The sequence below is a fragment of the Hylobates moloch genome, unplaced genomic scaffold (assembly GCF_009828535.3).
Source record: "Hylobates moloch isolate HMO894 unplaced genomic scaffold, HMol_V3 SCAFFOLD_21, whole genome shotgun sequence".
NCBI classification, from domain to species: domain Eukaryota; kingdom Metazoa; phylum Chordata; class Mammalia; order Primates; family Hylobatidae; genus Hylobates; species Hylobates moloch.
Window position 1 is genome coordinate 29,302,883 of NW_026652296.1, and position 71,062 is coordinate 29,373,944.

Below are 71,062 nucleotides of genomic sequence, written 5' to 3' on the forward strand. Positions count from 1 at the left end.
ATTCTCCTTCAAGCCTTGGAGAAGGAGAAGGTCCTCCACGAACCCCTCCCTGAATGCCCTGGCCCTTGGGTAGTTGTTCCCATGCTCTGTTCTACTGTAATATATATATTTTTATTTTGATTAGACATAGCCTACTTTGCAGTATTTTTATGTATGTGGACATTCTGCCTGACCACTGTGATGATATATTTGGTAGTCATTAAGCGTGTTCATCACCGGCACGGTAGCTCACGCCTGTAATCCCAGCACTTTGGGAGGCTGAGGCTAGCGGATCACCTGAGGTCAAGAGTTTGGGACCAGCCTGGCCAACATGGTGAAACCCTGTCTCTAATAAAAATAGAAAAATTAGCCAGGCATAGTGGCTGGTGCCTGTGATCCCACCTACTCGGGAGGCTGAGGCATGAGAATCGCTTGAATCTGGGAGGTGGAGGTTACAGTGAGCCGAGATCGTACCACTCCACTCCAGCCTGGGGGATAAAGTGAGACTCTGTCTCCAGCAGGAAAAAAAAAAAAAAAAGGACTGTTCATCAAATATTCTGGCTTTCTAAGTTTTTCAAAGATTTTACTTTATTGTGGTAAGAACACTTAACATGTTGAGATCTGTTTTAACAATTTTTTTGTGTTCAGTACATTATTATTGACTCTAGGTACAATGTAGTACAGCAGATTTCTAAAACTTTAAACATTTTTAAAAATTTTTTGAGACAGGGTCTGTCACCCAGGCTGGAGTGCAGTGGCACAATCACAGCTCACTGCAGCCTCCACCTTTTAGGCTCAAGAGATCCTCTCCCATCTCAGCACCACCTCCCCACTGTCCCTGAGTAGCTGGGACTACAGGTGCATGCCACCATGCCCAGATAATTTTTTATTTTTAATAGAGACAAGGTCTCGCTATGTTGCTTAGGCTGATCTTGAACTCCTGGGCTCAAGGGATCCTCCTGCCTCAGCCTCCCAAAGTGCTGGGATTACAGGCGTGAGCTACTGTGCCTGGCCTCTAGAATTTATTCATCTTGTTTAACAGAAACTTTCTGCTCATTGATTAGTAATTCCTAATTTCCCTCACTCCCCAGCTCCTGACAATCATCATGCCACTCTTTTTGATATAAGTTTGACTGCTTTAGACACTTCATATAACTGGAATAATTCAGCATTTGTCTTTCCGTGACTAGTTTATTTCACTTAGCATAATGCCCTCAAGGCTCATTCATGTCATCACATATTGCAGAATTCCCTCATTTTTAAAGGCTGACTAGTATTCTTCTGTGTGTATACACCACATTTTCTTTATCCATTCATTTGTCAATGGATGGATCCATTGACATCCGTAACAAGATGTAGCTTGTTTCCACATCTTGGCTATGGTCAGTAATGCCAATGAACGTGGGTGTGCAGATATCTCTTTGAGATACTGATTCAGTTTATTTGGATATATATCGAGAAATGGAATGGCTGGGTCGTATAGTCTCTTTCTTTCCTTCCTTTCCTTCCTTTTTCCTTTTCCTTCCTTTCCTTCCTTTTTCCTTCCTTTCCTTCCTTTCCTCCCCTTCCCCTTCCTTCCTTCCTTCCTTCCTTCCTTCCTTCCTTCCTTCCTTCCTTCTTTCTTTTCTTTCTTTCTTTCTTTCCTTCTTTCTCTTTCCTTCTTTCTTTCTTTCTTCCTTTTGATGGAGTTTCACTCTTGTTGCCCAGGCTGGAGGGCAATGGCGTGATCTCAGCTCACCGCAACCTCCACCTCCCATGTTCGAGCAATTCTCCTGCCTCAGCCTCCTGAGTAGCTGGGATTACAGGCATGTGCCACTACGGCCGGCTAATTTTGTATTTTTAGTTGAGGCAGGGTTTCTCCATGTTGGTCAGGCTGGTCTCGAACTCCTGACCTCAGGTGATCTGCCTGCCTCGGCCTCCCAAAGTGCTAGAATTACAGGCGTGAGCCACCTTACCCGGCCTATCTTTCATTTTTTGAAGAACCTCCATACCATTTTCCATAGTGGCCACACCATTTTACATTCCCACCCAACGTGTGCAAGGGTTCCATTTTCTCCACAGCCTCTCCCACAATTGTCTTTCGTTGTTTCACTAATTCTGGCTTTCTGCATTCTAAGCCCATTGTAGGATTGTACTTCTGGCCCTCTTGTGGTTGGATGGAGCCATGTCACTGTCGTAGCCAGTGAGTTATGAGGTGGTTACATTTTACTTCCAAGGCCAGGGCATATAATGGCCAGTTGAAGACTCTCTAGAGCTCTCTTTTCCTCTGCCATGGTGATCAGCACCAAATGAGTGGCTACTTAGTCAGCCTGGGTTCCACACTCAGATATGGGTCAGTGTCCCCAGCAACCCTTCAGTGGATATGCAGCATGTATGGGAAATAGACAAACAGACCTTTGTTCTTAGAAGCCACCAAGATTCTTCTTTTTTTGGTTACTGCGGCATACCCTAGTTTATCCTAACACAGCTGGCTGTTAGATGACAGTATCCTTACTGCTCTGAATTCCTGGTGCTCAGGAGAGTGCTCTGTACGTAATAGATACTTAATCAAGATTTAATTTATTTAGAAAACATTTCTTGTGTGTGCTTTTGAGGGATATGAAGCTCATTTAAAAATACTTGTTTTCCATTTTCCTCAATAAGTGGTAAGCATGTTAGGGACAGAAACCCTCTTGACCATTTCTGGCCTCATTTCCCGGCACCTTTGTCCTTAGTCCACAGGAAACCTAAAATGGCCTGGGTAGCTTTGGATGTGGAGTAGTTAAAGGCCCTTGAGAGGGATGAGAAGCTGATCTGACAAGAAGAGAGCAGTGGTTCGTTCCTGGACAAGAAGACAAATGAACAATTGAGGGAAAGAGCAACTTCTGGAAAGATTTGGTAACAGTAAAGAGAAGAGGCCAGTGAAGAGATCTTGGGAGGGACAAGGAGAGCTGGGAAAAGAGATAAGCTTGGAAACATGCTCTGATAAAAAGCCAGGCGTTTCCTCTGTTATCTTTCACCAGTGCCCAAACACAGTTACATCGTATACACTGTGGACACAAAGGAGAGCTGTCCTTGAGCCTCGACTCTGGGTGAGCCCTCTGGGTCTTAGGCTTGAGATGCAATTTTCAAACCTGAAGATCACGGTGAGCAGAGAGATCTCTGAGCTACTGCCAATCCTAATGTCCCTTGTATTGAACGTTGACTGTGTTGGCAATGAAAAGCCAGAAGAGCCTCAAGGAGGAAAGAGGTCAATAGCCAAATGTTTCAAGAAGTCAAGGAAGGTGAGAATTCATAGTAAATAACAGTAACTACCAGTTATCAGAGGCTTTCCTCTATGCCAGGCACTATTCCGTGAGCTTTACAAGCATCACCTAATTTAATCTTCACAGCAAACCTCTGCTGTCAGTAGTATCATCTCCATATTACAGATAGTTAAACTGAAGTTCAGAGACATTAACTAACTTGTTCAAAGTCACTTGGCTAATATGTGGCAAAATGAGGATTTGAACCCAGGTTTATCTAGCTCCAAAGCTTGTATTCTTTCCATTTCCCCACATTACCCCTATGGATAGATTGTCAAACATCATTTCAAATAAATCGAAGAAAAAAGCCCAACCTATCCATTACCATTGCTAGTTACACATAGCACCAGGAACCAGAGAGCTGGAATATAATAGAACCCCAGAAAATCTCCAAGCCTTATTTGGGCCTGAAGTTTCATCTTCTTTGCCCACTACCCTCCAATGCTTCCTATCCCCAAAGATTACAAAGAAGTGATATGTAGATATATTTCCTTTCCCTGCTGCAGGGCTGGGAGCAAGGAACTATCCAGAAGTGGGTGGAAGAAATCTGAGAAGGGAGTAGAAGGGTGCTGGGCAAACTCTTCAATTAGGGTCACTTATGACTTATGGGTCAAAGCAAGAGTCAATGGCCAGGCAGGGAACAGGTTCTGAGTTTTCTGAATTTCAGATACCACCCTATCTTCTACTAAGCCAGAGATGGCAGTGGTACCCACTTGAGGCTCAAGAAGAGGGGAATGATGTTGAATTAAGGACCACAGTACTGCAGAAACCTACCTAAAGGGGTTGAGTACACTGAATTGGACTTAGGTCCAGGTAACTGCGTATACCTTTAATATGTGGACTCCAGGCTCCTGGACACTTCACAGCACTGTCCACTCATCAGTACCAACCTTTCTCTGCTGAGTGCCTCCTACCTTTCTTCATCCTCAGGTAATTTTCCTAATGTACCATTTGCAGATTCATCTGTAGTTCTGTAATCTTTGGAAAACACATATTCTCTCCTCAGATCTTTATCGCTTTCTTATTTTTTTGCTCTGCTTTCATACATTCTTTTCTCCTTTTCTTTTTTTACTGAAGTGCATTCACCCCATCTATTGAGAGCATATGATATGACTTCATGTGTGGCAACAAAGAAAAGCTGAAATTTGCAGATATCAGTAAGGGAGGTTGTTCCACAGTTTTCTATCCTTTTAAAATGGTTTATCTCTATTAGATAATGAATAAGATTATGTTTAGCCAATCAGATTATTTCCTTGGAGAGCTTGGAATGGGAGTCTTGGCAACATGGTTGGATATCAGTAGTTAAGATGTGGAATCTTAAGCAGAATCTAAGAATGGTGGGCACTCCAGAACTGTAGATGTATATAGTTCAGCTGTGGGGAGTCCTCTTTAGCTCACGAAGCAATCAAGGCATTTTGTTTCACAGTCTTTTGTGACAGATAGGAAAAGGCTCTTTTATGAGAGTCTTCTCTACTGCTGAAAACTACTATTAATTCTGATAAATCACGCACATAATGGATTCAGGTCATCCCTTTATTAGGCAGCCTTATTCTGCTTATCAGTGTTCACAAGAGCAAACTTGCAGGGCTATGATGGAGTTCTTTAAAGAAGGGAAGTAGATCTCAAAACCATTCAGTGTAGATGAAACTCTGTGCCACTGGGGGTTCCTTGGATGCATAAAGAAAGTACCTTCTAGACTAAGACTTCTGCAAGGATGGTGCTCCCATGAGTTGCTCTCTTCTCTCTCTCTCTCTCTCTCTCTCTTATTTTTCAAGGCTCTCAGCCAGTATCTTACCCTTCCAACCAGAAACAATCCCCTTTCTCAAGAGTGGAGGAAGTTATGCCATTTGCTTGAATGGCATCTCAGGTTTCCTCTCTGCAGCCCCTTCTGGAAGGAGAGGAAATGGGTTCCAGTCCAGGGGGCCGATACCTTACTAACGATCTTTAGAAGTAAGCCCCTTGTCAATATAGCACTTTATTTTAGTCCTCTGTTGCAGAGGGTTATGTATTTATGGCAGATTTATCATAGTTGGCCTTATACAAAGTCGTTCTCTTATTTTATTTTACTGATTTATTAACTTTTATCCCCATAATCAACTCCTATCCATCTCTCACACAGGCAACTCCTACAATGTTTAACTCCTATGATGTATCTTGTCACCCAGGTAGTGAGCATAGTATATAATAGGTAGTTTCTCAGCCCTTGCCTCCCTCCCTCTCTCCTGACTCTAGTAGTCCCCAGTGTCTATGGTTCCCATCTTTATGTTCACATGTACCCAAGGTTTGTCTCCAACTTGTAAGTGAGAACATGTGGTATTTGGTTTTCTGTTTCTGCATCAGTTGGCTTAGGATAATGACCTCCAGCTGCATCCATGTTGCTGCAAAGGACGTGATTTCATTCTTTTTGATGGCTGCATAGTATTCCATGGTATATGTATACCACATTAAATGTGTATATGTTTTAAGTGGTTTTATGTTATTTATCTGATTCTGTTGCTTATTTAAAAAACTAGCACAGGTTTTTTTTAAAGTCAACATTTTTGAAGTATAATTTATATAAAATATAATTGTGTAAATTTTGATGAGTTTTTACATCTGCGTATAGAACATTTTCATCACTCTGAAAGTTCCCCCATGCCCCATCTCAGTCAATGCCCTCTTCCTCCCATCAGCCCCAGGCAACCACTGATCTGTTTTTTGTCACGGTAGATTAGGTTTGTGTTTTCTGGAGTTTCATGTGAATAAGCTGGTTCAGTATGTTCTTTTTTGGTCTGGCTTTTTCCACTCAGGCTAATGCGTTTTAAAAAATATTTATTATTATTTTTATTATTATTATTTTTTGAGACAGTGTTTCGCTCTTGTCCAGGCTGGAGTGCAGTGGCACGATCTTGGCTCAGGTTCACTGCAACCTCCGCCTCCCGGGTTCAAGCAATTCTCCTGCCTCAGCCTACCGAGTAGCTGGGATTACAGGTGCCTGCCACCATGCCCAGCTAATTTTGGTATTTTTAGTAGGGACAGGGTTTCACCATGTTGGACAGGCTAGTCTCGAACTCCTGACCTCAGATGATCCACCCACCTTGGCATCTCAAAGTGCTGGGATTACAGGCGTGAGCCACCACACCCAGCCTACTCTTTAGGTTAATCCATATGTTGCATAGCAGTGGTTAATTCTTTGTTGCTGAATAGTATTCTATTACATGGAGATATCAGAATTTCTCTGTTTACTAATTAATGGACTTTTGGGTTGTTTTCTCTTATGCTGAAATAAGTTACTATGACAATTCAAGTTTTGGCATGGACATATGTCTTCATTTATCTTTGATAAATACCAAGGAGTGGAGTTGTTTGGTTGTATGATAAGTGTATGTTTAACTTTATAAGAAACTGTTAAACTGTTTTTCCAAAGTGGAGATACCAAGAAAGTCAGCAATAATTTTGTTTATTTAATTTTTTTTAACAAATTTTTTTAAAATAGAGGAGGGACCTTGCTATGTCATCCAGGCTGGTCTCAAACTCCTGGCCTCAAGCGATCTGTTTGCCTTGGTACATTTTTTTTTTTTTTTTTTGAGATGGAGTTTCACTCCTGTTGTCCAGGCTGGAGTGCAATGGCACCATCTCGGCTCACTGCAACCTCTGCCTCCCAGGTTCAAGCAATTCTCCTGCCTCAACCTCCCGAATAGCTGGGGTTACAGTCGCTCACCACCACACATGGCTAATTTTTGTAGTTTTAGTAGAGACGAGGTTTCACCATGTTGGCCAGGCTCGTCTCGAATTCCTGGCTTCAGGTGATTCACCTGTCTCAGTCTCCCAAAGTGCTGGAATTACAGACGTGAGCTACCATGCCCAGCCAGTACATTTTTAAATAGTTGAAAACAATCAAATTTCATTTAGAGATGTGAAAATTATACAAAATTTAAACTTGAGTGTCTCTAAATAAGTTTTATTGGAATACAGCCACACTCATTTGCTTATATATTGTCTGTGAGTACTTTTGTCCTATAACTGTAGAGTTGAGTAGTTGTGATAGTTGTGGCCAGCAAATCCTAAAGTATTTACCATCTGGTCTTTATAGAAAAAGTCTGGTGACCTCTGGAGCATCAATTTTTCTTCAGACAACAAGAAAATTTATCTTGTCTTTTTTTTGTTTTTGGAGACAGGGTCTCTGTTGAGTTGGCTGGAGTGCAGTGGTGCAATTTTAGCTCATTGTAGCTTCGACCTCCTGGGCTCAAACGATTTTCCTGCCTCAGTCTCCCTAGTAGGTAGGATTACAGCCTTGCCCCACCATGACCGGCTATTTAAAACTTTGTGTGTGTGTGTGTGTAGAGATGGAGTCTCGTTATGTTGCCGAGGCTGGTTTCAAACTCTTGGCTTCAAGCAATCCTCCTGCCTTAGCCTCCCGAATTGTGGGGATTACAGGCAGGAGCCTCTGCTCTCGGCTTGTTGTTTTCTTCCATGTTAGAAAGAAGATATTCCTCTTGTTAGTATGTCTTTATTTCTGTCCATTTTGAAATGATAGACCTAGGCCAGCTGCAGTGGCTCACGCCTGTAATCCCAGCACTTTGGGAGGCTGAGATGGGTGGATCACCCGAGGTCAGGAGTTTGAGACAAGCCTGGCCAACATGGTGAAACCTTGTCTCTACTAAAAATACAAAAATTAGCTGGGTGTGGTGGTGTGTGCCTATAGTTCTAGCTACATGGGGGGCTGAGGCAGGAGAACTGCTTGAACCTGGGGGGCAGAGGTTGCAATGAGCTGAGATGGTGCCACGGCACTCCAGCCTGGGCAACAGAGCAAGACTTTGTCTTAAAAAAAAAAAAAGAAAAGAAAAAGAAAAGAAAGATAGACCTTACCATTATTGTCCTAAAAAGCACTTGGCTCTTTCCTGATTTATCTGCTGGCCTTGTGTATAAGTTAGCCATTACTATGTAATGTTCCACTCCAGAACTCAGTGGCTTAATACAGCAATCCTTTATATTTGGCTAGATTGCCCTGCTTGAGGCTGGAGTGCCCAGGGCAGCTTTGTTTCTCACTGCAGATCTGTGAGTCACCAGGAGTAGCTCCGTCCCACGTATCTCTCATCTTCCTTGAACCACTGGGGCATGTTCTTCTCACAGTGATGGCAGGCACAGAAGGGCAAATGAAAACATTCATCATCTCTTAAAACCTAGGCTCACAACTGGCACACCGTCACTTCTGCCCGCATATCACTGTCCAAAGCAAATCACATGCCAAGACCAAAGTGAAGGGAAAACCAAATAGAGTTCTCCTAGGATGAGACCTTGACAAATGTGTGAATTCAAGTAGGGGTGAAGAAGTAGGGCCAAGATTGCAATCTACCATTTCTTTCTTTCTTTTTTGAGACAGAGTCTCGCTCTGTCACCCAGGCTGGAGTGCAGTGGCACAATCTCGGCTCACTGCAAACTCCGCCTCCTGGATTCAAGCTATTCTCCTGCCTTAGCCTCCTGAATAGCTGGGACTACAGTGGCCCGCCACCACGCTTGGCTAATTTTTCGTATTTTTTTGTAGAGACAGGATTTCACTGTGTTAGCCAGGATGGTCTCGACCTCCTGAACTTGTGATCTGCCCGCCTCAGCCTCCCAAAGTGCTGGGGCAATCTACCAGTTTGTATAAGAAAGACCAAGCTGGGCATGATGGCTCATGCCTTTAATCCTAGCACTTTGGGAGGCCAAGGCAGGAGAATTGCTTGAGACCAGGAATTCAAGGTTCCAGTGAGCTATGATTGTGCCACTGCACTCCGGCCTGGGCAACAGAACAAGAGTGTCTCAAAAAAATAAGTAATAATAATAAAAAAAAGACCACAACAATAATAAATGGCTTTTCTTTTGCTACCTATGAGGGTGCTACTTGTTCCTATTAAATACACACTGTTAAAAGTAAGGGCTAGGGCTTTCCTGCTCATTCTACTCCATGAATACTGACATTCTGGTTTCCAGTGGTGATGGCCATGGAGCTATTAAGGTATTTTCCCCTGCTCTGCCCTTCATTTGGTATTATAATGAATCATCAACATATGGGACATCCTAAGATGTCCCTGTTGCTGGGAAGAACACAAGGCGCACAGAAGTATCACTCCTTTTCTGTCTTATCTCTTTTTCTCTCTCTTTTTTTCTCATTAATGAAAAACAAATTAGTGATGAAAATATTTTTCCACTTCTTGGTTCTCCAGCTGTATTATAAAATTCTTCAAAGGCAAGGCCGTATCTTCTCTTCGTTAACGTCCCCTCCCTCTCTCCCAGCCTCCTCAGTCAGTGTGGTTGATACCTTCCTTGCCTGCCTGTCTGATCTCTCAAATGACTGTTCCCGTTCTGGTTCACTGATCTTGGCTCTGCCATGCTCCTCAAGGCAATAAATACCAGGCTGGACTGCCCAGAATGGAGTCCTCTGTCTGTTTTACCAGTTGAGAAGCCTCCTATCCCTCCCTGATCACTCGTCATTCATGAAGCTCCTTCTTCTGCTTTTGACTGTTACCCTGCTCCTGGCCCAGATCACCCCAGGTAAACAGGATTTCCAGAAGGGGATGGGAGTCAGGGAACCCGATGCATGTTCAGAGAACTTTGGGGTCTCTGACAGGTTGGGCTGGGAGAATGGCCTGGTAGAGCTCATTGAGGCCTTTAGGTAGTCTCTCTAGTCATGGGGAAGTTTGAGTTCTCTGGTACCAAATGGTCTTCCCAGTGCCTAGTACTTGACCATTCCAACCTTATCTCTGGTTAGCTCTGGAAAAGCTGAACATGAGGGATAGGGTGTAAAGAGAGAGACTTGGGTATGGAGTGTAGAGAAAATGGGGACTTTTTCAAAAACATTCATTGAAAGGATTTGAATTTTGATGTATTGTTGCCTCTAGGAAAATGGTTCTCCAATTTCTGTTTGAGGATTCTGATTGCGCTTTTTAATGCAACCTCAAATTATCTGGGTTACCTTAGGTTGTAGGTTCCCTGGAGTAGCTGTTCCTAATTCCCTTGACTGGTTGGGGCCAGAGAAAAGTCTCAGGATGTTGTGAAGAAGGCAGTATGATATTCTTGGGAGTTTTACAGGTGCCCTACAGCGCTTACAGATGTTCAAATGAGTTTATTTAATATTCCTGTCACCTTTCATTGATGTGGTCAGAGGGGGTACCAAAGAACAACGAGAAAAGGTGGCTAATTGCTACTGGGAACCTGGGTACATTATAATATGGGGGAGATAAAACCCTTGGGAGAAGGGTCCTCTTCCCCCCACCAAGGAGCTGGCCAAGGAGGGGAAGCTACCCAGTAGGTCCCATGCCACTGAGTTGGGGGGACTCTGGGAGTTCTAACAGGGGGCACAAGTGAAGGAAGAAAGCGTAGTGGTCTATAATCTCCCTTAAACTTGGGGGATCCTGTGTAAGAGCTTCTTCCCCACAGACCTCCTCATTTCCCTCCTATTCCTCTACTGGGCTTTAGTGTCTTCCTTTCCCACCCTTCTGCTTTCTTTCAAAACTGACCCTGTTCTCTTCTTCCCTTTTGTTTTCAGTCATGAAATGTTGGGGTAAGTCAGGCAGGTGCAGAGCAACATGTAAAGAAAGTGAAGTATACTATATATTATGCAAAACTGAGGCTAAGTGCTGTGTGGATCCCAAGTATGTACCTGTAAAACCAAAATTAACAGACACAAATACAAGCCTGGAATCAACTTCTGCAGTCTGACACCTCTCTTCCAACCTTGAGTCTCAACATCATGGAATCCTGCAGTTCTATTAAATCATTCTTGGCAATATCCTGTTTCTGTCTGATAGTTCCACCTAGTTATATTTAGAAACAAGTAAATAAAGAAGAAAGGTTGTGTGTGTGTGTGTGTGTGTGTGTGTGTGTGTTTGTGTGTGTGGTGTGCACGTTAGGAAGAACAGGATGGACCAGTAGGTGGTAATAATCTAAACCTTGCAAATAGCTCCTAGTCTGCTGACCCATAGCTGGTCCCAGAGGATATGAATTAAAGAATATTCATTATATCTACTTGATTCCTGTTTTCTTCTAGACAAGCACTGCCAATAGAACATTCTGCCATGATGGAAATATTTCCTATCTGTGTTGTTCAATATGGTAGCTACTAGCCACATGTGGCTACTGAGCACTTGAAATGTGCCCAGTGTGAATGTGGACCCGAAGTTTTAATTTGATTCAATCTAGCTTTAAGTTTATATAGCTAAATGTGGCTAGTGGTGATTGTATTGTACGGCAATGGCTTTAGAGTCTAGGCTGAGCCAGGCTGTGGGTCTCAATCTATGAGGATTTTAGGGGAGTCCAGGTGGCAAGTAAGAGCCCATGATGAACACAAGAACCCATTCTTGGCCCATGGCTTCGCTCTACTCCCACACCAAAGGTTATAACTTTCCCTTGATCATACCTGCAGTTCTGCCCCTCAGGGACTCTTGGGCAATGCCTCTTATGAGTCTTCCTTGTGGTGGACAGTGCTGGCATCAGGCCATCTGTGGATCCTTGCTCCATCTCTTTCCATTCCCTCTAGTTGTGGCCATGGGACATTAAACTGCTGGCTAATCATTTTCCAGGACTGACCCTGAACTGAGACGACAGGAATTTTACCACATTCAGCCCCATGATCCCAAATATCCCCAACTCTTGCTGCTTATCTGACTAATCTAAAAGAATTTGATTCTTTATCTTGAGTTGGAAAGTTCTATTTGGAGTCGCCTGCCTCCTATTCAGCCCTTTCATATTGGAGTCCTGACCTGGCTTCAGCCTTATGTCCCCAGTTCACCCTCCTGATGACAAACTTCAGCCTCAGTGTCAGTGCCTAAGTATCACCAAAGCTGTCTAAGGAAGAGCGTTCGATGCAGGATCAGAAGATCTGGGGTCAAATCCTTGCTTAATCACATGTCAGCTGCATGACCCTAGGCAAGCCATTTAACCCTCTCTGCTCTATTTCTCGTCTCTAAAATCGGGAACTTTCCTACTCAAGTCATAGGGATGTCATGAGAATTAAATGAGATCACAGACAGGAAAGTGCCCAGCACAGAATCTAGCACACATTCAGTTCTTGATAAATGTAAGTAGAATCTAGGTAGATCTCATTTTGTAATTTTCTACTTTTAGGCTCTGCATAGCAATTCTTTGCCTGGAAAAAGTTAAATCCTCCTTCGCTACGTTGCCACCAACTCCTACTTCTCAGAGTTAATAACTCTTAAAGTTGAAGTAAAGCCCTGTACCCTACCATTTTTTCACTAATTGTCTTACCCTCCTGACTCAATTTCCGTCCAGTTTAGCCCTGTAATATCTCTCTTGCAGACTCAGCTCCCTTGCTCTACTCTGCATGGTATCAATGCCAAACTCCCAATCATGGTAGAATACAACCACCTACTTGCCTTCTCTATAGGTAAACTTTATTTTTCAGGACAAGATCTTACTCTGTTACCCAGGCTGGAGTGCGGTGGTGTGATCATAGCTCATTACAGCCTTAACCTCCTGGACTCAAGGGATTATCCTGCCTCAGCTTCCCAAGTAGCTGGGACTACAGGTGTGTGCTACCACTCTTGGCAGTTAAATTTTTTTTTTTTTTGTAGAGATGGGGGTCTTGCTATGTTGCCCAGGCTGGTCTCGAACTCCTGGACTTAAGTGATCATCCTCCTGCCTTGGTCTCCTTAAGGGTTGGGATTACAGGCGTAAGCCACTGTGCCTGACCTATAGGTCAGCAGCTGATTGTTCTTAGAAAAAATAATCCAACTGGTCTCACTGATTTCACTGGAAATTCACGGCCTCCAACCTCAAAGACCACTCAACACTGCCCAGCTAATCTCCTGTTTTTCCCTAAGAAGCTTGATTTCTCATTCTTTGAAATGACTAGTCCATGATTTTTCCTCTCTCCTCAATCTTCTACCGTTCCCTGTCCCCACCAAAATATCACTTCTTGCCTCATATTTCAAGAAAATAGAAGCCATCAGAAGCAACTCCTTCATCTTCTTTCTACTAAGTCTAGACACTCCGGTATTGGGTCCTACAGCTCCTGTCTTCCTTTTGTTTACAGTGGAAGAATGATGTCTACACCTGAGAAACTGGCCCCTTTACTTGTCCACATTTGTCTCCTCTCCCCTACTCAAGAACTTCATATTCATTTATTCTCCTTATTCTCTCCTTCTCTGCCAGATCATTTCTATCATAAAAAGAAGTTCGAGTGCCTCCCAGATTTAAAAAAAAAAAGATCTCTGAGTCCCACATTCCTCTCTGGACGATGCCTCATTTATTTGCAGTGCTTAAAAAAATACTTCTCAAAATGTTGCCTGCCTTCACTTTATCCATTTTTTCTCATTCACCTTTCAACTCAGTTCAATTTGGCTTTGACTGTGCCATTGAACCTTTTCTAGTAAAGATTACCAACTATCTCAGGTGTTGCCAAACCCAACAGAGGCACCCGTGTTTTCCTCTTATTGACCCCTGAAGAGGTGTTTGACATAGAAGCCATGACATCCTCATTGAAATGCTTTCTTCTCTTGCCTTCTAAGATGGCAGACTCTCCTGGTTTTCCTCCGATCACCTGGGCCATTCATTTTCAGTCTTCTGCCCTGGCTCCTCCTCCCCTTTCCAAAGGCCAGGGACTTGTTTCTAGGCTCCTTTTGTCTTTTCTCTCTGCTCTTTTTCACTGGGTACTTTGACTACCCTCTATATGCTGATCACTCTCAAATTCATAGCTCCTACCCTAAACTTTCTCTAATGTCTAAACTGGTATATCTTCCCCGCTAAATGACGTCTCCATCTGGTTACCTAACATATCAGAATGGAACTCCCAATGGGGACCTCACCTCACCAGGCCCTGTTAGTACGCTATTATTTCCCTTCTTAGTAAATGGTAACAACATGTGCCCAGATGCACAAACCTACAAGTCATGTGTGATTCCTCACTTCACCTCTCTGCATTCAATTTCTCAGAAAGTGCTGTGGATCTACCTTCAAAACACATATCAAAATTATCCGTTTCTCTCCATCTAGTTCAGGCCACTGTCATCTTCATCTGATTTTTACAATAGTCTCCTAACTGTTTTCTCTAACTTTCCACATAGCAGCCAAATGGTAAATTATTTTCATTTTTTTCAGATCTAGTCCTAAATCCAGAAAGGTAAATGATATCCTATCACTACTCTGTTTTGCACCAAACAATGGCTTCCCATTTCATTAAGAATAAAATCCAGACTCTGCCATGGACTGGGAGGCCCTGCCCTACCAGGCCTTGTTCACCTCTCTGGCCTCCTCCTCATACTCAGGTCACCCAGGTTTCCTTTCTGTTCCTTGATGTCAACAAGCTCTTTTCTTGTCTCAGGGCCTCGCTACCTGCTGTTCCCTCTTCCCAAGAAGGCTCTGCCTCTGATGTTTATATGACTGTTTTTGTCCCATCCTCCAGGCCTTAATTTAAATGTCATTCTTGACTATTATATCTAATGAAGTCCTTTATATCACTATGCAAATGTATGTCCTAGCACTTCTCACAGATCAGTAATTATTTTGTTCATTTACCTGTTTCTTGTCTCTCTTCCAGGAGAATTTGGGTTTTATGATCGCAGGGACCTTGTTGGTTTTGCTCACCATTCCATGGTGCCTGGCACACTATCAGAACACAATAAGTATTTGCTACCTATATGAATAGTTAAACTCCAAAGATGGTCACTTTCCCACTCAAACAGGTTTTTCTTTTCAAGTTCTTGTGTTTTACCATTGCCTGAAACTCAAGCCTTCTTTTTCCACCCATGTTTTACTCTCCATGATTTAGTAAAACGCCTCTTTCCTTGATGTGGATGTCCTGAGGAGTGGTGCAGCGTGAGTTTATGGGAGCGTACGGAAGGGGGCAGTCTAAGATATCCAAGTGCTTCTTTTTGAGGTTCTGATGAACATTAGATTCAAGAAGAAAGGACTTTCTTCAATCCGGGCATTCAGGGGTTTGAGTACATTATAGAACATATCCAGCAATGGGGAGTGGGTGGGAAGGGAGGGGTAGAAAATACTGTTTGTGCCCAAACTGGAGTTATCTAAATTCTGGTTACATTTACATGAAGCCTTTGTTCTATATTTTGAGTACACAAAGATCTGTCTGTGTATGAACAGTCATTCAAGAATCTGAAGGCCAGCTGGGCGCAGTGGCTCACACCTGTAATCCCTGCACTTTGGGAGGCCAGGGCAGGTGGATCACTTGAGGTCAAGAGTTCAAGACCAGCCTGGCCAACATGGTGAAACCCTGTCTCTAGTAAAAATACAAAAAATTTGCCAGGCGTGGTGGCGGTCACTTGTAGTCCCAGCTACTTGGGCGGCTGAGGCAGGAGAATCATATGAACCCAGGAGGTGGAGGGGGAGGTTGCAATGAGCTGAGGTCGCGCCACTGCACTCTAGCCTGGACAATAGAGCGAGAGTCTGTCTCAAAAAAAAAAAAAAAAAAAAACAACAACAAAAAGAATCTGATGGCAGCTCTATGCTATCTTGAGACTGACTTTATATGTTCATTTCTTGACTTGTCACATCAAGTCGGCCATCGAGGCCCCTTGATTCTTCCTCTGTGATGTTTTGATGCAAACCTTACTCTCCTCACTGTTTTTGGGACTGCTATCTCAGCTCAGTCCCTCATTAGCAGTCTCCCTCCTCTTTCCCATATTTGAGGCCTTCTACCCTGAGTTTTGCTGCTGTCCCTCTAATCTCTCTGCCAGGTCAGATTGTCCCACGTTCTGGCACCCAATCTCACAAGAGGTCCTTACTGAATATAGCAACATTCCCTCAACATATTTGAAGATGAAACACCTTACATTTGTTATTGGATGTAATGTAAGAGTTCATTAGAAAGCAATTTAAGCAAAAAGGATAATTTCTTGGAAGGATAACATGTAGCTCATAGAATTGACCAGAAGTCTGGACAATCAGGCTTGAAAAGACCGAGACAGAGTGGGCAGCAGAAATAGCCTGCCAAGATCTTACCACGAGCATTGCTGCCAGAGCACTGGGCATCAGTATCACACCTGGACTTTTGCCATTGCTGCTGCCACTGTGTATTTCCTCCATCTTCCCTGTGGTTTGGATTTAGTCCTTTAAGATTCAAGTCCTTTGTTGGAGCACCCAGTTGGCTGAGCCTGGGTCATGCACCTGTCTGCTAACTCTCAAGGTGGCAAAAGAGAATATTTGCCTTTAGGGTATTCTGTAGTTGAAGATCAGCCTTCCTTTCCACCAAGACCACAAAAATAGAGACTAGCTTCCCTAATGGAAAGGAGCTCAGATACTGAGTGTCCAAAGATGCAGTAAATGACAACTGTCAGAGAATGTTACCCCAAATATTACACCAGAATATTTTCCACCCCACCTTCGCTTTTCTGATAGCCAGGGTTAGGACTAGGGTGAGGAGAGGGAGGTGCCTAGGGTGTGACATGTAAGGAGGCACTCACTCTCAGGCTCATGCAAATGCCTCCTTAAATGTCACCCTTTAGGTACCTGTTGCACTTCTCACTTCACCCTTGACCCAGACCTGCCAATTGCATCCTGCACGTCACCTTTGCAGCACCCACTGCACCTGTACTTAACCTTTGCTTAGTGTTCATCTTCATGATAGACTGTAACCTCCATGAAGACACAGACCATGACTGATTGATTTTCTGTACCTGGAACAGAATCTGGCATAAATTGCATAGTCAACCAATATTACTTGAGCAATTGATGGGCTAAATGAGATATATAACTAGTGTAAAATAGACAGCAGAAATGGCCTCACAAGAAACTTCTTTCAGGTTTATTCACATTAGAAGAGTGCTTGATACGCAATGAGCACAGAATGATACTAAAATATATATTAAAAATATAAGATGAGAAACTTAACAGAAATATGTGGTGGTCACGTCCATCACTGTGATGGTCACCAGTCAATGATTTCATTATCAATGAGTAGATTGAGAGTTGTGCCAGGTGTGGTAGCTCATGTCCGTACTCCCAGCATTTTGGGAGGCCAAGGTGGGCAGATCACTTGAGGTCAGGAGTCCAAGACCAGACTGGCCAGCACGGTGAAATACTGTCTCTATTTAAAAAATACAAAAATTAGGCTGGGCACGGTGGCTCACACCTGTAATCCCAGCATTTTGGGAGGTTGAGGCAGGCGGATCATAAGGTCAGGAGTTCCAGACTAGCCTGACCAATATGGCGAAACCCCGTCTCTACTAAAAATACAAAAATTAGCCGAGTATGGTGGCATGCACCTGTAATCCCAGCTACTCAGGAGGCTGAGGCAGGATAATTGCTTGAACCTGGGAGGTGGAGGTTGCAGTGAGCCAAGATCGTGCCACTGCACTCCAGCCTGGGTGACAGAGCGAGACTTCGTCTTAAGAACAAAAACCAAAACCAAAAATTAGCCAGGAGTGGTGACGTGTGCTTGTATCCCAGCTACTTGAGAGGCTAAGGCAGGAGAATTGCTTGAACCCAGGAGGCAGAGGTTGCAGTGAGCCAAGATCATGCCACTGCACTACAGCCTGGGTGAGAGAACAAGACTTCATCTCAAAAAAATAAAAAAAAGTTGTGCTTTCATAAATTAGGCAACATTTTCCTTCACTGTCTGGTATTCTCATTTAAAAGCAAGGATACGGCTGGGCATGGTGGCTTACGCCTGTAATCCTAGCACTTTGGGAGGCTGAGGCGGGCAGATCACTTGAGGTCAGGCGTTCGAGACCAGCCTGGCAAACATGGTGAAACCCCGTCTGTACTAAAATACAAAAAAATTAGGCAGGCGTGGTCGCAGGAGCCTGTAATCCCTGCTACTCGGGAGGCTGAAGCAGGAGAATCGCTTGAACCCACGAGGTGGAGGTTTTAGCGAGTGGAGATCAGGCCACTGCGCTCCAGCCTGGGCAACAGAGTGAGACTGCATCTCAAAAAAAAAAAACCAACAAAAAACAACAAAAAAAGCAAGGACACATGGTAAGTTGCTCAGTCTTGTGTATTAATCAGATCAACTACACGTATTTAATGATTTTTAAATAAATATTTTGGCAGGGTGATGTATCAAGAATTTAGTGTAGCAATTACCTCATAATTTTTCCTCATTTTATTTGAACAGACATCAGCAAAAAGAATGAAAAGATATTTTTCTATCCTATTTTTGGAAAGTAAGTCAGGACTTTGTGTTCTAAATCCTGGCCTTCCTTTTCTACTGGGGAATTGAAACTGTGTGTGTGTGTGTGTGTGTGTGTGTGTGTGTGTGTGTGTAGGTCAGGGATTGCCCTGAAGACAACCCTTACCATTTTTTATTCGGGAGGACTAGGCACAAAGAGGGCAATTAAATTGTGTGGTTTCCAAACACCGCATGTTCTTGCTCATAAATGGGAGTTGAACAATGGGAACACATGGACACAGGGACGGGAACATCATACACCCGGGCTTATTGGGAGGTGGGGGGCAAGGGGAGGGAGAATATTAGGACAAATACCTAATGCATGCAGGGCTTAAAACCTAGATGACAGGTTGATGGGAGCAGGAAACCACCATGGCACATGTATACCTATGTAATAAACCTGCACGTTCTGCACATGTATCCCAAAACTTGAAGTAAAATAAAATTTTAAAAAGCATAAAACTTTTGGAAGAAAAAAAATTGTATCATTTCAGGAGAAGTGAGATGAGGAATTTTAGCTTCAAGGGCAAGAGAGAGGAATGTCATGGCATCTAAGGGTGTTGAATTTCCTCAGAACTGGGAGAGGAGATGGGGGTTTGGCTCCAAGGGAGTTTGACGAAGCACCCCAAGGTAGCAGGTGCTGAATGGAGTTGCCTGCATGGAAGGCAGTCACTGTGAAGGCAGCCACTGTGGCCATAGTCCTGGTAGGAGCAGCAAAGGTCTCGATGGCTGTGCTGGTGGTTGGTGGAGATAGCCACGGTGAAGAGCAATTTTCCAGCTGCCCAGAACTACCCAGAGGGCTGGGCGTGGTGGCTCATGCCTGTAATTCCAGCACTTTGGGAGGCCGAGGAGGGCAGATCACCTGAGGTCAGGAGTTCGAGACCAGCCTGGCTAACATGGTGAAATCCCATTTCTACTAAAAATACAAAATATTAGCTGGGCGTGGTGGTGCGTGCCTGTAATCTCAGCTACTCGGGAGGCTGAGGCAGGAGAATTGCTTGAACCTGGGAGGTGAAGGTTGCAGTGAGCCAAGATCATGCCATTGCACTCCAGCTTGGGCAACAAGAGTGAAACTCTGTCTCAAAAAAAACCAAAAACCAAAAAGCAAAACAATAACAACAACAACAACAACAACACACACACACACACAAACTACTCAATGAACAGCCAATGGAGTCCATCAGCAATATCCCAACCATGAAGAGCAGGGAAATAAAGATCATCATCATGGAATAAGGACCAGATCCTTCCCCATTTCCCAGAACCATGGGGTCTTAGTGGGATCAAGTGGAGGATGGCATGAAATCCCAATAATAACTGACATTGGACATCTCACTAACTTTGGCAAGTAGTGTCTTGGGGCTGCACTTAAAATAAACAAGTAATTACAGCATTTCCTGAGGCTCGAGTGTGTGGGGCATTCATAGCTGGTATGTGACTGTTAATATTTTAATAAATTGTAGGATAAATATTCTCATTAGCATTTATTTTTTCCATGGAACACTGTTTGAAACAGGACACAGTTGGGGATATGCTGGCGTAGAGGATTTCTCTGAAATCCGGCCGCTCTAAAATAGCTGCATCACACTTTTATGCCAACTTGGTCCTCATATTTTCTTTCTCTGAGCCACCTACCCTTGCCTGGAAACTTTTCCTACCTCACTGGCAAAGGAAGGAGATGGTGTAAATGGATGGAAGTGAAAGATGTCCATAAAAGGCTGTGACTTTATGACTCTTATTTCTTTCATCTTTTTGTCCTATTATTAACCTAATAGATTAGTGGGAGGAGTAAACGAGATAAGGTAAAAATACCTGGCCTGTGTGAACTCCTTCCTGGGAACTTGATACTAGTATGAATAGTTCCCTACTCTCCCTACTGTGGAATTTAGGCTGCAGGGAGTGGGTGGCTTTTCAAGGACTTACAAAAGCAACTGCACAGATTCGAGGGAGTGGGTGGTGTCCAGTCTTCAGAACTGGCCAGGCCAGGCTGTACCCATGTGGGAGGCATTACAAAGGCTGAGGCTACAGTCTGTTCTAGTCTTGGTGGGCCCCAGGAGATACCAGGCAGCAATTATGGGCCAAGTTGGCTCTCTGACTAAGACTCCCCTCATCCCTTATCTCCTGGCCTCTTTTCCCCTAGTGGCCTCTGCTTCTTGGCCACGATGCTCCCCATACTTCCCTTAGCCTTGGCCCAGATCTCTTAGCTGAATAGAAGAATCATCAAGCAACTGTCATGTTCCAGAGTCACAGGATGTAGAGACCTGAGAGGAACAAAGGGACTGAGCTCACTGGAGCTCAGGATACAGCATTTGGAGATCTGAGAACAGATGCACATGTACACAGGTACTAAACAACACAGAAACACATGTCCTACATGTCTACATGCAAACTAATGCAAGAATCAATGTATGTACACATACACATTCAAGTACTCACACAAAATACATATAAACACACATAAAATATGCATAAATACATAAAATTTGAGTATATAAACACATGCACAAATCTACACATATACACATAAGTACACATAAACAAAATACAACACAAATATAAATTCAGATACTGAAATATAAATGTTCTATAGCAATTAAATCATCTTTTTCAATTTCTCCTGAAATGGTCAAGGCCATTTTTCTGAGTCATCACAGTACTCCCCGGGCAGTCCTTTGCAAACAGGGATTCCTAAGAGGGCTTATGAAATATTGAAAAGAGCTGTAGTGAGGAAATGCCTGGAACCTCCAGGTTGGGAACTTCTGGTCTAGTACAATAATAACACCACATACTTATATTGAAGTCAAGTATCAGGTATTGTTCTAGGTGCCTAATGTGTAATCACTCATTTAATCCTAACATCAACCCTGTGAAATATTATTGCCTCCATTTTATAGCAGAGGAAACTGAAGTTCAGAGAGGTTAACTTTTTTTTTTTGTTTTGAGACAGAGTCTCACACTTTTGCCCAGGCTGGAGTGCAGTAGTGTGATCTCGGCTCACTACAACTTCTGCCTCCAGAATTCAAGCGATTCTCCTGCCTCAGCTTCCTGAATAGCTGGGATTACAGGCGTGTCCCACCACACCTGGATAATTTTTGTATTTTTTAGTAGAGATTGGGTTTTGCCATGTTGGCCAGGTTGGTCTCAAACTCCTGGCCTCAAATGATCCGCCTACCTCAGCCTTTCAAATTGCTAGTATTACAGGCGTGAGCCACCATGCCCGGCCTTAAGTAACTTTTATAAGGTAACACAGCCAGGAGACTAACTCCAGAATATAGGCTTGTAACCCCTCTGCTATGATGTCTCATTTCAATACTGAGCCCTGTAGATGTTGCATGACACGCTAAGGACACATGGTAAGTTGCTCAGTCTTGGACCAAATTGTATGCCTGGCATGTTCATCACACTGCTGGATAGCACCCCCAAATTCAGTCATCCTGGTCAGCTCCGTTACACACCAAGCAAGTCCTCATGAACACCTTTAGTGACGTTAAACACCAAGAAGTTTACAGCGCTCCCAGTGGAATTCAAAATAAAACAACACTCAACTCTGAAATAAAATTTTACTTCTGTGAAACGATACAAAACATTCCTGTCTGCTGAAATTAAAGGGGGTTTTTTAGATTTTCTGACTTTGTTTTGGCCCATGCCTTGCCGGTGCCCTGAGCCTGGGCAGGTGCCCAGTCCTCCTATTGGGCCATCCAGCCCTGATCGCAGGTCCCCCCTCACAGCTTTCTGCCCAGTGTATCTCCTCCATGCCCAACCCCATTGCCCATTTTCTCCAAGCCCTAATCCCTGACACAACAGAGAAACTTGGCTTCGTTTTCACTGAGGCTGTAGAGGTCAAACGCGCTCAAGCCTCTAAATTCCCTCCTCCCTTACCTGGAAACAAAGAAATTGTAACTAAAATGTATAGAACACTTACTACCTGCCAGGCACTGTTTTGAACTCTGGATAGGCACTTATCACTTAAAGGTCACAATAAACAATGAGCCAGTAATATTATCTCCAAAATTGGTTAAACAACTTGCCCATGGTCACTGCATCCATAAGGGTGTTTAGCAAAGGGAATCTTTTGGCTGTTTGGAAGTTCAGAGAATTCCTAGAGCGAGGCTTAGAAAATGGGTAGGAACCAGGGAGGAAGAGCAGGAGGAGCCAGAGTGAAAAATCACCCCATGGACCTGGTCTAGTGAGGACACAGCTGCCACCAAACGCCGTTGCTCAGGACCCTAAACTCTACCCCTATTTGCCCTGCTTCCCTATTGCCCCTGGAAACTGGATATCATAATGGGCTCCTTTGTTAAGATAAATTATCTACTGTTCCTTCTTCCTGGAATCTTGAGCACCTGATTCAAAAAAATAGGATGGAGTCATCTGATTGGCTGAACCTACCCACGTGTCCATATTCTAGTTGCAGGGAAGGCAGAAAAACAACAATTGAATGTTTTGCAGCCTTGAACTCCAAGACTCAATCGATCCTCCCATCTTGGCCCCCTGAGTAGCAGGGACTACAGGTGTGTACCACCACACTTGGCTAATTAAAAAAATTTTTTGTAGTGATGAGGTCACATATGTTGCCCAGGCTGGTCTGGAACTCCTGGGCTCAATCTAGTTCCCACCTTGGCCTCCCAAAGCCCTGGAGTTACAGGGACTTGGGTTTCCTCCCCACTAGATCACTTCTCATAGCCTTACTCAATGTATAAGTTATTTCTTATCTATAATTATTTATTAAAGTAAGTTATATTTATTTATTGTCTACAGATATTTATTAAATGTTATTTAATATTTAATGTCAGGTATGTTAGAGATTGCTAGAACTCCACCCCCCCATGTATCTCTTTCCCTTCTTAATAAGACAACCCCTATATTTTAGCTAGAAATGGTGGCCTAGAATAAAGAAAATATTTCCAGCCTCCCTTGCAGCTGCGCATGATGGTCTGAATGAGCTCTGGGAGGTGGACAGGATTGGAAGCAAAGGGTGCAACTTATTATTATTATTTTGTGGAGGGACGGTGTCTCACCCTGTTGCCTAGGCTGGAGTACAGTGGTGCGATCTCAGCTCACTGCAACTTCCACCTCCTGGGTTCAAGCCATTGTCCTGTCTCAGGCTCCTGAGTAGCTGGGATTATGGTGCCCACCACCATGCCTGGCTAATTTTTTTGTTGTTGTTGTTTTGTTTTGTATTTTTAGTAGAGACGAGGTTTCATCAGTTTGGCCAGGCTAGTCTCGAACTCCTACCTCAAATGATCCACCGAACTTGGCCTCCCAATGTGCTGGGATTACAGATGTGAGCCACTGTGCCAAGCCAAGGGGTGCAACTTCTGAGTGGTGTCCTTAAAGGGAAGGGTGTTGCATTTCACTTCCATTGCTCCTCCTTTCCTGATGGCTGGATGCGAACTTGATGGTGGGAACTGGAGCAGCTCATGGTCATCACATCATGCAGCCTCTTGAGGATGGCAGAGCATCAAGCCAAAAGGAACCTAGCTCCCTGCTGAATGGTGAAGCTGTCACACTTAACTGCATACCCAGACTTTTACATAAAAAAGAAATCCATGTCTGTCTTTTGGAATCATTCTTGACTGGGGGGAATATCGGTTAAAACAGCTGAATAAGTATCTTAATACACCAGGTGATGTTATGGGTACTGGGGTTATAAGCCAGGTTTCTGACATTCTAAGTGGAGAGACAAAGATCAAACATGTAAAATAAAATTTAAAAGAATAGATACATATATGAAGATCATAAACCAAGTTATTACAGTCCGGAGTGACTGCGGGTTGGAGTTACCGTTATCTAAGGTGGCCAGGGAGAGCCTCTACAAGGAGGTGACATTTGAGATGATATGGAATGATGAGCAGGAGATTTTCATGGGAAGATTTGGAGAAAGAGCTTTACAGGGAGAACAGATGACAACTGCTAAGGCCCTGAAATGGAAACAAGATTGGAAAGTTCAAAGTTCCGAAAGACATTACACACGTGTATCCTTCTGTTAGAAAGCTGAGACACGTGTATCCTTCTGTTAGAAAGCTGAGAATAAGTAATTCTCATTTAATTTATTTTTAAAAATTTTTTTATTTTTATTTTCGAGGTGGAGTTTTGCTCTGTCACCTAGGCTAGAGTGCAATAGCGTGATCTCAGCTCACTGCAACCTCTGCCTCCCAGGTTCAAGCAATTCTCCTGCCTCAGCCTCCCTAGTAGCTGGGATTACAGGCGCCCGGCTAATTTTCATATTTTTAGTAGAGACAGGGTTTCACCATGTTGGCCAGGCTGGTCTCGAACTCCTGACCTTGTGATCTCCCTGTCTTTGCCTCCCAAAGTGCTGGGATTACAGGTGTGAGCCACCGCGCCTGGCCTGTTTAATATAATTTTTAAGATTTAAATATGTTTTAAACATTTATAGGCAAAAAATATATTTTAAAACAGAATATAATCATGGAGAACAATATTGTCACCAAGCATGACAAGACAGTTAATATAATAACAGCACTGAAGAGCTCTTGCAAATCAGCAAGTACCCAACAACACCCCAATAGAATTGTCCAGATATCTGACTAAATAATTCAAAAGGAAGAAATAAAAAGACAAATACATGTGTTGAATAAATGTTCTTACTATTTATCAGAGAAATGCAAAGTAATTTTTAAGTTAAATATTTCTTGATATGTATTTATTATGTATTAATTAATTCCTTTGTGGGTCTCACAGGCCAAATGGCTTTAATTGGCCTGTCCCTTTACTGGCACTGGTACTGGCCAGTTTCCCACACTCTCATCTTGTGCTTTGCTGAGACATCTGCTACACACTGTCCTTTGGCCTGGATGACCTCATATAAATCCCCTCCTGTTCTAATTCACTGCCCACAGCCCTGCTGATAAAAGCAAAGCTCATCTCTGCCCTGCTGCGGGGAACCCTATTTCCTTCCCCTGCAGCTCAGCCGCCTCCTCCTCTCAGGTCTGCCAGCCATGAAACTTCTTTACCTGTTTCTTGCCATCCTTCTGGCCATAGAAGAACCAGTGATATCAGGTAACATGAGCCTTTCTCGGGGGTCTGGGCTTCCCGTCTTTCCCTTCCCTCTCACTGTGGGCCTCATCTGAAGCCTTTCCTTCTCTCCTGCAGCTTTGGGAGGTTTCCCAAGATCATCTCAAGTCAATATCTCTCTCTGATTCTTTTTTGCTAGAGTGGTGGGATGATAGATGTTTGGAGCATCTGGCGCTTGAGGGCCAGGGTGGTATCCTGGTGGGAGCTTGGGAGAGGTTTGAGGGGCAAAGCATGGGTGCAGGTTGGGGACTTGTTGAGGACTTCGGGAGACTAGAGTGGAAGTTGGGGTGAGTTGTGATATGGAGGAAAAACCTTGGGATCGGAGTGATAGAAGGAATATTAGGATGAGCTGGAGGTGAGGAGCTGGGCTTCCCTGATGGTTTAGGGCAGAGTTGGAGACAGGATGGGATTTGGGGTTGAGTGGAGCTGGTGTTGGGGATTAGGCTGGGGGTGGGCTGAGGCTAGGAGTCAGTGCTGGATGCTGCAGGGTGTTTGGGTTCAGCTTGTTGATGGGATACTGCTGGGAATTGAGGTTAGTGACTTGATTAGATTAGGGTTAGATTAGATTAGATTAGATTAGGGTTTGGCTTGGAGTTGGGGCTTGGGGGCATTGAGTTGAGTAAGGCTGGGAGTTCTAATTAAGGTAGGCCTGAATAAGTTTAAGTTTGAATTGGGTTACTATAGGGTCAAGGAAGATTGGATACTGGGATGAGGCTGGAGCTGAGGCTTGTTGGGCTTATGTTAAATGGGGTCAGGCTATTGATAAGAAACAATGTCTGTGTAATGTGAGTGAATCCTCTTTGTTCCCTAATATTACAGGTGATCATGTCCTTTTGCCTTCATTCCTAGCTCTGCTAGGTGGGACATTAATTAGCTTCAGTTGATTCCAAAGTAAGGAGTAGGAAGTTGGGGGACAGGAAGACAGAAGGGTGAGAAGTCCAAAAAAGGCTCTCCCGAAAACTTTGGAGTTCTTGGTTGGAACCATTGTCTCAGTTCTTTTCCCTCTCAAGGTCTCTTCTCTCTTTTCCTGGGACTGGGTCTAGCATTACTCACTCAGCTGGCTTTCTTCTCTTCTTCCCTGTCCTGCTGTTCCTCCTCTGCCTTCTCTTTTCTCTCCACTTGAGGGATACTAACATCTGCTTAATTGTTGTTCGTATGCCCCAAAGTAGAGTGTTGGATGGATGGACACTGCCGGTTGTTGTGCAAAGATGGTGAAGACAGCATCATACGCTGCCGAAATCGTAAACGGTGCTGTGTTCCTAGTCGTTATTTAACAATCCAACCAGTAACAATTCATGGAATCCTTGGCTGGACCACTCCTCAGATGTCCACAACAGCTCCAAAAATGAAGAGAAATATAACTAATAGATAGAAATGACTTTGTTTCAGGTTGCTTAGGGTCCACATTTCATTAAAACTCACAAATTTGTTTCTGGTGTCTGTCAATCATAAGGAATGATACTTCAAATGGATTGAGGGTGGGGGGATGGCAGGGGGAGGTGAAGAGGTAGTCGAGAGAAGTCACTAGGGCTGGGTCATAGTGATGGTGTGATCATTACAGTCTTGAAGATGATTTCTCCATCTACCAGCTGCAGGAAAGGCTATTGAGTCAGGAGTGGACTGGGGAGAACATGGTGGGAGCTGAGAGATTTAAAGGCATAGCAGATGCCTAGAGAGTTGGAGAATCCTTAGACTGGGAGAGTTGGTCTATCTTGAGAGTGAATGGGATGAGGGCGGGTAGGGCTGGATATAATCCAAATCCTTGGGGTTCTAGAGAAACCAGCTGATGCTTTCTGGTGCTCAAGAGGCCCAGCACCAGGGGTTAGAAGGTGTCTAAGTACTAAAAAAAGATAAAGCACATGATTTGCTTATTTATATATGAATTTGTTCATTATTCATTTTTTCCATTCTTTCATCGATTCATTCATTCATATTCACCTCAGCTCTGCCACTTACTACTGGCAGACTCTGCATATAAACCTCCCAGAACTTCATCTTCCTCCTCTGTAAATTAGAGCAATAGTAGAATTTATTTCAGGATTGCAGTCAGGATGAAATGACATAATAATGCAAAGGTAAGCACTCAACAAATGTCATCAGCTATTGTTCATTGCTTTATTCAAGGATTTATGAAATATGAGCTGTGTGCCTTCCAACTGTGTTAGACTCTAAGAGAGACAGAAGCCTGTCTCATTTGAATTGGTACTTCAGCCGGGGAGAAGACTCACTCGTGGGGAACATTTAAGAATCCTGATTGGGAATCTAGAGGATCTGGGTGTCTTCCCAGGCTTTATTATCTCAAGTCCTATTCCCTGGGCCCCATTTAACCAACACAGTTAGTTGTTCACCCTGAACTGTGTCCTCTGCAGTGAGGCCAGGGACCAAGAGTGCTTGGTAAAGCATGGCGCATGGCATAGAGACAGACAGAAGGAGTTAATTATCATCCAGGAAGACTATTTGCTCTCAGCTCAATATTTCTGCTCTTAGACTCTGGAAAGAGGGGCCTCTCCTCTGGCTAAGTCCCTCCTCATGGGGTGAGGAGTTGCTGGGGGCAAGGGGAATATGCCCACGAGGAGCCTCTGCCCGCCCTCCTCCCTTTCTGGGCCATGCTTTGAGTAACTGGGTCTTGGGATTGCCTGCCCAGAGAAACCTTGTGCCTGCTTCAAGGAGCTGCAGGGGCCTTTCCTCAAGGTCCCTTCCTGGAGGGTGGGGCCCACTGGGTGCCAACCCCTAAGCAGGAGAAGCATCAAGGGATGCTCTTGTTTGCAGGGTCTGTGGGCAGAGCTAGGGATGGATGAGAAGAGAGGTGAGCTGTGGGCTGGGCAGGCTTCCCTCGGAATGCCATGTTCCTGCATGGAGTTCTGAGGAATCGGAGAATTATAAATTCAAACCTGACCTTTCAGGTCATTATTAAGGGCTATCTCGTAAATGAGGATAGATCTATTTTATGTATTCTTTTTATTAGCTTGATTAAAACATTTAAGTATGCAGACAAAGGACACGACACAGTAGCCTTCATTTGCCTTCTTGCCTCAGGACCTGCAAATGTTAGGGTTGTGCCTGGTATTGGATCCTGCTCTGGCTGATGATCCATTTCTTTTAAAAAATTATTTTTAATTCACAAATAATAATTGCACATATTTATGGTGTACAGCGTGATAGTTCAATACACGTATAGAAAGTGTAACCATCAAATCAGGGTAATTAGCATATCCATCACCTCAAACATTTATCATTTCTTTGTATTGGGAACATGCAAAGTCCTCTTTCTAGCTAACTGAAAATACACAATAGGCTGGGTGCAGTGGCTCACCCCTGTAATCCCAGCACTTTGGGAGGCCGAGGCGGGTGGCTCACCACAAGGTCAGGAGTTTGAGACCAGCCTGATCAACATGGTGAAACCCTGTCTCTACTAAATATAAAAATTGAACCAGGCATGGTGGCTGTAATCCCAGCTACTTGGGAGGCTGAGACAGGAGAATCACTTGAACCTGGGAGGCGGAGGTTGCAGTGAGCTGAGTTTGCATCACTGCACTCCAGCCTGAGCAATAGAACAAGACTCTGTCTCAAAAAAAAAAAAAAAAAGAAAATATGCAATAAATGATTGTTAATTACAGTCACCCTACAGAGCTATGGAACACTAGAACTTATTCCTCCTATCTAGCTGTGATTTTGTATCCGTTTAACCAGCCTCTTCCTATTCTCCCTTCCCGCTTACCCTTCCCAGTCTCTGATAAACACAATTTTACTCTCTACTTCAATGAGATCCACATTTTTAAGCTTCCACATATGAGTGAGAACAAGTAATATTTATCTTTCTGTATCTGGTTTGTTTCACTTAACATCATGCTCATCTATGTTGCCACAAATGACAGAACTTCATGATTTTTTTGTGGCCGAATAGTATTCCATTGTGTTTATGCAAACTTTCTTTATCCGTTCATCTGTTGATGCATACTTAGATTCACAACCTATTTTTCAGGCCACTTCAGAGGCAGGAGCTGCATAATCTTTTCACAGTTTTGCTGCGTCTCTGGGAGCTGGGACACTTAGGCTGCCCATGAGAGCTACCTGTGCCCCGAGGCCCGGGGTGAGACCATCAAAAATGGTTCCTCACTGGTCTCCCTGCCCCCAGGTTTTCTCTGCATTAATCTCTATTATTAGAGGGATTCTTGGTAGGAAACTTCTCTATGTCATTCTCCCGCTTAGATTTCTTCCTTTGCTCATCACCACCCAGGGTCCAGACATTCAAAGCCTTCACATGGTGACCTGGTTTCACCTCCCATGACTGTCCCTCACAGACCTTCTCTTCAGCCACCGGAACCCTCTCGCCATCCTCTCCTGCCCCCCACATTGCATTTGTTCATGGCTCCCTCCGGCTGGTCCCCAACACTCAGCTCACCTCTGTGATGAATGCCTTCTCATCCTTCACAGCTCAGTTGATGCTCCCACCCATGAAAGTCTTCACATAAACTCTGTCTTACTATCTGTCTTTTTTATTTTTGAGACAGGGTCTTGCTTGGTTGCCTAGGATGGAGTGCAGTGGTGCGATCATGGCTCACTGTAGCCTAACCCTCCCAGGCTCAAGCAATCCTCCCACCTCAGCCTCCTGAGTAGCTGGGACTACATGTGTGCGCTACCATGCCTGGCTAATTTTTCTATTTGTTTTTTTAGAGACAGGGTCTTACTATGTTGCCCAGTCTGCTCTCAAACTCCTGGGCTCAAGTGATCCACCTGCCTCAGCCTCCCAAAGTGCTGGGATTACAGTCATGAGCCACCACACCCAGCCCTGTGTCATGATTTTTTTAATAATTACAATAGCTATAATAATAGTTCTCATTGACCTTTGCTATGTGTCATTTCATTCTTACAACAATCCTCTTATTAACCCTATCTTACTTATTAGGAAACTGAGGTCCAGAGAGGTGACATAATTAGCCCAAGTCACTCAGTATTAAGATAAAGCAGGGAATCAAACTGAGTTTTTGTTTTTTTTTTGTCTTTTGTTATTTGTCTTGTTTCCTTGATACAAAGTAGGTACTAAACTGTCACTGAGTAATGGCAGACATTGGATTATCACTTGATTCTGGGCATTCTACGAGAAAGGAACAATTCTCAGGGAATCCTAAAAATGAGGCCTGAGTAGAGATCTGGAGTAGAAAAAGGATTTTTCATCTGAGAAAACAGTGAGGCTTGAGGTGATATCATTCCTTGCCTCTTTTAGACTTTCTTCACTGTCCATCTAGCAGAATAATAGTCTTGTCTAGCAGTTTGTTAATTTGTATTCCTGGGGTCTAAGGCAGAAATGTTTATTAATTGTATTGTGGATTCACATTCATTCTGATTAAGGTGAGAGCAGTAGCTTTTTTTTTCAGTTTTATTTTCTTTTATTTTTGAAATTTACAATAACATTGTCTAAATTCAGTTGAGATGGTGTCTTCTGGTGTCTATATTTTACAAAAATAGAAGGCAGAGAGAATTGACTCAGGTTAGGTTGAAAACAAAAAGAAAAGAATGATAATGATCATTATTGTTCTTATCACTCGCATGAAGTGAAATGTAAACAGTGGAAAAACTCTCTGAACATTAGAAAAAATTTTTAAAAATTTGTGTTAAAAGTCTACATTTTACGTATTTAGGGAGGGTAATGTCAGAGTGGAGGGATCTCAGCTGATCCTAATTAGCACACTTGTAGACTAGAGGACACTTTTTCCAAATTCCAATTTTCAAATTGCAGATATCTGCTTAAACTTAATGTTTCATACTGTGGTTGTGACTCACCTCTTATCCACTATGATTTGATTTCCCATACCATATCTATTATTCCTTCACTTCGATTCTCAGATCTTCACATAAGAACTCTTTTCTTTCTTCTTACAGTTTAATTTTCTGTTTTTGGTGAATTTTTTTATCTTAAAAATTGTTTTATTTTTAATTTTGTGGTACATAGTAGGTGTATATATTTACGGGGCACATGAAGTAGTTTGATACAGGAATTCAGTGTATACTGATCACATCAGGGTAAATGGGATATCCATTACCTCAAGCACTTATCTCTTCTTTGTATTACACAAAATCCAATTATACTTTTTTAGTTATTTTAAAATGTACGATAAATTATTGTGAACTGCAGTCATCCTGTTGTGCTATCAAATACCAGATCTTATTCATTCATATATATTTTTAAAACCTTGTAATTTACTCTTAAGAAGCTCCTGTTGGTAATCAAGTCTCTCAGTGGGTTTACTTTTGAAAATATCTGAATGTATCCTTGTCTATGGTATTAGTCCATTTTCATAGCGCTATGAAGAAATACCCAAGACTGGGTAATTTATAAAGAAAAAGAGGTTTAATGATTCACAGTTGCCCATGGCTGGGAGGTCTCACAATCATGGCGGAAGACAAAGGAGAAGCGAAGGCACATTTTACATGACGGCAGGCAAAAGAGTGTGTGCGGGGGAACTGCCCTTTATAAAACCATCAGATCTTGTTGGACTTTATTTATTTTTGAGACGGAGTCTTGCTCTGTCGCCCAGGCTGCAGTGCAGTGGTGGGATCTCGGCTCACTGCAAGCTCCGCCTCCTGGGTTCACGCCATTCTCCCGCCTCAGCCTCCCGAGTGGCTGAAACTATAGGCCCTGCCACCACACCCAGCTAATTTTTTGTATTTTTAGTAGAGATGGGGTTTCACCGTGTTAGCCAGGATGGTCTCGATCTCCTGACCTCGTGATCTTCCCGCCTCGGCCTCCCAAAGTGCTAGGATTACAGGTGTGAGCCACCACACCCGGCCTTTTTTTTTTTTTTTTTTTAAGACAGAGTCTTGTTCTGTTGCCCAGGCTGGAGTGCAGTGGCACGGTCTTGGCTCACTGTAGCCAGGCTCAAGCGATTCTCCTGCCTCAGCCTCCCAAGTAGCTGGGATTATAGATGTGCACCACTATGCCTGGCTAATTTTTGTATTTTTTAGTAGAGACAAGGTTTCACCGTGTTGGCCAGGCTTGTTCGAACTCCTGGCCTGAAGAGTCCCGTCCGCCTCGGCCTCCCAAAGCGCTAGGATTACAGGCATGAGCCACAGCGCCTGGCTAGATCTCATGAGACGTATTCACTATCACAAGAACGGCACAGGAAAAACCTACCCCCATGATTCAATTACCTCCCACCGGGTCCCTCCCATGATATGTGGGGATTATGGGAGCTACAATTTAAGACAAGATTTGAGTGGGGCCACAGCCAAACCATATCATCGGTTAAGAAAATTTTAGCTAAGTATACAATTCTAGCTTGAACCGTAATTTCTCTCAGCACTCAACATTTCTTTCTCTGTTTACTGGCTCTTTAAAGGCTAAGGAGAATTGGATGTCCCTTTTCTAGGTTATCACTCTGTCTCCAAACTGAGTTCTGATTGACTTCACAAACTGTCACTCTTAAGAAGTTATGACACGTATTATGTTATTGTGTAATTATTTGAGTTATTGTCCCCTTTCCACCAATCCCCCAAACACACACATATTAGGTGGAAATCCTTAGGGGCTGAGATGATGTTTTATTTACATCTCATGCCTGACGTTAAGCCCAGTGCTGGGCACGAAAGCGATTTAGTGAGTGTTTCTTGAATATGAATAATGAATTCACAAGTGAAAGCATGAATGGATCCGGTACGGGCACAAACGGCTGACTCCAGATTCCAGGAATCTGGGTGGAGAACTTTCTGGGCTGGAGGGAGCAGAGGACCACAGTGTTAGGTATATGTGGTTCTGGCTGGCAGGGTTAGCAAGGATGCAGAGGAGTTTCTGGGTCTTGCTCAAATGATAATTTAAAACAACAATAATAGTTAACATTCATTTAGTTCTTACTAGGTGTCAGTCCCTTGTTGCTTTCTATGTATTCAGCCACTAATCCTCAAAATTCTAGGGGTTAGGTATTTTTCCAGTCTACACTGTACATATGAGAAAAGGGGTAGCACAGAGAGGCGCAGAAACTTGCCCCAGGATACACAGCAAGTAAAATGGGAGCTGGGATTGGTCACCTAGGGGTTCTTGTTTTTAGATTTTGTTTTTTTTAATCTCTCTATAGCCCCTTAGGTTATTTTATTTATTCATATTTTAACTTTTTATTTTGAAATAATTGTAGATTCACAGGAAGTTACAAGAGAGAGGCCCTGTGTACTCTTCACCCAGATTCCTCCAATGCTTAGATTTTATATAACCATACTACAATATGAAAACCAGGAAACTGATATTGGTACAATATATGTGTATACTTCGATGACATTTCATCATGTGTAGATGTAACCACCATCATGATCAAGCTGCAGAACTGCTCCATCACCACGAAGATCTGCCACCTGTTGCTCCTTTAAAGTCATACCAGCCCTCCTCCCTGTCCCCACCCACTGTCACTATGCTTAACCCTTGGCAACCACTAATCTGTTTTCCCATCTCTATAGTTTTTTGTCACTTGACATTGTTGTGTAAATAGAATCATATGTGAGGGTTCGTGATTGGCTATTTTTTTTTTTTTTTTGGCTCAGCATTATGCTCTTTTTTTTTTGAGAGAGGGTCTGGCTCTGTCACCCAGGCTGGAGTGCAGTGGTGTGATCTTAGCTCACTGTAACCTCTGCTTTCTGGGCTCAAGCGATCCTCCCACCTCAGCCTCCCCAGTAGCTGGGACTACAAATGTGTGCTACCACATGTGGCTAATTTTTTATTTTTTGTAGAGATGGGTCTTCGCCATGTCACCCAGGCTGGTCTCGAACTCCTGAGCTCAAGTGATCTTCCCGCCTCAGCCTCACAAAGTGCGGGGATTACAGGCGTGAGCACAGTGCCCAGCTAAGCAGCATTATGCTCTTGAGATCCATCCACACTATGTGTATCAATAATTCGTTCCTTTTAGTTCTGAGTATTTCTAGCCATTGCATTAATGCAAGAAAAGGAAATGAAAGGCATGCAGATTAGACAGGAAGGAATAAAATGGTGTCTACTTGAAGATGTCATAATGGTTTATGTAGAAAATCCTAAGAAATCTACAAACAAAACAAAACAAAACAAAAAGCAAAGGCAAAATATCTAAAACTAATAAATAGGTTCAGTAAGGTCACAGGATACAGGGTAAACATACACAAATCAATTGTATTTCTATATAATAGCAATGAACATGTGCACTCTGAAATTAAAAATATAATACCATTCAAAGTCACTCCAAGAAAATAAAACACTTAAGTGTACATCTAACAAACTATGTACAGAAATTATATGCTGAAAACTATAGAATATTGATAAAAGAAATGAGCTAAATAGATGAAAAGACACACCATCTTCGTATCTTTAAGACTCAAATAACAGATGTTAATTCTCCTCAAATTGACATATGTATTTATGTCAAAATCCTAGCAAGATTTTTTGTAGATATGGACCAGATTATTCTGTCTATACCTTGCCTAAAGAGAAATCTGCAAAAGAATAAGAATAGCTAAAACAAATTTGAAAAAGGATAAAGTTGGAAGAATTATTTTACCAGATTTTAAGACTTATTATATAGTAATAGTAACTGAGATTGTGTGGTCTTGGTGGAGAGATGGGTACATCAATCAATGGAACAGAATAGGGAACTCAGAAATAGCCTCATAGAAGTACAGCCAACTGACTTTTGACAGAGGTGCAAAAGCAATTCATTGGAAGAAAGGTCCTTTTCAACACATGATGCTGGAGCAATTGAACATCTACAGGCAAAAAAAAAAGTCTAAACCTAAACCTCACACCTTTTACAAATATTTACTTAAAATGGATCATAACAGCCAGGCATGGTGGCTCACACCTGTAATCCCAGTGAATCAGGATGCTGAAGCAGGAGGATCACTTGAGCCCAGGAATTCCAGACCAGCCTGGGCAACATAGCAAGATCCCATCTCTACAAAAATAAAATAAATTAGCTGGGTGTGGTGACACGTGCCTCTAGTCCCCAGCTACTCGAGAGGCTAAGGTGGGAAGATTGCTTGAGTCAAGGAGTTTGAGGTTACAGTGAGCTATGATTGTGCCATTGCACTCCAGCCTGGGCAACAGAGCAAGACCCCATCTCTAAAGAAAATTATTTTTAAAAGATTATATATTTAAATATAAAATGTAAAACTATAAAATATCTAGAAGCAAGTATGGGAAAAAACATTCAGACTGAGTGTTTGGTGAAGAGGTCTTAGATACAAAAGAACAACCTAGAAAAGAAAGAGAATCAATAAATTGGACTTACTCAAAATTTTAAACTTTCACTCTGTGAAACACCCTGTGAAGAGGATGGTTGAAAAGACAAATTACAACAGGGCAAGATTATTTTCAAACCATATATCTGACAAAGAACTTGTATCTGGAATATAGAAACAACTCTTAAGACTCAACAGTATTTGTCGGGCGCAGTGGCTCACGCCTGTAATCCCAGCACTTTGGGAGGCTGAGGCGGGTGGATCACAAGGTCAGGAGATCGAGGCCATCCTGGCTAACACGGTGAAACCCTGAACCAGAAATGATAGTGAGCCAATACGTGATCCAACCTGGGAAATTCCATTCACCAAAAAAAAAAAAAAAAAAAAAGCACCTGTAATCCCAGCTACTCAGGAGACTGAGACAGGAGAATTGCTTGAACCCAGGAGGCGGAGGTTGCAATGAGCCGAGATCGTGCCACTGCCCTCCAGCCTGGCGACAAAGCGAGACTTCTTCTCCAAAAAAAAAAAAAAAAAAAAGACTCAACAGTAATAAACAACCCAATTAGAAATGGACAACAGATATGAAAAGACATTTCACTGAAGAGGATATACAGATAGCAAATAAGCATTTGAAAAGATGCTCAACATCATTAGCCATTAGGGAAATGCATATTAAGACCAGAATGAGACACTACTACGTACTTATTAGAACAGCTAAAATTAAAAATAGTGATTTTCCAAACTTTTTCTTAGTTTAGGCCCACTCATCCTCCATTATTTTGTCTTTTGATGACTTCTGACAAATTAAAAAAATGTGTCCAGGCTGGGTGCAGTGGATTTTGGGAGGCTGAGGCGGGTGGATCACTTGAGGTCAGGAGGTCAAGACCAGCCTGGCCAATATGGTGAAACCTCATCTCTACTAAAAATACAAAAATTATCTGGGTGTGGTGGCGTGCACCTGTAATCCTAGCTACATGGGAGGCTGAGGCATGAGAATTGCTTGAACCCGGGAGGCGGAGGTCGCAGTGAGCCAAGATTGTGCCACTGTACTCCAGCCTAAGCAACAGAGCAAGACTCTGTCTAAAAAAAAAAAAAAAGTGTCCACCTTTCATCTGCCAGATAGACATTTGTTCCAAATTACCTATTTTATTATTGCTAGAAGCAACAGTATACAAAAATCTTTATTTAGTCCATTGTATTTTTAAATGTTCCTGTCATTTTATCGAAAATTTCACCTGTTATCAGGTTGATCCTCTTTAATTTATAGACTATAGCGATTTTCAAAACCATTTCCTTCTGGGGAGAAGTTGTTAAATAAAGAAACACATGGTCTTAAAGAAAAAATCCCAAACTCCTAAGAGACCTGGGAACAACCAAAATGGCCCTCAGCAGACACATGGTTAAATAGACTGTACTACATTCATACCGTGGAATATTACTCAGAAGTAAAAGGAATGAACTATAGATACACATAACTTGGGTGGCTCTCAGTTCTGTTGATTGTCTTTTTTTTTCATTAAAGTTGAGATTTTCTCAGTTCTCAGTATGATGAGTAATTTTTGCTGGAACCTGGACGTTTTTGGTATTATTATGTTATAAGATGCTGGATCATATTTCAATGATCTTTGTTGGCTTGTCTCCTCTGATACGGCTCTGGTGAGGACAGTGGGGTGCTGCCTGGATACTGCCAGGTGGGTGGAAGTCCAGGTGTATTTCCTCTGGTACTGCCTTGGTTGGGATGGGGAGGGATGTTCTGTTCCCCGTGTGGCCTCCAAGTCACATCTCAGGGAGTGGTGGCCCTGTTACTACTGTGTGGTGGTGAAAGTCTTGACTCTGCACTAGGTCCCCTCTGTCACCACCCCATCAGGGAAGTGGAGGGAGGGATGCCTTCTTCCCACCAGATAGGGGAAGTCGAGGCTCCCCACATGATTCCTACCGACACTGCATGGTGTTGATGGGCCTTGTGAGCATCCAGCAGTGATAATAGTCCCCGCTCCCTACTTGGGTTCCACTGTGGGAGGTTACACCTCCTTACAGTGTGGAGAGGGCAGAAGTCGAGGCTCTCCACGTAGCCTTCTTTGGTGGATGTATGAGTGGGAGTGTAGTTTTGTCTTTGGTTTCTCCTGGAGCGGAGTGGTTATTGTCTAAAATGTTCTTTCTTGCTAGGTTGACCTTTCCTGGTTCTTTGGCTAGAGAGAGGAGACTTTTCTTGGGACTCTATGTCTGCACTTGTTTGGTTTCCAGGTTGTCAGTCTCTCCAGCACAAGTCTGGGATCGATGAGGCAAAAAGAAAACCCAGGGAATTCATGGCTGTGTCCTTCCTTAGGTACTGAGGTCCCTGCCTTGTTCTTCTTTACTTTACCTTTCAGAGTGTACACACACACACACACACACACCCAGGGTTATAAACTGAACTTGGCAGGACAAATAGAGAAAAAGACACTGACTCTTTTTTTTCTGGAAGTAGAAGACACTATTGTCCTTTAGGTTTTCTCCCCGCTCCCCCTTTAGGTTTTTATCATGCTTCCCGACTTATCAGATTTATGTCACTCTTAGGTGAATTAACTATTTGTATTTTTTTTCTTTTGCCAGGCAAACACCACATCCTTCGATGCATGGGTAACAGTGGAATTTGTAGGGCCTCTTGCAAAAAGAATGAACAGCCCTACCTCTATTGCAGAAATTATCAGCACTGCTGCCTCCAGTCCTACATGAGGATAAGCATTTCCAGCAAAGAGGAAAATACCAACTGGTCTTGTGAGAAGCAGTGGCCAAGACTACCTTGAGTGCTGGTGATTACCATTCTCAAGCTCTCTGGGCACAGAGGCCTGCTGTCAACCCCCCTCATCAAAATTCGTGTACTTGCTACCCTTGTCTGTCTTTGGTCCACTGGAAATCATAGTGAGAGACTGGGCTTTGCATGGTGACAATGTCTGTCTCATTCTGGATGAGCCCTGTGAGAGAGAAGGCTGGAAAACTGGGGAAACAATTACCGAGAAGCTAGACAAGCCAGTGAGGAAGGGGGAAGAATGAATCGAATGAGGGAGGGTCGAAGGGTTTAGGCAGATTTATGACTTAATCTGTGCCATGTAGAACTCAGGGAGGGTCTTTAACCAGTGGGATGGATACATAGGGCAGTAGGTGGAGGTCTTGTAGATAACTTTGGCCTAGTTCATGAAAAAACTTTATAACCAATAGAGCTGCTGTAATGTGGAATAAGCTGTGTTTGTTTCAAGCTGTGAGGCTGAATGGCCTGTTTGGTGGTTATTGCAGAAGGTCTTTGAATATTGGATGCTGTTGTTGTTGATAGTTAAGGTCCTCTAATTCTTCAAAACCTAAGAGGCTTATGCCCCCAATGACAACTAACACCAGCTTTTTAATATAAAATTCTAATTTTACTTTTTATGTCTTACCTCTCACTAACAGTTCTAAATTCTGTCAAAAGTAAAGTAGTATTTAACCCATTATCTTTCTTTACTTCTCTGATTCTCCTCAACTCATTACAGTTTGCCTTTGTGCTTATTTGCTATTGAACTGGCTCTGGGCCAAGGTCACCAGTGAACTTCCTTTTTTTTTTCATCATAATATCCCTTCTTATATGTATCAAAACTCATACTGAACAATGAGTTCTGGGTTGCAAAAGAGGATTTATTTTTTGCATCTGTCTATAAGTCTTTGTCCACAAGTTAAACAAAAACATAAACAAGTGTAGCTGGACCTCCTTTTTGAAAGTTTCAGAATGTTCTTCAACTTGTATCTCAATCTGCCTCTAGGCAGCATTTCCACTATAGGTTATTCCCCCCTTGAAAACCTTAACTGCCTAGGGTTTTGTGATTTCACTCTTTGTTTTCTTCCTAACTTTCAGGCCCCCCCTTCTCCATCTTTTGGGGTTCCTCTTCTGTTATTTTTCTCATTGGATTCTTCTGGGGTTACTCTTCTCTTCTGAGAATAAAAACTCTCCACATTCCTAGGAAAAGGCTGACAGTCCTATGGTCATGATAATAAGTACACACCTTCAACTGTTTTAAACTTTTTTCATTGATCAACGACAACTTGCTTCAGTGAACACACTTCTGAAAGCTAATTGTCAGTGACAGCATTATGCTTTGATTATGCCAATCGGCTTTGAATTCATTTCAGTGTATACACTTCTAAATTGTCATTAACCTATTCCCACCTCTGTAACCAACACAACTCCTTCAAAATGTGTTCCCCAAATGCTGTGTAAGTTCAACACTTCACTCTGATGAAGGAGCTTATGATGGACCAGCATGGCTCTCTTGTTCTTAAGAAAGCAGGCCGGGCGCGGTGGCTCACACCTGTAATCCCAGCACTTTGGGAGGCTGAGGCGGGTGGATCACCTGAGGTCAGGGGTTCGAGACCAGCCTGACCAACATGGAGAAACCCCATCTCTACTAAAACTACAAAATTAGCCAGGCACAGTGGCGCACACCTGTAATCCCAGCTACTCCGGAGGCTGAGGCAGGAGAATCGCTTGAACCCAGGAGGCGGAGGTTTCGGTGAGCTGAGATCGCGCCATTGCACTCCAGCCTCGGCAACAAGGGCAAAACTCCGCCTCAAAAAAAAAAAAAAAAAAAAGAAAAAAAGAAAAAAGAAAGAAATCATTTCAGCATTTTGGTTTTAGACACTGAGTGACAGTTTCATCCTTTGACAATGATCTTTTTTTCTCCTTTCTCTGGTGCTGCCACCCATCCCGACAACAAAGTTTATGATCTGGATAAAAGTGTTGGTTCTGGACCTCTGTTTTAGGAAGAATACTGGTTGAAGAACTCAGGCTGATCCTCCCACTGAAAACAGTGAAAAAAATGTACTTAAAATATACAACAAAACTTTTAAAGCATCTTTAACCTTGCAAGAAAGTAAGGCCAAGAATACTAAAACCAGCCAGGCGCAGTGGCTCACGACTGTAATCCCAGCACTTTCGGAGGCCAAGGCGGGCGGACCACGAGATCAGGAGTTCAAGACCAGCCTGACCAACATGGTGAAACCCTGTCTCTATTAAAAATACCAAAATTAGCCGGGCGTGGTGGCACACACCTGTAATCCCAGCTACTCAGGAGGCTGAGGCAGTAGAATTGCTTGAACCCAGGAGGCGGAGGTTGCTGTGCGCTTAGATCACACCATTGCGCTGTAGCCTGGGTGACAGAGGGAGACTCTGTCTCAAAAAAAAAAAAAAAAAAGAAAGAAAGAAAGAAAAAAATATTAAAGCCAAGTGCAAGTGGGCACTCTTTTGAAGGCAGTAACTGAAGCTGGCTTTTGTCACAAAGGCCCTTGCTGAATCAGGTGAACTTGAGCTTTGGTTTCCATGGCTTTGGCCAAGGTGGGGGTAAGCAGGGGAGAGAAGGCAGTGACTAGGGTCTGAAAAAATATGAATCTAGTAGGAGATCCCTATATAAATCTCAGTCCTTAAAGTGTTACATATGCTGTGTAAAAATAAAGCAGATACAACATTCCTTTTCCTTCACCAGAGGTTTTCAAGGAAAATTGCCTGATTTTGAACCTAAGTATTCAGTAAATGGAAAAAAAAAATCTTCACTGAGAATTTATAACCTCAAGGTAGATCTCATATAATCTCTCAGCCTGAATTCACAGTACATGGGTCATATGAAAAAAAAATCAAGCTTAAAGTTGTCCCAGGCTAGTAGTACCAAAAAGACAGAAGAAAACAAAGTCCTTTAACTCAGGACTCAACTAGTTTACTCAACTAAACCTCTGAGAAAAATGAACAGACCAGAGCCCCAAATCACAAAACACACAAGGAAATAAGGCACCATGAATTAAGGTCAGCAGAAATCACAGTCTAGAGATTCAGACTTTCAAAGACTTCAAATTTCAGAATTATCAGGAATAACAAGTTTAAAAAAAAATGCGACCCTAATTTCCCATCATGAATTAGGTATTATCTAACCCCTTGAATAATACAATTAGACCTGTGAAGAAGAATTCCAATGTTAGTTAAAAGTAATATGTTCAAAACTGGAACTTAGCAGGTGTGGCAAGCTAAACTGCAGAAGCAGGTGGTTCAGATGCCTATGACACCCATTCCTGCTTTATTGCCTCTTCTTCATCACACACTAATGGTATCATGAAGGGTTCCTATGGTTAGTTAATAAAGGAGGAAAAAGCAAGGCCAGGTTTGTGGAATGGTCTGCATGACATGCTAGCACCAGACAGAAGTGCTGCATTACAGCCTGATGTGGCGGTGGCCCAAAAGACAGTGGTTAAGGGAAGTCCTTCCCGTAGAAGGATGGCTTGCCTAGGTATGGATCTATAGTAATTCCTGAATGCTGGCAATGGATTGGCTAGTTATTTAGGTACTTGGAAAGAGCACGATTGGAAAATTTGTAAGAATGAAGTCTGTTCTAGAATTATGTGGATGGGAAAGGATGTGAGGATTTTTTTTTTGCTATCAGAGGGAGACAAGTAAAGCTCTCAGTAATCAGGTGGACAAATGACCCATCCTTTCACCCACAGTTGAGGGGCCATCCTTACCCTTGGATGTCCATATGTGATCAAGGCTTGGTCAAAGAGATGGGTCTATAGAGCCATAAAAGCTTTTTGACAGAATCTGTTTCAACCCCAAAGCCACTGGGGCACAAAGGAGTCTTCATAGCTCACACCTGGGACAGACAATTTCCTACGGTGAGAGATAAAACCTGGCTCCAAGGCCATAGTTAGTAGGAAAATGAATGCTTTCACCTGAAGTGTCTCCTGTTCTAGAAAAAAAGCTTTTAGTGTCGTAGTAGCTACTCTCACAGATGCAAAGATTTAGAATTTTGATCATGACCACTTATGCTGCCATTAAGACACCTGTTGAGAAGACAGAAAGATACATGAAAAAATTGTTGTTGGAATAGCTAACTAAGCTGTTGAGGTAGTGCATAGGTCACTAGCAAACAAGAAATACTAAAAATGGGTTAAAACTTGTTGTGGAAATAATTTGACAATTTCAAGAAGAGCACTGAAGAGTTTATCATTGGAAACAGTGAAAATTTTAGACTTCTTTACACAGCTGTTTCTATTAATAGAATTACATATTGGTGGGGGATGGGAGGGTCACTGTGGTGTTTTCAGTGCTTTATCTGTATGTGACTTAGTTTATCACTCTGAGGACAGGGGTGAGTGACAGCCAAGAGGAAGTCATGAGCTGTGGTGAACATCTGGAAGAGAGGCCTGAGTTCCCCATCCCGCCTCAGACTCTTCAACCATGTCTTTCTTGCTGCTTACTTCAAAGTAGTCTGTAGTGAACCTTACTGTTAAAATATCATCAATACTTCCTGGTGTTGAGTCACTCAAGGGTGTGGGAGATGTTGTAGGAACTTGCCTGTGGTCTTCATTGGATGGAACGCAGCAAGCTCGAAGATTTTTGCATGTATCTTTCACTGCTTCTCCATCTTTGCATTGTTTCCTGCAGTGCCCTGATCTGTTCCAGCATTTTTTTTCACCACTATAGGCTGAATAATAAAAGGAAAGACCATTGATTTGGGGTTACTGATGCTCTCAATTTCACTAGCATGACTGTATATCTGGCATCCTATATCCACACTGTGCATCATAATTAGATGACGGCTGCAAGACTCCCACCTCAGGTCTGGTAAATACTCAACCTCCCATTTGCCAATTTTTAACTATTCTGAAAGTGGGATGAATCTTACCATCAATGAAAAGAAACTTTAGTCATGACGAATTGGGGCCACTTACAATGAAGCTACCTGTACCCCATGTAAAGTTACCTGAGTAAAGAAAGTATATCTTTTTCTTCTCTTTTCTTTTCTTTTTTTTTTTTTTAGGTGGAGTCTCACTCTGTTGCCAGGCTGGAGTGCAGTGGCATGATCTCGGCTCACTGCAACCTCCGTCTCACTGGTTCAAGCAATTCTCTTGCCTCAGCCTCCTGAGTAGCTGGGACTATAGGCACGTGCCACCACACCCGGCTAATTTTTGTATTTTTAGTAGAGACGGGGTTTCATCATGTTGTCAGGATGGTCTCAATCTCTTGACCTCATGATCCACTCGCTTCGGCCTCCCAAAGTGGTGGGATTACAGGCGTGAGCCACCGCGCCCGGCCCGAAAGTACTTCTTGTTGCTACTTCAACAAGTACATCTTGCTGCTACTTCAACAAGTGTGATTAAGTTATTTGCATTGGTCATATCCCATTCTACTGCAAAGTATACATTCACATGAGTATATAAAATATATGTGTGTAGTGTATGTTTATTGCAACACAATTCACAACTGCAAAGATATGGAATCAACCTAAGTGCCCATCAACCGATGAATGAATAAAGAAAATGTGGAATATATACACCATGGAATACTACTCATCCATAAAAAGGAACAAAATAATGTCTTTTGCAGCAACTTGGATGGAACTGGAGGCCATTATTTTAAGTGAAGTAACTCAGGAATTGAAAAACAAATACCACGTGTTCTCACTTATAAGTGGGAGCTAAGCTATGGGTACACAAGGGCATACAGAGTGGTATAATGGACTTTGGAGACTCAGAAGGGGGAAGAGTAAGAGGAGGGGGAGGGATGAAAAACTACCTATTGGGTATAATGTACACCACTCCAGTGATGGGTGCACTAAAATCTTAGGCTTCACCACTATACAATTCATCCATGTAACCAAAATTCACTTGTACCCCTAAAGCTATTGAAATTAAAAAAATAAAAAATTATAAAACAAAGTATAAAATAAATGTGTGTCCAAAAATACAAAAATTAGCCAGGCGTGGTGGCACATGCCTATTGTCCCAGCTACTCAGGAGGCTGAGGCAGGAGAAACACTAGAACCTGGGAGGTGGAGGCTGCGGTGAGTTGAGATCATGCCACTGCACTTCAGCCTGGGCATCAGAGCGAGACTGTCTCAAAAAAGAAAAAGAAAAAAGAAAAAAAGTAGATAATAAGAAAAGAAAGTAAAACATACTTTATGTGGGATACATAATATAAGCATTATGAAAATACAAAAAAAAAAGATAAGCATTATGGAGAGAAATGAAGCAGGGAAGGGGTTTAGGAAGTGTGTGATTAGAAGGGAAATAGTGAAAGACTTCCCTTGAGGTTTGAGAAGGAAGAGAGAGGGCGAGCTACGAGACTAACTGGGGACAGAGTATATATCAGGCAGAGGAAGCAGCAAGTGCAAAGGCTTAGAGACAGGACCTGTCTCAAAAGTCCTGAAAAACAATAAGGTAGTTATCGTGAGTATAGAGTAAGTTAAGTGGAGAGTAACTAGAGAAAATATAATGGGAGTTGAGGTCACATAGAATCTTGCAGGTCTTTGAAAGAAAGCCATTCAGAACTTTTGATCACAGGATGATGAAAGAAATGCAGATTAAAACAACAGCACGAGGGAGGCTGAGGCGAGTGGATCACCTGAGGTCAGGAGTTTGAAACTAGCCTGGCCGATGTTCTGAAACCCCATCTCTACTAAAAATACAAAAATTAGCCAGGCATGGTTGTGCGTGCCTGTAATTCCAGCTACTCAGGAGGCTGAGGCAGGGGAATCACTTGAACTCCAGAGACAGAGGTTGCAGCAAGCTGAGATTTTGCCATTGCACACCAGCCTGGGCAACAGAGCGAGACTCTGTTTCAAAACACAAACAAATACAAAAAAACAACCACAACAGTAAGAGGTTATTTTATACTCATCAGCTGGGTGTTTGAAGGATTATGGTGATAGAAAAACCCTTGTGTATTTTCGGTGAGAGGGTAGGGAGATCTCCCTGTTCCTATAAATGTCACTGATTTCTATTCTTCTTCCTCAAATGTAGGGGCTTTTTAAGATAAAGCATCAAGACTTTATGCTTCTTTCATTGTCTCAACAATTTGCTCCAAGAGGATGGCTCCAATTTATCGCTCTTACCACTCAAACTTGAAACCCCAGATCATGTAATATTTCCTTCACTTCCCATATGCTGAGTTTTTATAACTTGTGGATTGCATGTACAAAATCTTTCACATCTGTCTCTTTCCTAGTCTCAATATCTCCACTAGAACTCAAAGCAGACACAATTGCTTTCAAAGTGATCACACAGAATTATACGTGTTTGTGTCTGGAATTGTAACTGAAGAATTACTAAAAACCCCCAGAGTTGGCAATTTCTGCTGGCAGTGTCCTTTAAGATACACAACTTCTGATTACTGACTTCTGATTACCCAGGATCCCTTGGCGTAGGAACACAAGCATAGAAGAGCCAGCAGCAGGAGTTTCATGGTCCCTGGGAAACAGGGGAGGTTTGCCTGCTTCCCTACCCTGAATGCCAGTTCAGAAAGCTCTGTGCAGTGGGATTCTGAACAAGAGTTATTGGCCTCTCTGCAATGAGGGCAGAAGAAGAGAGGAATTAATGGAACAAACATATATTTTTAATTTTCTTGCCCACCCCCACCAGACTTACATTTAACTTGTTATTTGCCCTCTAGGAATCTATCCTATTTAAGCCCGTGTCCAAATATGTAAATATATTAATGTTTGTACAAGCATATTCATTGATGTGTTGTTCAAAAATTAAAAAATGTCTCAAATGACTATATGTGACTTTATATGGCTTATCCTACAGCAGAACTATACAACTTTACAAACAGTAAGGCAGATCTTTAGACGGTGACATGGAAAGATGGCCACAAAATAATAAGTGAAAGAAGAGTGCTGCATAGGGCCGGGTGCAGTGGCTCATGCCTGTAATCCCAGCACTTTGGGAGACTGAGGCGGGTGGATCACCTGAGGTCAGGAGTTTGAGACCAGCCTGGCCAACATGGTGAAACCCCGTCTCTACTAACATGATGGTGATGCCTGTAATCCAGTTTGGAGGTGAGGCAGAGATTGTTGAACCAGAGGCAGAGTTGCAGTGAGTGATTGGCGACAGAGCGAGACTCCGTCTCAAAAAAAAAAAAAAAAAAGAAATATTTAGCTTCATCTTTATGTAAGTTCGATCATACATTGAAATGCACCTTAAAAAACATAAAACAAAGGGGAAACAGGCTCTCTTCACCAGTGATTTCAAAGTTCTGGTCATGCCTTTAGGTATACTTAAGAAAGCAGTGATTACGAAAAGTTTAGATTTTCACTGTAGAAGGAAGAAGAAAAGCCAGTTCTGTCTTCCGTGTAACAGCTCTACCAATATTTTCTGACCTGTTCACCAAATTCTAGAATATTAGAAAACCAAAAGAACCTCATTACAGCCATAGCAGGACTTTTAGGCCCAAGAAAACATAGCGAAGTGGGCTGCGGGAATCATTTCCAAAAGCTGGCACAAGCTGGAAAGAGAACAGATGTGAGCCTAGCTTTTCCCTAGTTTCTTAGGCGGCAACTTGGAATATAGAACCAAGGACAACTCTGGGTGGTGGGACTGCCCCTGTCTATTGAGGATAACTTGCTCTACTCCCAGGTTTTACCCCAGCCAGGAGCATAGTCCCAGTGTGGGAGCTGTGGAGCTGCCCAGGTTGGGGGGTACCATGACACACTGGAATTTTTATGAGCCAGAACCCACTATACCTCTATTTTTGTAGCTTCCCTGACCTCTGATTACCTGGGATCACTTGGGGTAGGAGCACAAGCATAGGAAGAGCCAGCAGCAGGAGTTTCATGGTCCTTGGGAAACAGGAGGCGGTAGATCCAGGAGTTCAGGATGCTGTGTGCAGTGTGAGTCTGAACAAGAGTTTTATTGGCCTCTCTGCAGTGGGGGCAGAGGGATGGGCACAGAACCAGCTGGATATCTAAGAGCTTATCCATGCATAACATCAGTCTAGTGTGTGGCACACAGGCTGAGCATTTGATCCAGGCACTGGGAGGGCATGCAAAGGGTTACAAGTCACAGGTTTTGAGGAGGTGTTTGGAGCAATGGAGAGGGAAGATTCACACTGGGACATCTTCCCTAGCTTTCCTCGATCTCTCATTAGGGCTCAGCCCTTCTTCACAGCCACTCTCACTCTAGCATAAACCTACTTTTGAATGGTCTACTTATCTGTGTGTCTCTCCGCACCCGGCTGTGAAATTCCTGAGAGTAGGGAACGTGTCTTTCATTTTTGAGTCCCCAAGGCACAAAGCATGCTCTCAGTGAAGGTTTGTGGAAATAAACGATAATGAACACATGTCAATCTATAAGCCAAATCCCTCTCTTACATATGTGCCCACTAGGGAAAGTGACTTGTCCAAGAAGTCACTTGCTGCAGAAGTTTGAGGGAGATCATTTATAAGACTCAAAGGGGGATGCTACCCAATGTCATTAAAAAAAAATTCCCTAGCTGGGCGTGGTGGTGGGTGGGCCTGTAATCCAATCTACTCAGGAGGCTGAGTCAGGAGAATTGCTTAAACCCAGGAGGTGGAAGTTGCAGTGAGCCGAGATCGCACCACTGCACTCCAGCCTGGGCAACAGAGTGAGACTCCATCTCAAAAAAAAAAAAAATACAATACAATAATTTGGGATATTACCTTTGACAAGTGCACCATGAGGTTCATCAGAGGTCTGGGAGCTGTCCATGAAGACCCCAACATTTAGACCTGCCTTTGGGATGTGGAACCTCGATGTCACCCGCAGAGTCAGCCTAGGTCCTGCATTGCTTTAGTTGCATTTTCATTGTGTTTCAACTTTTGCTCCCTCTTGTTTACTTGGCTCTAAAAGTCTCTGTAAAGCTTTAGAGGAGGTTGCTGATTTTTCTCTTCTGGATTTGATGACCTTCTCTGTGAAAATAATCGATGGGAATTAGCAGGGTTGCCATGTGATTGAGGAGACTTCTCTTTTGGATGGAACCATGTGGAGAGCGTAGCATGGTGGTGGGCTATTTTCAAATTAATTTTGTTTTATGTTTTTATTTTTTTGAGACAAGATCTTGCTCTGTAGCCCAGGCTAGGGTGCAGTGGTGCGATCACAGCTCATTGCAGCCTCAAGCTCCTGAGCTCAAGCAATCCTCCCACCTCAGCCTCCTGAGTAGCTGGGACTGCACAGGTATTCACCACCATGCCCGAATATTAAAAAAAATTTTTTTGGAGAGACAGGTCTTACTATGTTGCCCAGGCCAGTCTCAAACTCCTGGGTTCAAGTGGTCCTCCCTCCTTGGCCTCCCAAAGTGCTGGAATTACAGGCATAGGCCACTGCACCTGACCTCCAAATTAATTTTAGATTAATATGTTCTAACAGGCAGAACTCTCTTACTGTGGAATGGTTTCCCAGAGAGGGAGGGGGTATTCTATAACTCATTTGCAAGCAGGGCCTAAGTGATTAAATAGGATGGATTTCTATACGGAATAAAGAATGTCTTTTCTAGTTCCTTCTAAGCATAAAAATCTATGTTCTTAATTTTATGAATGGTTTCTCTACATGTCCTGATAATTGCAGAGATCCCTGACCCTTTCTAAACTGAAGAACTTGAGAAACACCTTTTTTCACTCATGCTACAGGAAAACAGGAAAATCTGGATTACCCCTACCCCAATTCACAGAGCCTGATCTCATATCTGAGACAGTGGTGAAAAAAAAAATGGCCTGAAGCAGAAGGACTCATCACAGAGGAGAAGCTAGGTGGGTGCAGTCCCTGGTGTCCAGCGAGACCCTGGCCCAGTGCCCACAGCCAGCCACTCTTGTCAAGGGATAAATGCAGTCCATATCCATTAAGAAATATACCTGAACTTTCCATTGCTGTTTACTTATTAGATTTTTATTATGCTGAAAGCTGTTCTCCTTCTTCTTCTTCTTTTTTTAGAGACAGCGTCTCACTCTGTTGCCCAGGCTGGAGTGCAGTGGTGAGATCTCAGCTCACTGCAACCTCTGCCTCCCGGGTTCGAGCGATTCTCCTGCCTCAGCCTCCCAAGTAGCTGGGACTACAGGTACACGCTACCATGCCTGGCTAATTTTTCTATTTTTAGTAAAGACAGGGTTTTGCCATGTTGACCAGGCTGGTCTCCAATTCCTGACCTCAAGTGATCCGCCCGCTTCAGCCTCCCTCATACTGTTGTTTTAATCTGCATTTCTTTTATCATCCTGTGATCAAAGGTTCTGAATGGCTTTCTTTCAAAGGCTTGCAAGACCCTATGTGATTTAAACTCCCATTATATTTTCTCCAAAGTGCTGGGATTACAGGCGTGAGCCACCATGTCTGGCCAATTTCTTATTTTTTTTTTTTAACAGCTTTATTGAGATACGATGAACAAACAACAAACTTCCAGTGTTTAAAGTATGTAATTTGATAATTTTGACATGTATATACTCATGAAACCTTCATCACAATCAAGAAACTGAACAATTCTACTACCCGCAAACATTCTTCATGTCCCTTAGGAATCTCTCCCTCCTGCCTCTCCTTGTCTTCTCCCTCCATCCCCAGAAGACCTCTGATCTATTTTGTAGATATAACAATACATTAGTTTGCATTCTCCAGAATTTTATATAAGTGTAACCATAGAGTAGGTACTCTTTTTTTAAATCTGATTTCTATAAGTCACTGGCATTATTTGAGATTCAGCCATGTAACATGTTTCACCAGTTTACTCCTTTTATTGCTGAGTAGTATTCCATTGTATGAGTAAACCACAGTTTATCCGTTCAGACATTTGATTTGTTTCCAGTTTTAACTATCACAAATGAGGATGCCATGAACATTCATGTACAAGTCTCTGTATGCACATACGATTTTTGGTCTTGTGAGAAAAATACCTAGGAGTAGATTGACTGGATTGCATGGCAGGCATGGTTTCCCACAGAGGTAGGGGGTATTCCATAACTTTAACATATTAGGAAACTCTTTAACATATCAGGAAACTGTTTTCCAAAGTGGTTGTATCATTTTGCATTCTCAATGTATAAGGGTTTCAGTTCCTTCATATCCTCACTAGTACTTGGTATAGTCAATCTTTTTAATTTTAGTCATTCTAGTAGTTGTACAGTGGTATCTGTCCAAGGCTGTGGGGGCCCACCTCTTTTTTTTTGTTTGTTTGGAGATGGAGTCTTGCTCTGTCGCCCAGGCTGGAGTGCAGTGGCGCAATCTCGGCTCACTGCAAGCTCCGCCTCCCGGGTTCACGCCATTCTCCTGCCTCAGCCTTCCGAGTAGCTGGGACTACAGGCGCCCGCCCACACGCCCGGCTAATTTTTTGTATTTTTAATAGAGACGGGGTTTCACCATGTTAGCCAGGATGGTCTCGATCTCCTGACCTCGTGATCCACCTGCCTCCGCCTCCGAAAGTGCTGGGATTACAGGCGTGAGCCACCAGGCCCGGCCGTGGGGGCCTACCCCTTGCATCGGCATGCCTGGATGTGAGACATGGAGTCAAAGGAGATTATTTTGGAACTTTAAGGTACAATGACTCCTCTATTGGATTTCAGACTTGCATGGGGTCTGTAGCCCCTTTGTTTTGGACAATTTCTCCCATTTGGAACAGGTGTATTACCCAATGCCTGTACCCTCATTGCATCTAGGAAGTAACTAACTTGCTTTCAATTTTACAGGCTCATGGGCAGAAGGGACTTGCCTTGTCTCAGATGAGACTTTGGACTTGGACTTTTAATTAATGCTAGAATGAGCTAAGACTTTAGGGGACTGTTGGAAAGGCATGATCTTGTTTTGAAAAGTGAGAACATGAGATTTGGGAGGGGCCGGGTCAGAATGATACGGTTTGTCTGTGTTCTCACCCAAAATCTCATCTTGAATTATAATCCCCACGTGTCAAGGGTGGGACCAGGTGGAGGTAATCAGATCATAGGGGCAGTTTCCCCCATGCTGTTCTCGTGATACTGAGTTAGTCTCACGAGATCTGAGTTTTATAAGTATCTGACATTTTTCCCTGTTTGCACTCACTCCGTCCTGCCGCCGTGTGAAGAAGGTGTCTGCTTCTCCTTTGCTTCCGCCGTGATTGTAAATTTCCTGAGGCCTCCCCGGCAATGCAGAACTGTGAGTCAATTAAACCTCTTTCTTTTATAAATTACCCAGTCTCGGATATTTCTTCATAACAGTGAGTGTGAGAACAGACTAATACAGCATCTCACTGTGGTCTTAATTTTTTTTTTTTTTTTGAGACAGAGTCTTGCTCTGTTGCCCAGGCTGGAGTGCAGTGGCTTGATCTCGGCTTACTGGAACCTCCGCCTCCTGGGTTCAAGTGATTCTTCTGCCTCAGCCTTCCAAGTAGCTGGGATTACAGGCACCCACCACCACGTCCGACTAATTTTTGTATTTTTAGTAGAGATGGGGTTTCACCATATTGGCCAGGCTGGTCTCTAACTCCTGACCTCAGGTGATCTGCCCACCTCGGACTCCCAAAGTGCTGGGATTACAGGCGTAAGCCACTGCACCCGGCTGATCTTAATTTTTAATTCCTTAATTAATAATGATTTTGAAAATCTTTCCACATGTAGAGTTGTTTTGGCTATACTATATCATTTGCATTTTCATATAAATTTAAAAATGTCAATTTCTGCATAAAATCTTAGTGGCATATTAATGGCAATTGCATTGAATCTATAGACCAATTTGGAGAAAACTGACGTCTTCACAATATTGAGTTTTCCGGTCCATAAAAATGATATTTCTTTCCACTTACTTAGGTCTTCTTAAACTGCACTCCACAGTGTTTTCTAGTTTTTAATAAACAGGTCTTGCTTACTTTTTGTCAGATTTTCCCTTAGGTATTCCATATTTTTGGTGCTATTATAAATTATAATTTTGAAAATTTAATTTCTGATTGTTTATTGCTGACATATAGAAATACAACTGATTTTGTATATCGAACTTGTAGGCTACAACTTTGCCAAACTCACCTATTTGTTCTAGTAGCTTTCTCCTACACTCAGTGGGATTTTCTAATTTTTATTTTATTTATTTATTTATTTTTGAGACGGAGTTTTGCTCTGCCGCCCAGGCTGGGGTGCAGTGGTACGATCTTGGCTCACTGCAACCTCCACCTCCTGGGTTCAAGCAATTCTCCTGCCTCAGCCTCCCGAGTAGTTGGGACTACAGGAGCATGCCACACAGGAGCATGCCACCACGCCCAGCTAATTTTTTTGTATTTTTAATAGAGATGGGGTTTCACCGTGTTAGCCAGGATGGTCTGCATCTCCTGACCCGTGATCTGCCCGCCTTCACTTCCCAGATTGCTGGGATTAGGGGCGTGAGTCACCACACCTGGCCTGGGATTGTCTATGTAGGGAATTATGTCATCTGTTAATAAAGAGAGTTTTACTACTTCCCTCAGCCCCTGAGTCTTGATGCCTTTGATTTCTTTTTCTTGCCTTATTGCAGTCAGTGTTGAATAGCTGTGGTGAGACCAGACATTCTTCAGGAAAAAGTATTATGTCTTTTCCTATTTAGTGTGATGTTAGCTGTAGGCTTTTCTTATATGTCCCTTTTCAGGTGGAAAAGGTTCCCTTCTATTTTAATTTTATTTTTATCAGAAATAGATTATTGGAATTGTCAACTTCCAATTTTCTGTGTCTACTGAGGTGATTACATGATTTTTCTTTTTTGCTTCATTAATACAGTGAATTACATTGCTTGATTTTCTTCTTTAGAAAAATTTTGTAGAGATGGAGGTTACTCAGGGTGCTCTTGAACTCTTGGCCTGGAGTGATTCTCCTGCCTTGGTCCCTTTTTTCTTTCATTTCAAACATGAATAACTTTACTTTTTAAATTTATTTTAATGGATACATAAAAATTGTATATATTATAGCATACAACATGATGTTTCGAAATATTAATATGTATACATTGTGAAATGGCTAAATCCAGCTTATTAACATATGCATTATCACGTATGTATCTTTTTTGTGGTAAGAACACTTAAAGTCTACTCTCTTATCAGTTTCCAAGTATATAATTCATTGTTATTAATGATAGTCACAATGTTGTACAATAGATCTCTTGAACTTATTCCTCCTGTCTATGCAATTTTGTATCCTTTGACCAACATCTCCCCAATTCTCCCCACCCCCCAGTCCTGGTAACCATCATTCTACTCTCTGCTTCTATGAGTTTGACTTTTTTAGATTTCACATGTAAGTGAGATCATTTATTTTTCTGTGCCTGGCTTATTTCACTTAACATAATGTTCCCCAGGTTCAAGTGTATCCATGTTGTTGCAAATGAGAGGATTTCCTTCTTTCTGAAGGCTGAACAGTATTCTCTTGTGTACATGTACCACACTTTCTTTACCCATTCATCTGCTGAGGGACACTTAGGTTGATTCCATGTCTTGGCTATTGTGAATAATGCTACAACATTGCTTGATTTTTGAATGTTAAACCGACCTTGCATTTCTGAGGCATGAAGGATTGTGTATCATGCAGGATGTATTCTTTGGTCATGATGTATTATTATTTTTATATTTTGTTGGATTTGATTTGCTAAAATTTTGTTTAGAACTTTTGCTTCTAGGTTCAAGATGAACATTGCCAGTAATTTTTTCCTGATTAGTCTAGCTAGAGGTTTATCAATTTTCTTTCTTCTTCCCCCTACATTCATCTTACTAAAATTTGGCTTCTGTACTCATCCTGTCACTGCATTGCTAAGGTCACCTTCTTAAAACCCTCATAGTTATGTTTTTTTTGTTTGTGTTTTGCTTTTTTTGAGACAGAGTCTCGCTCTGTCCCCCAGGCTGGAGTGCAGTGGGGCTATCTTGGCTCACTGCAAGCTCCGCCTCCCAGGTTCACGCCATTCTCCTGCCTCAGCCTCCCGCGTAGCTGGGACTACAGGCACCCGCCACTGCGCCTGGCTGATTTTTTGGTATTTTTAGTAGATACGGGGTTTCACTTGTTAGCCAGGATGGTCTCAATCTCCTGACCTTGTGATCTGCCTGCCTCAGCCTCCCAAAGTGCTGGGATTACAGGCGTGAGCCACTGCCCCAGCAGTTATGTTTTATTGATAGCTTCCTTTGCCTTTTGGCTTGATTTCACGTCATTTTTTTCCCCCAAATCCAATTTATTTATCTGAAAGGAACAAGAGAGTATTTTTCATGGAAAATACTGAAAGTCTTCGGGATTTCCTTCTAACTATTTAATTAGTTTATCATTGTTTTTGTTTAGAATTAAATATTGGTGGGGATGGGACACCATGATATTTTCAGTGCCATGAGCAGCTCAAGGTCTTAATCCAGCCCCGTGAGAACAGAGATGAGTAATAGCAGACAGGAGGTCATGTGCTTTAATAGACCCAGGAAAGAGAGACTCGAGTAGCTGACAATCCCTTATCTGAGAAATCCCCAGGTTTTTCTGCTTCACTGATACATTTGGTTATTTCCAAAATTAGTATCTAAAGTTTGGGTTTTTGTGGTAGGTGATTGGGGATGGTCTCTGTGGTTAAGAATCTGTGTTGCTTGGAATGCAGCAATAGTCACCATTTTTACATGGCTTTTTAACCTGTTCACCAGGTTTGCAGTTTTTCCTGCAGTGTCCTTTTATGATCCAGCAAAATTTTTGGCTCCTGCAGACTGAAAAGAGTAAAGAAAGGTAATTAATTCAAGATACTGATGCTCATAGTCATAACAATGACAGCCACTGAATCTGTAATCTTCACAACAGTCCTGCAGACTGAAGAGAATTCATTAAGGAGAATTATGTAAATAAAGCCAGGTTTGGTATATATCATATTTCTAAGCATTTTACCATCAATGTTCAAGGAACTTGCTAGACAGCAGAAACTGGGGTTATTTGGCAAGATTATGTGAAATTAGTTGTGTAAAGCAGGCTGATTTTTATTTTTTATTTTTTTGAGAAGGAGTCTCAGTCTGTCACCCAGGGTGGACTGCAGTGGCATGATCTCGGCTCACTGCAACCTCCGCCTCCCCAGTTAAAGCAATTCTCCTGCCTCAGCCTCCTGAGTAGCTGGGATTATAGGTGCATGCCACCATGCCCAGCTAATTTTTTGTGTTTTTTGTAGAGATGGGGTTTCACCATGTTGGCCAGGCTGGTCTTGAACTCCTGACCTCAGGTGATGTGCTCGCCTCGGCCTCCCAAATTGCTGGGATTGTAGGTGTGAGCCACTGCGCCCGGCCAAGGAAGCTAATTTAATTCCACCTCAGCTGAATTGTTTACATTTGCCATACCACAAGTATACGAATTTCAACTTAAACTGGGTCCACAATTGTCACTTAAAATGTCTTAAAAATTATTGCGCTAGGCAGGAGGAAACTTTTAGGGGTGATGGACGGGTTTATACCATAGATTGTGGTGATGATGGTTTCACAGGTATACACTTATCTACAAATTCATCAAGTTGTATACATTAAATATGTACAGCTTTTGAATATCAATCATATTTCAACAAAGTGTTTTAAAAAACAATTGCTCCATGAGGCAGCAAATGGAAGAAAATTGGTGTTTTAACTAGAGATCTCAGAACCATAGTTGTAGTAGATTATTTGCTGGTTCTCACAATTAAGCATACACCACAGTCTGCACCGGGGGCTTGCTAAAACAGGTTGCTGGGCCCACCCTCAGAGTTTCTGATTCAGTAGATCTGCAATGGGCTTAAAAATGTGCACTTTTAACAGGTTTCCAGGTGATGCTGATGCTGGTGGTGGGGAGAACCACACTGAGAACCACTGTACTATAGAAAAGTCTATATCTTAGCCAGAATATCCACACACTAATAAATTCTTAAGAGGCAACAACCGTTCTTTAAGTTTATAATTAACACTTAATAATTGTACATATTTATGGAATACAATGTGATGTTTCAATATATGTATAAATTGTATAATGATAAAATTAGGGAAATTAGCATATCCATTATCTTAAACATTTATCATTGCTTTGTGATGAGAATATCCAAACACCTCTCTTCTATTTTGAAATATACAATATATTATTGTCAACTCTGGTCATATTACTATGCAATAGACCACCAGAACTTATTCTTCCTATCTAACTGTAGTTTTATACTTATTGACCCGTTTCTCACCTTCTTCCCTTTGTTCCACCTTCCCCATCCTCTGGTAACCACTATTCTACTCTCTACTTCTATAAGAACAACTTTTTAGAGTCCACATGTGAGTGCAATCATATGGTATTTCTTTTTCTGTGCCTGGCTTATTTCACTTAACATAGTGTCTTCTAGGTTCATCCACGTTGCCGCAAATGACAAGATTTCATTTTTTTTATGGCTGGATAATATTTCATTGCGTACATATGTCACATTTTCTTTATTCATTCATTTGCTGATGGACACTGAGGTTGATTCTATGTCTTGGCTATTGTGAATAGTGCTGTAACAAACATGAGTGCACATATCTCTTTGACACACTGATTTCATTTCCTTTGGATATATACTCAGTAGTGGGGTTGCTGGATCATATAATAATTATATTCTTAATTTTTTGAGGAACCTCCAAACCGTTTTCCATAATGTCTGTACTAATTTACATCCTCACTAGCAGTACGTGAGTGTTCCCTTTTCACCACATCCTCACCAACACTTGTTATCTTTTGTTTTTTTGACAGTAATTCTGGATGGAGTGAGGTGATATCTCGTAGTTTTGACCTGCACTACCCTTATGCTTAGTGATATTGAGCATTTTTTTCATATATCTGTTGGCCATTTGTATGTCTTCTTTTGAGAGATAGCTATTCAGGTTTTTTGCCCATTTAAAAATTGGGTTATTTGTTTTTTTGTTGTTGAGTTCCTTACATGTTTTGAATGTTAGTCCCTTTTCAGATGTATGGTTTATAAATACATTCTCCATTCTGTAGGTTGTCTCTTTGCTCTGTTAGTTGTTTTCTTTGCTATGCAGAAGCTTTTTGGTTTAATGTAATCCCATTTGTCTATATGCGATTAGACGAGCTTTTGTTGCCTGTGCTTTTGAGGTTTTATACAAAAAATCCTTGCCTAGACCAATATTGCGGAGCTTTTCCCCCATGTTTCTTCCAGTAGTTTTGGGTCTTACATTTAAGACTTTAATCCATTTTGAGTTAATACTTGTATATGGTTAGAAAAAAGAGTCTGGTTTCATCCTTCTGCATGTGGATATCCAGTTTTCCCAGCACCACTTATTGAAGAGGCTATCCTTTCCCCATTGTGTGTACCTGGCACCTTAGTTTAAAATCAGTTAGCTGTAGATGTATGAATTTATTTCTAGGTTTTCTATTTTGTTCTGCTGGTCTATGTGTCTGTTTTGATGCCAATACTATGTTGTTTTGGTTGCTATAACTTTGTAGTATGTTTTGAAGTCAGGTAGTGTGATGTGATCAGCTTTATTCTTTTTGCTCAAGATTGCTTTTGCTATTCAAGGTCTTTCATGGTTCCATATTAATTTTAGGATCATTTAGTTTAAAGATGTAACATCCCCAAGGTGGACGGAAATCTGCTTTCTTTTATTTTTGAGAAACGCTTGTAAAAGGCATTTGGTCATTTTACAGAAAACGTATAGGTAAGTCATAGAATTTACCAAGTCTCATGGGATAGAGTACAGGCAATTGACAATTTTTACTTTTAGAACCATCATCTCTTAGATACCCAACAACAAAATCTGGCTGTTGATTGCTAAGTGAATCTGAATAGTTTTTCTAATGCCACATACTTTAATTAAAAAAGAAAAATAACTTGGGAAATGCATCTGATATCATTGTCCATTTCATCATGCTTTGATGTTGTATTATTAATCTTAATAGTTCCCAGAGGATTTCTGGGAACTCTTTAGGAATTGGATTCAGTGCTTAACTAACAATGGCTGAAATTTGCTACCCTATATAACTTCAGTGATACCACATATCATGCTAAATGACCAAAGGATATAGAAGAATCAGCTTGAATGCTGAAAAAAAGGATAGAAGAACAGCTGAAGGAAATATGGATAAGATTATGTAAAGTACACATCTAGACACTATATGTAACAAATCTATGCACAAGTTTTAAAAGTTAAGTTTAAATGGAAGTAGAACATACTTCCAGAAATGTACACTGATTATTGGTATACAGCTGGATGAATCGTCTTAGAAAAAACTACTCAGGTAACAAGGATTAGAAAACCTCTTCATGACCTCTTCCAGTCATTAATGTTCCTCTTCCCCTCCAAGGTAATGCTGTCCTGACTTCTAATACCATGTAGTAGGCTGACTGTAAAAAAGGCTCCAATTTTTTATCCCTCCTGGGATCCATGCCCTTTGCTGTGTAACTTTATGATGCCCTCTTATTACAGTCAGGGGGTCTACCTCACCATTTTGTTCTTGGTTCATCCATGTGACTTGCTTGTTAGTAAATGTGATTTCTTATGTAGGGCAAAGTTTATTTACTAATGTGTTAGTTTCTCCCATCCAAGTCCGAACAAGGCCTGACCCTGCTTAGCTTCCGAGATCAGACAAGATCGTCGCATTTAGGGTGATATGTCTGTAGACTAATGTGTTAGTTTCTAAATATGAGTTCGTTGCCATTCTTTTATTGTTAACTTCTAATTTTATTGGTTACGTAGGAGAATACAACCTGTATGCTATTCTTTTTTTTTCTTTTTGGCATGCTATTCTTTAATGAAGTTTTCTTTGTGGTCTAAAATGTGGGACACTTTTGCAAATTCTTATATGTGCTCAAAAGAATGCTTACTCTCTGCTGAGCACAGAAATGTCCAGATATAAATACATATTCAATAAATTCAAGCTTATTGAATATATTGGCCAGACCTTCAATGTGTTGTTCTCAATCAAGTGTTAACATTGGAGTTGAAGATCTCTAAATACTATTGTTGACTTATCGGTGAAGTGCTGTCATTTGTTGTTTTGTAAATTTGAAAGTTGAAATTATAGTTGCTAATATGTTCTTGTAGCTCAATAATAACAAATAATAATAATAATAATAATAATCTTTTAGAGACAGGGTCTCATTCTATTGCCCAGGCTGGAGTGTAGTGGTAGCATGATCATGGCTCACTCGATGTAGCCCTGACCTCCTGAGCTCTTGCCTCAGCTTCCCAAGTAGCTAGGACTATAGGTATGCACCACCATGGCCAGCTAATTAAAACTTTTTTTGTAGAGGCCAGGCGCAGTGGCTCACGCTTGTAATCCCAGCACTTTGGGAGGCCGAGGCGGGCGGATCACGAGGTCAGGAGATTGAGACCACGGTGAAACCCCGTCTCTACTAAAAATACAAAAAATTAGCTGGGTGTGGTGGCGGGTGCCTGTAGTCCCAGCTACTCAGAGAGGCTGAGGCAGGAGAATGGCATGAACCCGGGAGGCGGAGCTTGCAGTGAGCGGAGATTGCGCCACTGCACTCCAGCCTGGGCAACAGAGCAAGACTCCGTCTCAAAAAAAACCAAAAAACAAAAAACAAACTTTTTTTGTAGAGACGGGGGTCTCACTATGTTGCCCAGGCTGGCCTCCAACTCCAGGCTTCATGTCATCCTCCCGTCTGGGCTTCCCAAAGTGTTGGGATTACAGGTGTGAGTCACTGTGCTCAACCTCAAATATTTCTTTATCAGTATATAAACCATCTCTTTGTCATTTATTATACATTTTGCTGTGAATTCTTCTCTGTCACATATTAAGATTGCTACTCCAGTTTTCTTTCTTTCTTTTTTTTTTGAGACCGGGTCTCACTCTGTTGCCCAGGCTGGAGTGCAGTGGTACAATCCCTCCCAGCTCACTGCAACCTCCTCCTGTAATAAGTGATCCTGTCACCTCATCCTCCTGAGTAGCTCGGACTATAGGCATGCACCACCACGCCTGGCTAATTTTTGTATTTTTTTTCTTTTGTAGAGTGGGGGTTTCACCATGTTGTGCAGGTGACTCCAGCTTTCTTTTAGGTTATATTTGCCTAGCGTGGCCCGTGTATCTGTGCCATTTAGACAATATGCTATTTGAGATTTCTTTGTCTCATTTGAGAATGTAAGCCTTTATTTAATGAGTTTAACCCACTTACAGTTATTGTAAGTAAAATTATGTTAGAACTTATTTCTGCTACCTTATTCTATATTTTCCATTTATTGTAGGTTCTTTTGCTTGCTTACTATTTTCAATTAGATGGATAAAGATTCCTTTAGTTAGTATAAAATGTATTCATTTTATTTTTATTCTTATTCTACAAGCAATCTTATAAAGCCCATGTCCATAATAATCTACCTTTATTGATATTTAAAACTTATCAATAATTATATCTTACCTCTTACCAAGGCAAGTACTTTAGCAGTGCTTTTATATTCCTTGGCTTTCTCTCTACTGAGCTTTGCTCATCCCCTCCCTTAACCATGGTGATTATCTAAAATTTATGGGCAATTATCGGATACATTCTTTCTCTCTTTCTAGTCTAATTTTAAAGTCAACTAGAAAATTACAAGTAATTGGTAATTCTGACCTTTCATATATCATTTACAACATCCTTCTGTATTTGTTTCTCTTTTTATTTGAGTTTTTCCTCCAGTCTTTATGTGGCAAGCATTCTGAGTCCTCCTACGCTTGAGAATATTTTTTATTATGCTCCTATATTTAAATAGCAGTGTGTAGTTGGATATAAAGTTCTAGGTGAAAAGTTCATTTTCTTCACTATTTAAAGTATTTAGCTTTTCTTTCACACCAGTGTTACAGCTGAGAAGTTGCCACAATCCAAATTTTTCTAGGTTGGCATGAAAAAGTTCATTTGAGTTTTCTAAAGCTTTTACTTTTTTGTCCTAGAAGGCAAGCGATTTCATCCAGCCATGTATGACCCAAGGACACTTAGAAAAGGTGCTCACGAAAAACAAAATAATACACTTAACCAACCTAGCAAATTGACTTCTAGGAACTTGTTTAGACATTTTTACTCAAGTATATAAAAATATATGTGCAAGGCTGGGCACGGTGGCTCATGCCTGTAATCCCAGCACTTTGGGAGGCCGAGGCAGGTGGATCACAAGGTCAGGAGATCAAGACCATCCTGGCTAACACGGTGAAACCCCGTCTCTACTAAAAATACAAGAAATTAGCTGGGCATGGTGGTGGGCGCCTGCAGTCCCAGCTATTCGGGAGGCTGAGGCAGGAGAATGGCGTGAACCCGGGAGGCAGAGCTTGCAGTGAGCGGAGGTCGTGCCACTGCCCTCCAGCCTGGGCAACAGAGTGAGACTCCTTCTCAAAAAAAAAATATATATATATATGCAAAAGGTCAGTAGCAGTTTTGTTTGCTTTATCAAAGATCAATAGAGATTAGATGTATACACTCAATAGAGATTAGATGTATAAATTAGGATCTATCCATATGATGGAATAACATGTAATTTCCAGAAGCAATGAGGCAAAATTTTATGTGCTGACAAGGAAGATGTCTAGAATATACTGCTGAATTTAAAAAATTTTAGAGCAAAGTATAGTTCCCTTTTTTGGTTAAAAAAGAAGTACAGGTACATATATATTTACGTGGGTTTATATATACATAGAAAAAAAGGTTTTAAATGTCAGACAGAAGAGGAGAATGTTGTCTAAAAATTATTCAGGACTTCATAAGCAGTAGTTTCAAAACTCTGGCCATTTGTTTGTGAACTCTTACTGGAAATCATTAACAAAAATCACAGACTTTTATGGTTGGAAAGGAGCAGAAGGGACTGTACTTTCGTCCACATAGCTGCTCTGCAGATACTTTTGTCCCAGAATAGGAGTACAGGAACTTTATATGAGTGATAATACAACTTAATGTCCAAGAAAGGCCTCAGGACTCATGATTTGGTAGAGATTAGAAAGACAGCTGAAGTCAGGCAGCCCCTCAGTTGGGTCATTGGGACATTGGAGCAAAGCACCATGTGCAATTTGGGATGCTGAGGTTATAGCTCAGTATGAAAGGGACTTCTCATAAGACACCGTGCCCTACTTTATGGTTCCAGGGATCCTGGCCAGATACACATTCCCAATATGGGGCTTAGGCCTTAGGTTTGTCCTAGGAGGAAAGCATTCTGATAAATTCAAGCCTATTTCAACCATCCCTAAAAACCCTATCTCAATGAAGGAAAAGATATTAAGCCTTCCACAGACAGTTCCCCATACTAGCTCTTTTTCCCTTCTTCCTTGGTTCTGTTTACCTGGGAACATCTGGAACAGGACCAAAAATACAGTAAGAGCCAGTAGCAAGAATTTCATGGTCTTTGAGAAGGATGTGGCAGATCCAGGAGTTGAGAACATCCTGCAATGGGGCTCTGGACTCGGGTTTTTATTTGCTTCCATGGGGCGGGGTCCAGGGCATGAGTCATAGGTAATGATGCAAAGAGAGGTATAAAGGGACATTGGTCCTTTGGCCAGTAGCATTAACTGATTATTCCCCACTCAGAGCTCTGTTCTAGCTACACTGAGGGGAGGCAGAAGAATGGAAGAAAAGGTAAAACTGTCATGGAAGTATATACAGAGAGGATCCACAAACCAGGAAGTCTACCTTCCTATGGGAGTGTTGGGATCTCTGCTCATAGCTCCTCCCATTCTATCCTAACACTCGTCACACTGCATCAGAACCAACTGAAAACTCCTTATTTCCAGAGCCAGGGGCTTAAACTTAAGGGGCTCAGAAAAGAATATTTTAGTATTCTTTTAATAATTAAATATTTTAATATTCTTTTCTGATACACATATTTTTAACACGTTAAAAAATCTTAAATCTGTTAAACACATCATAATAAACCCATTTTTAGATAATGCATAACATCACGATCTTTGAAATAAAATAGGTCAGACTTCCTTATTTTACAGATGGGAGCACTGAGGTCAAGAGAGAAAGAGTGACAAGCAGGCAGGAGAGTTGGGGAAAAGATGCTTATAACAGGGCCTGAAATGTCCCCTTCCCAGGGTAGATGAAGGGTCATGGGAATGCTACTTCTGACACGGGCATCCTGGAAAGAGTACAGTCACTTCTATGAATGCCCAACCCACAGAGCAAACTTTGCATCCAGCTGTCACCCAGGATCCACCTCAGTCTTGTTTCTCTTAGGGTTCATTTTCACCCTCTATCAGCCCCTGTGGAAAAGAGTCATATAACCATATACTTACATGCCTGTTTGGCCACAGAAGAACTAATAAAGCTTGAGAAGAGGAGCTTAATGTTATTTTTCTGAATAAATTTCCAGGTGGTTTATTTCCTTTGGTCACTTTTGTTTGTGATTGATTTCTGGCCTTAATGGACTATGGTCAGAAACAAGAGACTGATAATCTTTGGTTTTGGGAATTTAGTAATGATTTCTTTTTGCCCAAGAACTTGGTTCTTTCATATGATATGGGACAAAGTCCTCTATTAAGTTTTTCACTCCCTTAATCAATGTAAATATTCTTACTTATTTTCTATTTACTTGAAGGGTAAAATACTCAGAGAACTATATTAAAAACCCCATGTGATTAAGCATTTAAGCAAGTTCTTATATTTTTAGTAGTTTTTACATTACATACTTATTTTGTTGCTTTATTTTATGGTGCATACAATTCTATGTTGCCAAGGCTGGTCTTGAACTCCTGGCCTCAAGAAATCCTCCTGCCTTGACCTCCTAAAGTGTTGGAATTACAGGCATGAGCCATCGTGGCAGGCCACTTTACTGTGTTTCTTCCAGAATTGCAGATGAGAAGTCTGATGTTAGTTTGATTCTCTTTCCTTCGTTGGTATCTTGTATCTTTTGCCTAGAAGCTTCTGATACTGCCTTTTTATCCTGGAAATATAATTTTTTTTAAAAAAAATTTGTTTCTAGATATGTGCTTTTTTCTCATGGATATCCCTGGGACTTGGTGAATCCTCTCAATCTAAAAATTCATGTTTTCCTTCAGTTCTGAGAAATTTTCTTCTATTATGTTTCTAATTGTAACTTCTACTTTTTTCTTTCTATTCTTGAGCTTATTATTTATAGAGATGGCATGAAAGTGTTCTTTAAAATACTTTTCCCTCTTTGAGAGTGTAGCAGGTTTTCTCACGAAAGCATGAGGAATGTGCAGGAAGCATTACCCCAGCTAACAATTTTCATTCATTGTATTTTGTTTTCCATTGTGAAATATCTCTTCCATTTCATCTTTTAGACCACCAATTTGTTACTACTGTGACCATCCTTTATTTCTTTTACTACAATTTTAAACTGACCATAATGCTTTAAGTTGTGTGTTTTTTTGTGCTTTATTTCTATTTCCCGGAAAGTCTATGTTATGTTAAAAATTTAAATTTTCATCTGATTCTTCTATTAGTTTCTCTTGAAAGAGGATGTAGTAGGAGTAAACTGCTTTTGTCTGTACTTCATGACCCTTTGGGGAACTGCCTCTTGGTGGGGCTGCCAACCACAGGATCATAACTCCATAACCATTGGTGAGGACACATGGGCCGTGGTGGGTGACTTAATCCTGGAGTTAGGATCTTGAGCAGAATAAACTGGGGGTCACATGCCTTTACCCTAGAAGCAAAATTGTGGCCTTCCTGTCTTCAGAGAAGATGGGCTCTTTCACTTTGTCTCATATGACAAGGACTTACCTGACGATAAGTCAGTGCAGATTTTGGGCATCTAAATAGGTGAATGACCACAACTGCGCCTTCATTAATAAGTGACAGAGCCAGCGTTCAGATCCAAGTCTGTCTAACATCAGAGTTTTTGGTCTTAACTATTATGATATACTTTCTGCAAAACACTCATGTTCTTTAAAAGAGACTATCCTCTCTTTGTCCAAGGCAATATTCTCCCTGAGCCTCTTGACACCATTATCTGTTGCTTCCTCTGGGTCTTTGTTCCATTAATCACTTCTCATCCCCTTGTATTTTCAACTTCTTGCTCTCTATTGGATTCCTTCCCCCACTAGACATAATTCCCTTCTCTGCTCATTGTCCTGGTCTGGCCTCTGAAGAGTCAAGAGTAGCTGTCATTTAACCATTGTATAACATTGTGTCAATTTTTTTTCTTGGATGAGCCACCATTCTGAAAAAGAAAGATAAAAATATCTACCTTATTGTGAGGATTCATCACATTAAAGGCTCAATATATGACCAAAGATACTATTGTTTTGTTTGTTAGATTATGAAGGCAAAGATGAGTTCCCAAGCATAAGTTCCTAAGCAAAAGGGTATTGATGTTGAGTTCACCTCTGTCTTGTGTGCAGATGCTAAAGATTACTCCCCCATAGCCCAATTCCTCTATCAAAGTTATGGGAGTGAACAGCCAGGGAGCACCTCCTCCTTTTTAATCTTACCATGCTGAGGCTGCTGATACCTGGGGCATGACAAACATTTAATTATCTATTGCTGTATTATAATCAACCCCAATATCTTAGTGGCTTAAAATGATAATATAAATCCGTTATCTCTAACAGTTTCTGTGGGTCAGGAATTCAGGAGTGGCTTGGCTGGGTGCTTTCGGCTGTGGGTCTCTTATGAGGTTGCAGTTAGATGTTAGTCCTCTGAAGGCTCAACAAGAGCTGCAGGTTCTTCTTCCTCATGGTTGACGAGTTGGTGTTGGTTCTTGGTAGAAGATCTCACAGTTCCTGTCCACAGGAAAATCCAGAAAAAGTGACTTTCAGGGAGTGAAAATCTCAAGAACCAAGACCATGAGGTGGAAATGACCTCAGTGAGTTTGCGGAACAGAAACATGGCCACTCTCTTTAAACAGGTCTATCTCCCCTCTTCATGAATGAATTCCCATTGCCTTCAGGGAAAGGGTTTCATTCATACCTCAGCTTCTTGCTCAGTGCCTAACACACAGCTTTGTCATGGTGCCACATGTTCTCTTAGATTAAAATTCTTCTTCAGGCTCATCTCGTATATTTCTTGCCCAAGTGCTAGAGTCAGTCATTTCTCCAAGGAAGCCTGTTTCTTTTACTAGAGAATGCTATTAGAAACCAAGTTCTGGACACTAGATATTCCTATTGCTACAGGGGTGTCATTGCTTCTAGACTTTCTAAGCTGACAGAACAAAGAAATATATATGTGTATGTTAACTCACATCCCCAGGGAAAGTAAGTTTATTAACTAGTATATGATGCTTATGTGCAGTCCTTTTTGCCTTTAGTCTTAGAGACCCCATTCATTTCCCAAGTTAGTCAGGTCAGCTGTTATCCTCCCAACTCCTTTCAGTGTGATTACTTCTCACATTTGTAACCCAGTAAGAGTCTTTTGTCATGGTCTGCCTTCTATCCTGGGACTCCCTGACCTCCTAAACAATTTTTAAAATGTGCATAACTACTTTGCATACTTTGGACTATAAAGTTCTATGGGTTTTCATAATGCATAATGTCATGTATTCACCATGACAGTGTCATACAATATGGTTTTACCATCTCTTAAATTTCCTTCATCTCACCCTCCTTCCTCCCCCCAAGTTCCTGGAAACCCCTGGTCTTTTTACTGCTCCATAGCCTTTGCCTTTTCCAAATCACATATAATTATGTAGCCTTTTCATACTAACTTTCACTTGGATAAGAGCTAGAAGAATTCCTTGGAATACCAGGCAGAGCCTCTTATTCTCTTCCCTTTCTATCCCCTGATGAAACAGAGTCTCTTTCTCTGTGGTGAACTGCCTGGAGCTGGGGAAGGGGTGACACAGACACTCCTGTGGTTACCACTACTGGGACTATGCTGGGTCTGACGTGAAGCCAGCACAGCACTGGGTCTCACTCAAGGCCTGTGGTGCCCATGGCCTTGCTACTGCTGACGTTTACTCAAGGCCCAAGGGCTTTTCAGTCAGCAAATGGCAAATCCAGCCAGGCTTGTGTCCTTTCCTTCAGGGCAGTGAGCTCCCCTCTGCCCCAGGGCAGGTTCAGAAATGCCACTTGGGAACCAGGGTGTGGAGTTGGGAATCTTCTTGGTGCTGTGCTCTACTGCAGCTGAGCTGGCACCCAAGCCACAAGACAAACTCCTTCTCACTCTTCCCTCTCCTTTCCTCATGCAGAAGGAGGGTCTCCCCATGGCCAACACTGTCCCAGGGCCATGGCAAGTAGTGCCTGGCTACTGCTGATGTTCACGCAAATCTCAAGTGCCCTTCAGTCAGCTTGTGGTGAATGCTGCCAGGCCTGGATCTCTCCCTTCAGGGCAGTGGGCTCCCCTCTGGCTCAAGGTGGGAATAGAAATGCTGCCCAGAATCCAAGGCCTCGAATCAGGGGCCCCAGGAGCCTGCTTGGTACTCCACCCCACTGTGGCTGAGCTGGTGCCCAAGCTGCAAGACAAAGTCCCCTTTACTCCTCCCTCAAGCAGAAGGAGTCCCTCCCCATGGCCACCACACCTGGAATGTGCTGGGTCATACCTGAAGCCAGTACAGTCCTGGGTCTCATGCAAGGCCTGCGGTGAGTACTGCTTGGGTACCCGTGATGTTTATTCAAGGCCCAAGGGCTCTTTATTCGGCAGGTAATTAATCTTGTCAGGACTGAGTCCTTCCCTTTAAGGCAGTGGATTCTCTTCTGGCCCAAAGTGTGTTTAGAAATGTCGTCCAGGAGCTAGGTCCTAGAATGGGGGCCTGGGAACTTTGCTTGGTGCTCTGTTCTACTGTGGTTGAGCTTGTATCCAAGTTGCAAGATAAAGTCCCCTTTACTCTCTCTCCTCTCTTCTTGCCTTATGCAGAAAGAAGTCTCTCTCACAGCTGCACTGCCTGGGGTTGAAGGAGTGATGTGAGCACTCCCTTGGCTACCGCAGCTGGTAGCCAAGGTCACATGCCCCCCAAGTCCACTGGCTCTGAGCCCAGCACAGCACCAGGACTTAGCCAGGAATTGCAGTCCTTGTGGCCTAGACTGTCTTTCAAGCTTATTTAGGACACCAGAGTGCTTTAGCCTGTGGTGGTGGGGCTACGTGGAACTCAGGTTCTGACTGTTGGGATGGATGATTTGCCTTTGGCTAGGGGTGGTCTAAATGCTTCCTCCATGGGTGCCATCTGAATTCCACTTCATGTCGCTTTCTGCTGTGACAGGGCAGCACTGAGTTCCAATGCAAAGTCCCACAATCACTGCGCCCCCTTTCCCCCAAGCACACAGATTCTCTGCACCATGCGGCTGCTGCCAGGGGATGGGAGAGGAGTGGTGTCGGTAATTCGAGGCTGTCTTTCCTACCCTCTTCAGTGCCTCTTTCCTTGACGTGATGTTCAAACCAGGTACTGTGATCACTCACTTGATTTTTGGTTCTTATGAAAGTAGTTTCTTGCATGGTTAGTTGTTCAATTTGGTGTTCCTGTGAGTGGGCTGGCTGGGTGGGGGGAACAATTGTTGGAGGGTTCTATTCAGCCATCTTGCTCCACCTCCTCTCATTGTTAATTAGTGTAGATTTAATCTGCTTCCGGGCAAATGAATGAGGTTGTGCCTTGACTGTTTGGGAACCAGGATTGGTGTACAAAAGATCCTAGAGACAAAAACCTTTAACTTGGGAGTATTGCTTGTCTTCAGTGTTGGAGAACTGCTGCTCCCTGGAGGTCAAGTTTTCTTTTCTTTTCTTTTTTTTTTTTGAGATGGAGTTTTGCTCTTGTCGCCTAGGCTGTGGAGTACAATGGCAGGATCTCGGCTCACTGCAACCTCCACCTCCCGGGTTCAAGTGATTCTCCTGCCTCAGCCCCCCAAATAGCTGGGATTACAGGTGCATGCCACCATGTCCTGCTAATTTTTGTATTTTTAGTAGAGACAAGGTTCGTCATGTTGGTCAGGCTGGTTTCGAACTCCTGACCTCAGGTGACCCACCAGCCTTGGCCTCCCAAAGTGCTGGGATTACAGGCATGAGCCACTGTGCCCTGCGAGTTCAAGTTTTAATTCACAGGATGCTCAAAGCAGCTGGGTAAGTGTTTTCTTTTCTGAATAGAATTTCATTTTTCATCCTTTTCTTTGGAAGTTAAGGGGTTGCTATGCAATTTACAGATGGACCAAAAATCTATAGTTTCTTTTGTTGTTTGATTGTGAGACTTTTTTTTTTTTTTTTGTGGGAGACCGGATTTTTTTTATTACTCAAATCAGTCTCCCCAGCATTTGGGGATCAGAGTTTTTAAGGACAACTTGGTCGGTGGGGGGAAACCAGTGAGTCGGAAGTGCTGATTGGTCGTCAGGTCAGAGATGAAATCACAGGGAGTGGAAGATGTCTTCTTGTGCTGAGTCAGTTCCTGGGCGCGGGAGGTGTAGGGCAGTGGGGCGGGGTGGGCACAACTGTGAGACTTTTTCCTATGTGCGAACCCATGCAAATTGAGAAACAGGGAGTGAGAATCCAAGAGGTTTCTCTAATTCTACCAACATGGCCATTTTTTCTGATGCTTTCTGATGCTGCCTAAATAGATGACAGTTGCAGAAGCCATGTGACCCTTGAATGTTGGTGTGGATGTGATATGACTGAGGAGAGAAAGAGGTTTCCTTTAAAAGGTATCTCTACATTAGATAGGTGAGCCTGTCTAGGGAGGTTATTGGAAAGGGTGTAAAGGTTTTATTAACTTTCAGGGAAAACAATTTTATATCAAACCCAAATTCCAAGTGCCTTAAATTTGTTAGCACTTCAATAAAAAAACTCTCCAGCCTGGGAGAAAGTGGCAAGTGCTTGAGGAGTTGAGCCATCAATTAAACCTTGTAAGGTGTGCAAATACATTAAGAAAATTAAAGAAATACGTCTTTGGAGGACTGAATCTTATAATAGGTTTGTACTTGAAAAGATTATTTGCAAATGAAGAAATTGAAGTATTGAATTGTTTAAAACCTTTTGGTCAAAAGGAATATTATACTCTTAGGAATAACATAAAATATACAAATAAAAAATGTATAAAGAACCCTGTCAAAATCACAAAGATCTTAAAAATAATTTTAATGGTGTTCTTGTTTTCTGATATAAATACTTTCACTTAAAAATGTTTTTGGATGAGAAAAGGCGAAATCTAATTTTAGTTAAATGACTTTAATGTTCCTTCCACGTACAATATGAGGAATAAAAGATATGCAAATTAACTTTAGGCTTAATGAGTAATCATAAAAAGGGTTATAAAACCCTTCCACAAAGCTTTTAATATTATTTAGTTGAGGGAGAGATTTTATAGTTATATCCAGTTCCCATTAATACTCCCAAGCAGGGGAAACATTTTTATTTTTTGATAAAGTTTGGGTTAAAAGAAGTCTATATTCGTTCTCTCTGAATTTGCCTCAGTGGGAAATAAAAATACAAACATGAGATTTTTAGTTCATTTAAGACTTTTAATTTATTTATTATTTTACAAAACAGTTAAATACCTAAATGCCTTACACTTAATTTGTAAATTGGATGTTTTTATTAATTATAATAATATTTAAATATATAAATAAAAACATAGATCTTCAATTAAATTGAGCCATAATTTAAACATATAGTGTATATAAATTTGGTTCTTATAAACTTCAGACAGTATTCTATTTATGTAGAATTTATTCATCACTTAAACCAGCTGGGCCTAGTTTTATAATGTTCTTGTTTCCCTGTAAGATTATTGTTATAAACTGTGATTTCATTATCCTTTAAAATTAACTTATGTTTTCTAAAATCCATCATTTAGGAGCTTTAGAACAATTTAATATTATGGCACTTGTAAATCTTTATTTATCTTGACACTTTTAAATAAAATTTGGAGAGATGCAGAAGTGAAGTCTATTGTTACCACATTATCTTCATTTAAAAA

At 42.0% G+C, this 71,062-nt stretch overlaps 3 protein-coding genes and 1 non-coding gene across 7 annotated transcripts; 2 read left to right on the forward strand and 2 right to left on the reverse strand.

Moving 5' to 3' along the window:
- Positions 1 to 3,025: 3,025 nt before the first annotated feature.
- On the forward strand, positions 3,026 to 11,011 carry DEFB121 (defensin beta 121). Of its 2 annotated transcripts, none has more exons than XM_032142780.1 (2): positions 3,026 to 3,242; positions 10,771 to 11,011. In XM_032142780.1, the coding sequence occupies exons 1-2, from the start codon at positions 3,221 to 3,223 to the stop codon at positions 10,941 to 10,943; spliced, it is 195 nt and encodes a 64-aa protein (XP_031998671.1). In that variant the 5' UTR covers positions 3,026 to 3,220; the 3' UTR covers positions 10,944 to 11,011. The 2 variants fall into 2 exon arrangements, with proteins under 2 accessions (XP_031998671.1, XP_031998670.1); XM_032142779.2 differs by lacking the exon at positions 3,026 to 3,242 and adding an exon at positions 9,656 to 9,776.
- Positions 11,012 to 25,152: 14,141 nt separating this feature from the next.
- DEFB119 (defensin beta 119) lies at positions 25,153 to 38,455 on the forward strand. Of its 3 annotated transcripts, none has more exons than XM_032142384.2 (2): positions 25,153 to 25,386; positions 38,182 to 38,455. In XM_032142384.2, the coding sequence occupies exons 1-2, from the start codon at positions 25,326 to 25,328 to the stop codon at positions 38,373 to 38,375; spliced, it is 255 nt and encodes an 84-aa protein (XP_031998275.1). In that variant the 5' UTR covers positions 25,153 to 25,325; the 3' UTR covers positions 38,376 to 38,455. The 3 variants fall into 3 exon arrangements, with proteins under 3 accessions (XP_031998275.1, XP_031998273.1, XP_031998274.1); XM_032142382.2 differs by lacking the exon at positions 38,182 to 38,455 and adding an exon at positions 26,568 to 26,830; XM_032142383.2 differs by lacking the exon at positions 38,182 to 38,455 and adding an exon at positions 26,571 to 26,830.
- A 717-nt stretch (positions 38,456 to 39,172) lies between these two features.
- Positions 39,173 to 39,300, reverse strand: LOC116461554 (small nucleolar RNA SNORA40). The gene has a single exon (XR_004246092.1). It is a non-coding gene; the product is annotated as a small nucleolar RNA SNORA40 (small nucleolar RNA).
- A 2,705-nt stretch (positions 39,301 to 42,005) lies between these two features.
- DEFB118 (defensin beta 118) lies at positions 42,006 to 47,244 on the reverse strand. Its single transcript, XM_032142815.1, has 2 exons — positions 47,137 to 47,244; positions 42,006 to 43,064 (listed from the first exon to the last, which is right to left on the reverse strand). Exons 1-2 carry the CDS (start codon positions 47,192 to 47,194, stop codon positions 42,751 to 42,753), a joined length of 372 nt encoding a protein of 123 aa, XP_031998706.1. The 5' UTR covers positions 47,195 to 47,244; the 3' UTR covers positions 42,006 to 42,750.
- Between the last annotated feature and the right edge of the window lie 23,818 nt (positions 47,245 to 71,062).

What these genes read in the sequence shown, in the direction of transcription:
- DEFB121 (XM_032142779.2), top strand. Translation starts at nt 9,719, where the DNA reads ATGAAGCTCCTTCTTCTGCTTTTGACTGTTACCCTGCTCCTGGCCCAG. An exon ending in CCTGGCCCAGATCACCCCAG is followed by an intron (nt 9,777 to 10,770) that starts GTAAACAGGATT and finishes TTTTGTTTTCAG; the next exon opens with TCATGAAATGTTGGGGTAAG.
- DEFB119 (XM_032142382.2), top strand. Translation starts at nt 25,326, where the DNA reads ATGAAACTTCTTTACCTGTTTCTTGCCATCCTTCTGGCCATAGAAGAA. An exon ending in AGAAGAACCAGTGATATCAG is followed by an intron (nt 25,387 to 26,567) that starts GTAACATGAGCC and finishes TATGCCCCAAAG; the next exon opens with TAGAGTGTTGGATGGATGGA.
- DEFB118 (XM_032142815.1), bottom strand. Translation starts at nt 47,194, where the DNA reads ATGAAACTCCTGCTGCTGGCTCTTCCTATGCTTGTGCTCCTACCCCAA. An exon ending in CCTACCCCAAGTGATCCCAG is followed by an intron (nt 43,065 to 47,136) that starts GTAATCAGAGGT and finishes TTTATTATTCAG; the next exon opens with CCTATAGTGGTGAAAAAAAA.